The sequence below is a fragment of the Bos javanicus genome, chromosome 19 (genome assembly GCF_032452875.1).
Source record: "Bos javanicus breed banteng chromosome 19, ARS-OSU_banteng_1.0, whole genome shotgun sequence".
Lineage (NCBI taxonomy): Eukaryota > Metazoa > Chordata > Mammalia > Artiodactyla > Bovidae > Bos > Bos javanicus.
This window is the reverse complement of record NC_083886.1, coordinates 37,902,864-37,967,364: the sequence shown is the minus strand read 5'-3', so window position 1 is coordinate 37,967,364 and position 64,501 is coordinate 37,902,864. Positions and strand designations below refer to the sequence as shown.

General features: G+C 54.6%; 3 protein-coding genes and 1 long non-coding RNA gene across 6 annotated transcripts; 1 reads left to right on the top strand and 3 right to left on the bottom strand.

The window, feature by feature from the left end:
- Positions 1-3,974: 3,974 nt before the first annotated feature.
- PDK2 (pyruvate dehydrogenase kinase 2) lies at positions 3,975-20,806 on the top strand. Of its 2 annotated transcripts, XM_061391425.1 has the most exons (12): positions 4,511-4,584; positions 5,789-5,888; positions 6,414-6,555; positions 13,886-13,957; positions 14,279-14,463; positions 14,936-15,025; positions 15,228-15,305; positions 17,838-17,914; positions 18,006-18,104; positions 18,275-18,382; positions 19,056-19,169; positions 19,723-20,806. In XM_061391425.1, the coding sequence occupies exons 3-12, from the start codon at positions 6,488-6,490 to the stop codon at positions 19,861-19,863; spliced, it is 1,032 nt and encodes a 343-aa protein (XP_061247409.1). In that variant the 5' UTR covers positions 4,511-4,584; positions 5,789-5,888; positions 6,414-6,487; the 3' UTR covers positions 19,864-20,806. The 2 variants fall into 2 exon arrangements, with proteins under 2 accessions (XP_061247408.1, XP_061247409.1); XM_061391424.1 differs by lacking the exon at positions 5,789-5,888 and having other exon boundaries at positions 3,975-4,584.
- On the bottom strand, positions 14,647-17,843 carry LOC133232242 (uncharacterized). The gene is made up of 2 exons (XR_009731349.1): positions 16,746-17,843; positions 14,647-16,591 (listed from the first exon to the last, which is right to left on the bottom strand). It is a non-coding gene; the product is annotated as an uncharacterized LOC133232242 (long non-coding RNA).
- Positions 20,807-21,044: 238 nt separating the features above from the next.
- SAMD14 (sterile alpha motif domain containing 14) lies at positions 21,045-39,272 on the bottom strand. The gene is made up of 10 exons (XM_061391423.1): positions 38,551-39,272; positions 34,929-34,983; positions 27,322-27,488; positions 26,639-26,927; positions 25,684-25,771; positions 25,521-25,595; positions 25,256-25,415; positions 23,754-23,873; positions 23,511-23,666; positions 21,045-22,656 (listed from the first exon to the last, which is right to left on the bottom strand). Exons 1-10 carry the CDS (start codon positions 38,557-38,559, stop codon positions 22,501-22,503), a joined length of 1,275 nt encoding a protein of 424 aa, XP_061247407.1. The 5' UTR covers positions 38,560-39,272; the 3' UTR covers positions 21,045-22,500.
- A 3,119-nt stretch (positions 39,273-42,391) lies between these two features.
- On the bottom strand, positions 42,392-58,588 carry PPP1R9B (protein phosphatase 1 regulatory subunit 9B). 2 transcript variants are annotated; one of them, XM_061391421.1, is made up of 10 exons: positions 56,726-58,586; positions 52,872-53,004; positions 51,474-51,594; positions 49,538-49,642; positions 48,376-48,511; positions 47,661-47,813; positions 47,497-47,550; positions 44,597-44,826; positions 44,182-44,278; positions 42,392-44,007 (listed from the first exon to the last, which is right to left on the bottom strand). In XM_061391421.1, exons 1-10 carry the CDS (start codon positions 58,094-58,096, stop codon positions 43,954-43,956), a joined length of 2,454 nt encoding a protein of 817 aa, XP_061247405.1. In that variant the 5' UTR covers positions 58,097-58,586; the 3' UTR covers positions 42,392-43,953. The 2 variants fall into 2 exon arrangements, with proteins under 2 accessions (XP_061247405.1, XP_061247406.1); XM_061391422.1 differs by lacking the exons at positions 42,392-44,007; positions 44,182-44,278 and having other exon boundaries at positions 44,621-44,845; positions 56,726-58,588.
- Between the last annotated feature and the right edge of the window lie 5,913 nt (positions 58,589-64,501).

The window sequence follows — 64,501 nt, the reverse complement described above, 5'->3', positions numbered from 1 at the left end:
AGGTGGTAGCGTGCAAGGTCTGGAAGAGGCAGGAAGCTACTCTGCCGTAGAAGCAGGTAGTTCTGGGTAATGATAGAGTGAGGCTGTGTGCACAGCTGGAGAGCTGAGAGCCCTCATCCGGTGGCTACCTTCAGATAAGAACCTGGTTACTGCCTCAGTTTCCCCACAACCAGCCCTAGATACCATGACGAGTAGATCAGATGGTGAACCAGTGACCCAAGGGTGGAAAAACTGAAAAGTTCTAGTATACACTCCCTAGCTCTGGGAGGGAGAACCAGGAGCCCTGGCCTGCAGCAGCTCTTCCGGACACACTTCTGAGCTGAGCTCACAGGCACAGAGTTGGGTCAAGCGCTCTGCTGCCTCCTCTGTGCTAAGGCTGTGGACTGTGCTCGTGCACCCTGAATGGTGCGTGGACACGCGTGTCCCAGCCTCTGCTAGTGCCAAAACCAAGCCTCAGACGTGGGGGATGGAGCAAGGCTGCTTACCCTGTGACTTCTGTGTCCTAAATCGTGTCACAAGTCCTTCTGTTAACTGTTCCCAAGGACCTTTGACAAGAAGTATCAGTTGCTTAGTCATGTCCAACTCTGCGACCCCTTGGACTGTAGCCCGTGAGGCTCCTTTGTCCATGGAATCTCCCAGGCAAGAATACCGGAGTGGGTTGCCACTTCGTTCTCCAAGAGATCTTCCCAACCCAGGGACTGAACCTGGGTCTCCTGCATTGCAGGCAGACTCTTTACCATCTGAGTCACCAGGGAAGCCCTTTTGACAAGAAAGCTGGAAATCACTACTCAGAAAAGCCTAGAGGCAGATCTTCAATTCAGCTTCAGCTGCCTCAGACAGCCCCCCTGTGGCAGCTGTCTGCCCTCTACCCTCTCTATGAGAGCCCACTGCCTCACTTTCTGTGCTGGGATTTGTCAATGATTGACAGTGAAATGTCTAGTTCCTCCAAGAAAATCCCAGCCCCTACCCACAACTTCCAGGACCAGTAACCAGAGACCTCAGTTTGTTCTCCAAATCTGGGTTATTCTCTAGGTCAGAAAAAACACACATGTAGGTCGTCAAAGCCCAGCTCAAGTTGATGAGAGTTCAGTCCAGCTCGGTCCAGTCCTTGGCTGCCACTGAAGAATGAAGTGGGATCTATATATTGCTCTGACCAGTGCACAGGCCCAGCCCCCATCTCCTGTGAGCACTTGTTTGGATGAAAACATACCATCTGTCTCACACACACTTGCGAAAGTAAGTAGACATTTTCAGGACTGTTTCAGCTACACTTTCATGAAAGAGATCCAGCAATGCCCACTTTATAGAAAAGAACCCTGTATTATGTCAAGTTCATTGAGTTCCTTGGAGCTGCAGTACCTCCAAACACTTTAAAAGAAGTGTCTTGGCTCTTGTATCAGTTAAAAAACAAAACAAAACAACCCATCAGATGATTCTCCCTCTTCTGGGCACAGGGCTGTATTGCACTTCCTAGGTCCTCCTGGTTGGATGATGCCATTCTGGCCAATGAGTTGTCAGCCAGAGGGAAGGGGATCAGTTCTGGGCTGAGACAGTTAACTGCTGGGTGAGACTCTCTCAGTTCTGCTGCTCCTGGCTCTGATGCTGTGGATGCCTGTGTTGAAATAAAGCTTCTGTCAGTCTGAGCCCCTGAGAACGCCCCACCAACCCAAGTTGTACATACAGTGGGAAATTTGGGGATTTGCGGGCTTTGTTTCTTCCCATCACCTAACCCAGCTTGATTGATACACCACTCCACGCCACTCCCATTACCACTCTGCAGCAGTTTCTGCAGGAGGAATCTGATCCAAGCTCAGAGCCCGCATTAGGAAGTCCAGCTCTAAGGGGAAGATCATGGGAAATCTCTCTTTTACATGTAGCCTCAGAGGTTACGGCCTTTTCCTTGTTACTTTAATCTTTACAGTAGTAGTAATAGTTGCTATTTATTATTTACTGTGTGCCAGCCACAGGGCTCAGCTTTTTTACCTATAGGATTTAATATTTTCTTCTGGGCAACTTGAAGACTGCCTTCACCAATATCGTCAATGATCTAATTGCTGCTGCTGCTAAGTCACATCAGTCGTGTCCGACTCTGTGCGACCCCATAGACGGCAGCCCACCAGGCTCCCCGTCCCTGGGATTCTCCAGGCAAGAACATTGGAATGGATTGCCATTTCCTTCTCCAATGCATGAAAGTGAAAAGTGAAACGGAAGTCGCTCAGTCATGTTTGACTCTGCGACCCCATGAACTGCAGCCCATCAGGCTACCCCGTCCATGGGATTTTCCAGGCAAGAGTACTGGAGTGGGTTGCATTGCCTTCTCCGGATCTAATTGCTAGCTGGGTGGATTTTGGTGGTCTTAGATATCTCTGTGGCATGTCTTCCCAGTGACTCCAACTTCTTATTTCACCTTCTTTTCCCTTCAGTGTGCCATGTCTGGTGCTGGAGACAAAGCAGTGAATAAGACCAACACAGGCCCACCCTCACAGAGCTTAAAGCCTAGCTGGGGAGACAGATGAGTCGGCAGATGATTACCATGCAGTGTGTTAAGAGCTAAAATAGTGCTAGATCAGGAGGCCTGAGGAACCTTCGGAGGGAGCCCATAACCCAGCCTGGCCAATGAGTTGTCAGCCGGAGGGAAGGGGAACAGTTCTGGGCTGAGACAGTTAATTGCTGGGTGAGACTCTCCCGGTTCTGCTTCTCCAGGCTCTGATACTGTGGAAACCTGTGTTGAGAGAAAGTTTCTGTCAGTCTGAGTCCCTGAGAACGCCCCACCAACCCAAGTTGAACATATAGTGGAAAATTTGGGGATTTGTGCGTTTTGTTACCTGCACTCCATTCAGCTAGCAATTAGGTCATTGACGATTTTGGTGAGTGCAGAAGAATGGGTAGGTGAAAGTGAGAAGAAAGAATGATCCATGGGTAGGAGACAGCATTTGCAACAGCGGGGAGATTGAAGTCTGGTTCAAGGCACTAGATAAGTATGGGTGGGACTTGAGCAGGGGAGTGTGGAAGAGATGAGGCTAGAGAGTTAACCAAAGCAGATCATGTGATAACTGGAAAGGCTCCAGTAAGAAGTGAAAGCCAAGGCTGTGAGCAAGGGAAGTAACACCTTCAGATTTGCAGTGGAAAATGGTACCTGAACCTGTTTCCTCAACTGTAAAATGGTGGTAACAGCAGCACGGTAGAGCTGTCTGGAGAATTCAATGACATGATGCATGCAGAGTGCCTGGCAAATGGGATATTATTCATTCAGCTAAGAGAGTCCCTTCCATTGTGAAGCCTTGCACACAGCTCTGCAATGGTTATAACTGCAGTCTGTTGTAACTATTTATTTACTTATGCAGCTCTCTCAAACTGAGAAATGAAACAATCAAGGCAAAAGACCATGTCCCAGTCCTGTCTGTTTCCCATTCCCAGCATATAAGCCTAGCAACTAACTATTTGGCACTTGGTGAGTGTGGGCCAAGGACTGAAGCGGAAAAACACCTCATAGGGGCAAGTGGGTGGGATGCCGGGACAGGACATATCCTGCGTTGGACAACAAGAGGACAAGCTTTGTTCCCACGAGAGATCCGGACTGCTGTGAAGTGCCGGCTGCTGCGAAGTGCCGGCTCTTGGCCTCCAGTACAGCTCACCTTCCAGGACCTTTCTCTAAGAACGCTAAGTGCGAAAAAGTTTGCTTTCTCAGGTCAAATGAGTAGAGAATAATAAAATAAAGGTGGTTTTAAAAGCTCATTGTAGCCGCCGCTAGGCGTTAGTGAGGGGGTTGACTCGGTGTTTTTTAACTGGAAAAGCAAAATGCTGCCTTGTCCTGAGCTGCTTGGATCTTTGTGGAAGTAGGTGTGTTACACGTCTATATGAGGGATGAGCATGGGCTCGCATCCCAACCCATCCACAGTCCGAGTCACAGTCATCCAGACTGGGAACCCACCAGACGCCCTGAGGGAGAGCAGGTGGGTGGAAATCAGGACAGGTGAATCGGGCCCTTGTGGGCGGAAGAGCACGCGTTGAAAGCTACCGGACAATCTCCGGGCGGGCAAGTGAAGGAGATTCGGGGAGGGAACGGGGAAACGGAGTGTAAGAGGAAAGGGAATCACGGGCCTTTCGGGAGGGAGAGGTTAATCCGGGCTAGGCCGGGAGGAGGAACGCGCGTAGTGACGCCGGAGGCGGGCTCTCAGCGCTGCCTCTTGAAAACAGCAGGCCGCCCGGGGCAAACACTGGGTTAAGGGGGCGGGCCCAGGGGGGTAGCCACGTGCCGGGCCGAGAGGCTATTGGCTCTCCTGGAGTTGTTTGTGAGACGCCATTAGTGACGTCGGGGCGCCGCAACAAGCCAATTGGCCGGGTCTCGGGGGTCGAGGTGGGGAGGAGGCGGCCGCCGCGGCACCGGGCCGGACTGGGCTGAGCAGAGCGCCAGCGCTGCCCGCACAGGGTCCAGAACCCGAGCCCTAGAAGTGGTCGCCATCACCATGCGCTGGGTCCGCGCGCTGCTGAAGAATGCGTCCCTGGCAGGGGCACCCAAATACATCGAGCACTTCAGCAAGTTCTCCCCATCCCCGCTGTCCATGAAGCAGTTTCTGGACTTCGGTACGAGTGAGCGGGAGGCGGCTGGCACCGGGGGTCTGCGAGGGGCGGGAGCGGGGGTGAAGGAGTCGTGGTCACGAAGGGTTAACTCGGCGGCTAAGGGAGGCCGAGTGACAGGGAAGGTTTTCTTGCAGGAGTCCAGACAGGAAAGAGTTAACGGGGAGGTAGGGGCCGCTTGGGCTTGAAAGGGTTAAGGGCGCCCCGGCTGAAGAGACTGGGCTGTTAGGGGGACGTGGGGGCACTGAGAAGGAGGGGGTCCACGGTGTCTTACTGGGTTTTGTGAGAAGTCTTGGAGAGGAAGGGGCAGTGAGTCAGTGCCATTGGAGCAGGAGGGTGTATCCAGGCACTGAAGGGTTACTGGGGATTGTCCTGGCGACTCTAAGAGTAAAGGTCAGAGAGGAAATGGGGGGTGTTATGGGAGTGACTAGGGGGCATTGAGAGGTGCAGCCATCGGGAAGGAGACCTGCCCTGGGGGTCTGTTAGCAGGAGGGACTCTTTCAAATGAGTCAACAGGAGAGAGGCCCTGACTGGTACATCTCCCCCCACTGAAAGAGCTGGCCCCCAGCTGTCCTGGAGGACAAGGACACTTGAAGATCAAATCTCCTGTGGCCTTGCCGTCTGTCCCCAGCTGGGTAGGGGTCCAGGACACCATGAAATGGAGTCAGACAGCTTGTACCCATCCTTGGCTGCCCCTGGGTTCCTGGGCCAGGGTCTCCTACCACCAGTGATCTGGGAGTGGTAAGGCTGTGCCAACATGGTGACTGAAACAGGCGTTGTTTGGACAGTGTCTGTTCACACAGAATTTCTGTGGTGCCGGCTAGGGATTAGAAGGGGTTGCCCAGGTCTCTCAAGAGTTGAGGAGACAGTGCCTGGCTCAGGTTACAGCTGCGTCACTGATGGGAGGAGGTGGGGAGGTGGCAGCCAGGACACAGGGCATCTGTTGCCGATACTTGTTCACCTGCTTCCCTCCATATTTGAGCTCCTGCCATGTAGGAAAGCTTCCTGAGCCCACTCCCAGCCTCCAGCAGTTGTCTAGTCCAGACTGGACCCCAGTTAACAGAACTGTCACAGCAGGGAGGGACTCACAGTCAAGTGGTCCACTTGGAGTTCAGGGGGTAACACAGGTCTTCAGAGGGATAGTGACATGCCCTGGGTGACAGAGTTAAAAGCAGAACCTGGACTTAGAACCCAGGTCTCCTGACTCTAGGCCATGACCTCATTCGGTCCTCTACCTGCTCTTCATCTTCAAGCCAGACCAAGAATCTAAGTATTTGGGCCCTAGTTCCCCGACCCTGTCTACCTCTCAGGTGAGTGGGCATTAATGTAGGGGCAAGTCTACTGTGGACATAAAGACCACCTGGGCCAAGATGATGCCGGGACCCTATGGCTGCTGTGGTCTGGGCATAGCTTCCCTCAGCCAGGGGAGCTCATCTCAAGGTAGGATGGGTTTCCCAGCCTCCTCTGCCCACCTAGATCAAGCCCCGCAAAGTGAGTGTCTACTAGGAGGGAAGGAAAGAGAAGAAGTGAGATAACTTGGGCTGAGGCAGCACCCAGTGGGCCCAGGGTGGCCCTGTCCCCTGTGGTTGAAGGCAAGCAGGGTTCAGCTGGAGGTGGGAAAAGGCCACAACCTCCCTAAGGGTTAGGCTGAGTGGTGTGGTGGTCACTGCATGGGTCAGGAGGGGCCCCTTGTCGTGTGCCTCCTTGTCTTCTTGTCTCTTCTGAACCTTCAGGAAATGAAGTATTTAGTGACCTGACCCCCTTCCCCACCACTAAGAGGTCTTCTGGCTCCAGTGCTTTGTAACTCTTAGGCTCACCTTTCCCTCTGCCACCAGGGTCCAGCAATGCCTGTGAGAAAACCTCGTTCACTTTCCTCAGGCAGGAGCTGCCTGTGCGCCTGGCCAACATCATGAAGGAGATCAACCTGCTTCCTGACCGGGTGCTGAGCACACCCTCGGTGCAGCTGGTACAGAGCTGGTGAGACCCTTGGCTAGACCCCCATGCCCCCCACTCCACTGTCAGATGTCTGATGCTCCCAGTAGCCTTGCAGGAGGTGGGGAAAGAGGAGAGGCACAGGGACTTTGAGAGGTAGGGGAGTTCTCACAGTCAAGTGGGAATCCTAGGCCATAGCAGGGACTCAGATCAAGCTTCCAGCCTCCATGTCTCTGAGACAGCACTATACCCACCACCCTCCATTCTCTGGAAAAGGAAATCATCATTTTCACACCAAAACCCAAATCAGGCTCGTGTCAACATTTGCCACCAGCCCTGACCCTGAAAATCTAGCACCTATTAGATAAAACATCTAGCTGGGGCAACTTTGTGGGAAACAGGAAGAAGTGAATCTTCAAATTGTATAATCCAAACAAATCAGCCTGTTTTGGATGTTGGAAAACACTCAGATAGACACAAGGATGGCACAGTACCAACCCCAAAGAGCTTTAGATGGGCAAAGAGCAAAAGTTTATTGCACAGAGCAGCAATAGCAGAGAGAAATTCTCAGTAAAGTTTACTCAAAAACTTTGTCCAGAGATAAGTATTAAAAACTGAATGACATTAACCAAAGGCCAATCACATGAAGGATAAACAAAAATGTGCTTTGTAACTGGGTGTGTGAGTAGCTAATCGTGGTTAATCTTCAGTGGCATGTGTGCAGAAATCTCTTGCCTGTTATTCTGGCTGTGGCAGGTCTGGTACTACTGTGGTTTCCTTTTCGATTCGGGGCATCCACACCCACTTGGAGCTGAGTGCTGCGTTAGGTTAGGGAAACAGCAGCCGAAGCTGCTCCTCAGGAGCCCATGATCTCATGGGGAGAATAAAAGGGGCAACCTGAAGAGGTCCATAATGGCAGGAGCAGTAAGCTACTGAAGAGTTTGTTTTCTTTAAATTCAAAGCAAAATAAGATTATTTTAAAATAACATTGGTTTCTTTCCCTCACTGAAGAAGTATGACATGCCCACTTTGACATTTGGAGAACACAGAAAAGTAGATAAAAGAAAATGTCAACCACTTCCCTCCACCCTCTAACCAAACATTCAGGTTTTGTAAGTGCGCTTTGTTGATGCCCTTCCAGCTTTTTTCTGTGCGTGAATGTGCTACAAATGACTTATTCTAACTAAATGAGGATAAAGTAAGGAAAGACCAGGCACACGGTCTGTGCACAGTGAATTTCAGTTGAATCAGAACATTGTGGAGAAGATGAAATGGAGGCAGAGAGGGGGTGACGTGTCACTGGGCCTTATAGGTTGCCTAAGTGAACTTTGACCTAGAAAGAAGGGTAGCGCATTCAGACCAAAGGAACTGCTTGTGCAAAGGTGTGGAGGCAGGAGAGAGCCCGGCTAGGGCATCCAAGCACTCACTTTATGGACAGGGCACTGTTAGCGCAGGTGATGAAGGTGGATGGTGGGGACAGAGGGCAGAGCCTGATTTTTATGTGGCACAATGAGGTCACCCCTCAGTGGGGCCTATCCCTTAAAGGTCCAGGACCTCTGAGCCAACCAGCATTTCCTGCCATGGGGCAGCGTGGAAGGCATGGGGAGGAGACAGAAGGTGCCATCTGTTCTCTCCAGCCCTTCTCCGGCTCTGTCCAGCTGAGTGACCTGGCTGCCTTTCCAGCTGGTCCTTAACTCCAGGGCAGGGTTTCTCGGGCCCGTCCTTGGACACTTGTTTCCTTGAAGAGTCAGGGGACGTGGGGAGGGAGGGCAGGGAGGTGCTGATGGCCCGTGATGCCCCCAAGGCCCATAGAGCCCCTTCTTTTTTAAAAACTATTCATTTATTATGTGCTGTGTTGGGTCTGAGCTGTGGCACGTGGGATCTTCCCTGTGTCATGGGGGATCTTTCATTACGGCACATGGATTCTCTACTTGCGGTGCAAGGGCTCAGTGGTTATAGCACACAGGCTGAGTTGCTCTGTGGCATGTGGGATCTTAGTTCCCTGACCAGGGATCGATCCCATGTCCTTTGCATTGCAAGGCAGATTCTTAACCACTGGCGCATCAGGGAAGTCCCGGAGTCCCTTCTTGAAAATCAGTTACACACGGCGGGGCTTGGCCTGACTTAGTTCTTCTCTCAAAGCTGGGAAGTAATGACCAGCAGGAGAGAGTGAAGTGAGACAAGAGGGAATGCTTCCCAGTGGATGATTCATTTAGAGGAGAGCAGGCCAAGGTATTGCTAGAGTGTGCTGACGCACTGAAGAGACAGCCTGCTGTGACTGTTTGCAGAGAGTGAGCATCAACCGCAGCAAGAGAGATTGTGGTCTGAGGGAAGGAAGGACTTCCTGAAACAGACCTCCCTCTCCATAGGAACCCCCTTGCCAGCTTGGATGATGGAAGTGGTGGGGGTAGGCAGTTTCACGAGAGGAAGGGGACAACCTACCAGAGAGCATGCCGAGAGGGCTACTGGCCTCAGAGACTGATGAGTGAGCAGTAAAACTTTTCCTTTGGAAATGGACAAGACCTGCGCACGTGCTATCGGTAACAGTGGTGGCAATATTTAACATGTGGCAACAGCTAATGGAGTTTCTACTCAGCTGGGGAGAGGTTCTAGGCAGGAATCACTGTGGGCAAGTGGGGAATTCCTATTTCTAAACGAACCTGATGGATTATTTCAACTGGACTCACTTGGGGTCATGGGATCCTGTTTTGGAGGTGACTGGAAGGTAAAGGAAAGCCCTGGGTATAGCACCGGCATGCCTGACTTTGAGGCTTGGCTTTTGTGCTTGACTTTTGTGCCAGACTTAACGTTTGGCCAACCACATGGCCCCTCTGAGTCTCGGCTTCCTCATCTGTAAAATGGGTGAGATGCCACTGCTGGATGTGGAAGTACACGGAACTCTACACACGAGTGATGTCTGTGATCTTCCGGCAGCAACACCTTCTGGCCAAAGAGAATGTGTTGTGGCAGAGGTTCTCTTAAGAGTGTAGTCATGGCATGGTGGCAGACGACAGTGACAGAGGCAGACACACCGGAAGGCCTGCTGGCGATCAGGAGCTGCTCTGAGCCTGTCCTTACTCACTGACCCTTCACAACAACCTTGCGAAGTAGGCCTTTTTATCACCCCTGTTTTGTAGATGAAGAAACTGAGGTTCAGAGAGATTAAGAAACTAGTCTGAGCTCATCAGGTAGTAAGTGGTAGAGCCGGGATTCCAACCCAGGCTGTGTGATCTGGAGGCTGTGCTCACAAAGGAAAGGGAGAGAGCCGTGTTCTGGAGGAGTCAGAGATTTCTAAGCAAAGCAGGTCAGTGGGAAAGTAGATTTTCTTTACAGAGATTGTTTGATGGCTAGTGTTGCGGGGGTCCAGAGGGGTAACCTTGACATCTCGCTGGGGAGAGTGACAGGCTGACAAAGGGCACGGAGTTGGGGATGTATCTGGAAAATGGAGGGTTGAGTGAGAGTTGCAGAGTAGAATCAAATGACAGTGAGTCACTCCTGTGACCAGTGGTGCCTTTGCAGGGGTGTAGTATGGGAAGGGGGTGAGAGTGGGTGCCTCGGCACCTTCTCATGAACCTCCCTTGCCTCAGCAAGGTATGTGGACACCAGACCCAGTAATCTTTGCCCTTGAAAAGAATCACCACCTCACTGGTTCCGGGCACCCAGGGCCTGCTCTGTGCCAGGCCCAGGGCTGTAGCCAAAACCTGCCATTGAATCCCTCAGCCATCACTTACGTATTCAGAGTGGAGGCCGGCCACCAGCATCGCCTCCTCTAATCTGTTCCTGCTCCTGCGAGGCCCACTTCACACAGTGGGACTGGGAGCAGTGCCATCAGCAATGGGACCCGGGTCGGCCTGGCTCAGGGCCGCGCCCAGCGCCCCTCCGCAGGCAGCTTCCAGACACCAACACGCCTCCACCTCTCCCCTCCTCACAGGGCCTTTGTCTTGTTCACACCCTGGTCCCCAGCGGCTGTGGACACGAGTGTGCACACACACCCACAGGCGCCCAGATTCACACCGGCTCCCCACTCCTCTGCCCACACAAGCCTGCGCGTGCCTCCTCCCCCTCTGCCAGATGCTCATTCCGACACCCCTAGCCCAGGCTCATCCACGCACACTCACACAGGCACACACGTGCGCCCTCCTCCCGCCAAATCCCACCCCTCCCCCCTGCCAAATCCAGGGTTCTGGATTGGCTGGAAAGCCCCAGAAAGCAGGGTCTGGGGCCTCCACGTGACTTGGTAGAGGGGAGGTGGGGACACTCCAGATGTCACCCAGGAAGTCCTGGGCAGCCTTGGTTACTGCTGAGGTCGACAGGCCAGGCCTTCCTGGAGCTTCACCTTGGCCCCACTGCCTGTTCTGTCAGGCCCAGGGCAGGTGACACATCTGTCGTTGCATCACTGCTCCAGACTAAGCCCAGCTCTTTCTCTGACCGTCCAGGGTGGGCAGCCCTGGAGCCAGCATCACTCCCTCCCCAACATCTTTCCCTTTTCAGGACCACGGGTGAGGTCTGGCCTGCCAGACTCTTGAGGGGTTTCAGGCCCAGTCACGGTTCCCCTGGGAGAATTCTCATCATCCATCCTTCCTGGAGTACACCCAGGACCACTCCCCTGCTGGAATGTCCCCCAGAGGAAGGCGGGCAGAGATTCTAATCCCTGCTTCACAGTCCAGGAGACTGAGGCCTGAATGAGGCTGCAGCTCTCCCCAGAGCCCTGCCAGCTGGCGCTCCCACTGCCAGTCCATCCTGGTGTCCTTTATTTTACTTCAAGCTACCCTCCTTGGTGGTTCATTAGGCAGCCACGGTGGGTGGGGCTACCAGCGAGAGTGCTCATCCTGTCACCAACCCCCAATCCTGGCCTAGCTGGTCAGAGCCCCGTAGTTCCAACCTCCTCCCTCTCTATTTGCCCCGGGCCTTGGGAAGGGGTTCCTGGGCACCTATCCCCCCAGCTGGTCTCCTGTCTCTCCTGTCTCTGTCTGTTCCCACCATTGCATACTTGCAGATCCTCCTCTCAAATCCCCTCTCCCTCTAAGAGTCACATGAGCATGAAGCTTTCTCTTGGGCATGGGATCCAGGGATCTGGAGTAACACAGATGCCTGTGAGAGAGCATTCCAGCTCTGCATGTTGACTTGCTTATCTGTAAAATGGGTCCAGCAGTAGCATACACACCACAGAGTCATTGTGGAGGTTAAACTAGGGGAGCACAGAGCAGAGCCTAGCACAGGGCCAGCACCGTAGATACTGGCCGCCCTCACCGTGGACATCAGCAGCATCACTGTTAGGACCAATATAGACTGTGAGCACTTGGCCATGTGGTGTAGACTGGCATCAGACAGACCTGGGTTTGAATCCCAGTGTGAATGCTTACTGTGTGACCTCAAACATATTATCTGCCCTCTCTGAGCTGATTTCCTTATCTGCAAAAGGGGGAAATAGCACACGCTCAGAGATGAAAGCCCCTGCATAGACTCTGAACACTGCTACTGCTGCTGCTAAGTCACTTCAGTCGTGTCCGACTGTGTGACCCCATAGACGGCAGCCCACCAGGCTCCCCCGTCCCTGGGATTCTCCAGGCAAGAACACTGGAGTGGGTTGCTGTTTGCTTCTCCAATTCATGAAAGTGAAAAGTGAAAGTGAAGTCACTCAGTCGTGTCTGACTCTTAGCGACCCCATGGACTGCAGCCTACCAGGCTCCTCCGTCCATGGGATTTTCCAGACAAGAGTACTGGAGTGGGGTGCCATTGCCTTCTCCGGACTCTGAGCACAGGTGAGCACTAATGGTCACTGGGTAAGCATCGGCTATTGTTATTCTCCAGGAATTCTGAGGTGAGGCCGTAGGGGGCTGCTCTGACTGTCTGCTGGGGCGCTGAGGATGGTGAGGGGGTTCCAGGGAGAGCTGATCACCTCTGCTCTCTGGGCTCCCCTACCAGTGACTCTGCCACCTCCTGCCAGGCGCTGTGCTGGGCCCTGTGTGGGGAAGGCGGGCAGCAGCAGCAGGGCTGGGAAAGCCCCATCTGTTCTCCGCGGCTGTCCGGAGCGTGACAGATTCAAACATGGTATGATTCAGAGCCTGTGCCCAGGGTAACCAGGAGGAGTGTGTCACGTGCCACCCAGGGACTAAGAGGGCTCACTCAGCTGTTGACAGTGTCTGAGCCACTGTACATAACAAGAGCAAGCATTTAAAGTGCTCAGTATTTGCTAGGCACTGTGTTAATTACCACATTTCATTCTCAGCACAAAGCAGTGATAGCAGTAGGTACAATACCCTCCCTTTCTCTGATAAGGAAACTCAGGCCCAGAGAGGTTCCATGACTTCCCAGAGCCACACAGCTCAAAGTGGAAAAGCCCAGCGTGGGACTTGCAGGGCCAGCTTCAAAGCTAGCTCTTTCAACTGTCTTCTCTGCTGGGTTAAGCAAGAGAGGGGAGACTGGCAGTAGGTGAAGGGAGCAGGGCACTCCAGGCAGAGAGAACCACGGACCGAGGGGCTGAGCCTCTTTGAGCAGCCAACACTGTATAGTGGCAGAAGCGCCTGAGGCCTGTCTTCACCACCCAGCTGCGGAACTGCCTCAGGCCTCAGTTGCGGAGACTGTGAAACGGGGCTCATTCCTGCTGTTCTTACTGTTAAGGTCAAAGCCCTGCGTACAGGGGACTTTGGACTGTGGTGGGAGCTCTTCTAGAGGGACTGTTAGGCCCCCAGGGCCCTCCCTGGTCAGACTCTCAGTGGCCCCTCCTTCCCGCCCCTGAAGTGTTCTGCCAGAGAGAGGCTCAGCTCTCCGCCTTCCCCAAGAGAGTGAACTGCTGTAGGCTGAGGTGTCGGTAGGAAAGCAGTGTCTCCCCGCCTCCCAGTGGGGACGGGGCGGGGGTGGGGGGACAGTGGCTCCAGTTTGGCAGCATCTAGGCATCTGGGCCCCTTTAGGCTCTCCGTGGGCTCCAGCCCCACCCCGTGTCAGAGCTGGGCATGCCCAGTCCCCACCAACTCCCCCCCACCTCGTTTTTCCCACCCACCATTTAAAATCTAGTTCCCTAGGAATTGGGAATAGGATGACAGCTCCTGGTGTCCAGAGTCAGCGTGTGAGGATGTCTCCTTGAACCCCTGCTCTGTGAGAGCGCTGGGCTGGCCCATGGGATACAGCAGCGACCCTGCAGGCAGACACCATGACGGCTGGGGAGGCTGAGTGCCTTGCTGTCACTGCTGGTCTTGGGCAAGGCCCCCTCCCCAGTCTGGGCCTCAGTCTTCTCACCAGGAGCCCTGTGGGTGGGGTGGCCACCAAGCCCCTTTGAAGACTGCTATTCTAGGACAGCAAAGCAAAGGCCCTCTGAGAACCAACAAATGGGGGCCTGGCCCTGAGCTAAGGTGGTGCCCCCTCCCCTCCTGTACAGGTATGTCCAGAGTCTCCTGGACATCATGGAGTTCCTGGACAAGGACCCTGAGGACCATCGGACCCTGAGCCAGTGAGTGAGGCCTTGGCTAGGGGCGGGAGGGCAGGTGTGACCCACAGCCCCAGGGACAGAAATGCCCATAGGATGACGGAAATGTCCCTGTCCTTGGGGATATCCAGGGTGAGCAGGGAGACAGCCCTCAATCCTTGTGTGTCTGGTGGGGGGAGCCCAGGACCCACCCTGTGGAGCTCCCAGGCTGTCAGGCAGGCAGTGGGACGGCCTTCTGGAGGAGTGGGCTGGGAAGAGTCGAGTGGGTGAAGGCACTGTGGAGAGAAGGGCAGAGCCGGGACAGGCTGAGGGTGTCCTAGAGCCAACATCTCCCCCACCTCGCAGGTTCACTGACGCCCTGGTCACCATCCGGAACCGCCACAATGACGTGGTGCCCACAATGGCTCAGGGCGTGCTGGAGTACAAGGACACCTATGGCGATGACCCCGTCTCCAACCAGAACATCCAGTACTTCCTGGACCGCTTCTACCTCAGCCGCATCTCCATCCGCATGCTCATCAACCAGCACAGTGAGCGGGCGCAGGGCCATTCACTGTTCAGAGGTTTACAGAAAGCAGAACTGTGTCACTTCTTTCTGTGGTATTCATAACAATCTCATTACACTAGGAAACAGGTGGTTTTCTAGAGTTTCTTATTCTAGGAGAATTAACTATGAGTGTTGCAAAATCATAGCCAATCATTAAATACACAAGATGGTAAAAATTATTTTAATGTATAGCAAAAGAGAAGAATTAAATATAACGTAGAATGTGTGGGAACGAGACTTCTGAGAAGAAGAATGTTTCAGGCCTGCAAAGGTCCAAACTGGCCTGATTCGAGGTTATAGGGTCTGGTCAGAGGAGAGAGGGTAGGAGGGTGGGAAGGGGGTGTTAGAGTCAGAAGTGTTAGAAATAGAGGTGGGGTCCTGGAGAGCCAGGGGAAGAGGGAGGGAGCGCTGAGGCACATGGCCCCGCCAACTGTGCCCACCGTTTCTGCCTGTAGCCCTGCTCTTTGACGGCAGAACCAACCCTGCCCACCCCAAACACATCGGCAGCATCGACCCCAACTGCAATGTCTCTGAGGTGGTGAAGGGTGAGTCGTCCTCACTGTGCCTGGCCCACAGAGGAGCCCCAGTGAACCCCCAAGTTTACCTGGCCAGAGGGTGACCCATTCCCCAGTGGGTGGGGGCCACATCCCCATGGGTTTAATGTTGGTGGCACCCACTGTTGATACCAAGAGAATTGCCTGCTGTGGGGAGGCCACCCCATTCTCTGATGACCTCTGCTTCTCTCAGATGCCTACGACATGGCCAAGCTCCTGTGTGACAAGTATTACATGGCCTCTCCTGACCTGGAGATCCAGGAGATCAACGGTGAGCGAATGAGGCTGTGTGTGTCTAAGGGCTGGGGACATGGGAGAGGGAAGTGATGTAGGAGTCAGGAAACGAGGGAGAAGCAGAGCTATTATATTATTATTATTATTAATTTATCTAGTAAATATTTATTAAGCAGTAAACACAACAGGCTAGGTCCCTGTTCCCATGGAGTCACATTCTTGGTGTTGGGGAAGTTGGGGAACGGGGCCTTTAGCCAGTGAGTACATAATAAACAAGCTAATTTCAGCATGATATGTGACAGGAAGGAAACAAAATGAGATATCCTGACAGGCATGGGTAGGAGCAGCGTATTATGGGATGTCAGTTTGGCTGTCCTCCCGGATCCAAAAATGCTTAATTTGAGAGGTTTTCTCTCACTAGCCCCTGGGATAGAATGGCCAAAGCCGGCTATACCCCCTCACGTCCCAGTTGCAGCCTGGCGAAGTTTTGGGAAAGAGGATGTGGAAGGCAGAGCCTGGGAGTTGATCACACCACTTCCCTGAGTCTCCCAGCTGCAGAGGAGGCTGAGAATTTAGTCTCTAGCTGGGCAGTTCAGAGAAGGCAATGGCACCCCACTCCAGTACTCTTGCATAGAAAATCCCATGGACGGAGGAGCCTGGTGGGCTGCAGTCCATGGGGTCGCTAGGAGTCGGACACGACTGAGCGACTTCACTTTCACTTTTCACTTTCATGCATTGGAGGAGGAAATGGCAACCCACTCCAGAATTCTTGCCTGGAGAATCCCAGGGACAGGGGAGCCTGGTGGGCTGCCGTCTCTGGGGTCGCACAGAGTTGGACACGACTGAAGCGACTTAGCAGCAGCAGCTGGGCAGTTACATGCTAGTTAAAACTTTGGGGGAGGCAGGCGTCTATTACTAAAAGAAGAAAGGGAATGATGGACACAGAGGATGGCTACAGGGGTCCTACTTTGGATGGAGTAGTTGAGAAACAGAAGGACCAGTGTGGTGGGGTTAGGAGATTGAAGGGGTGAGGGGCGGGAGAGAGAAGCTGGGCACGCAGGACCCGTGGGCTACAGACGGGAGCTGGGATTTTGAGAAACCACTGGAGGTTTGAGGCACAGTGATGACAGGATCTGAGTAACATTCTAAAGATTAATTTAGAGGTTGGAGGAGGCAGGAGAGGACCCAGGAAGACCAGTTAGGAGGTCACTGCAGGTTTAGGCAAGGGGAGGGGAAGGCAGCAGAGAGGAAAAGAAGGGGGTGAACTGGATAAACACCTTGGAGGTGGAGGGGTGAGGAGGCCCAGAGACCTGGAAGCTACCTCTCCCCTCCCCACCCCCCCTGCTGCTCAGCCACTCTGGCCTGTGAGCTACCTCTCCCCTCCCCACCCCCCCTGCTGCTCAGCCACTCTGGCCTGTGAGCTACCTCTCCCCTCCCCACCCCCCCTGCTGCTCAGCCACTCTGGCCTGTGAGCTACCTCTCCCCTCCCCACCCCCCTGCTGCTCAGCCACTCTGGCCTGTGCGCCAGAAACCTGAGGTGTCCATGCCTCTGTGCCTGCAAGTCGCACTGCCCATATCCTAGTCTTCCCTTAAGAGCTGTTCAAGTCCAGCTCCTCTGCAAAGCCTCCCCAGACCTCCCAGAGAGGACTTAGGCCCTGCCTGCCCCCAGTGGACCTCTACATTGCGCTGTTTAAATTACTTGGGGGCAGAAACCGAAGGGCAGAGACAGGCCGCTTTACTTCCGGATCCCCAGGGTCAAGCCCAGAGCCTCGCACACAGCTCTGGGTACACCTGATGTGAAAGTGAGGTGTGCGTTTCTCTGTCTAGACATGAATTTCTGAGAGGGTAGGGCTGAATTTTATTCAACTTTTTGTCTCCGCTTGCCTAGCACAGGGCCTCAGATTCCCTCATTCATTGATCTGTTGCACATTTATTTAGCTTCTGCTACATACAGAGCTCTGTGCCAGGCACCAGGAAGATACTCAGTCCCTAAAACGAAGAAACTCTCCAGGTTAGAGTGATTCTTAGGAAGTAGGATGCTGGTGTCAGGATCACCTGGGTAGCCCCTTCCTCTTTCCCCTGGGTGAAAAGCTCTCCAGGGGATTCTGGTATCAAGGTGAATGCTAATAGGCTAGGTATAGCATAGATAGATACTATTTGAGTGGATAAATGATGAACAAATGGATAAACAGTGGATGAATGGAAGGATGGATCTGTACTCTGAATGAATGGATAGATGGAAAAGATAGACGTTTGAACAGATGAATAGACTGGAAGACAATTGGATGGCTGGATGGGTAGATAGATGAATGAATGGATGTTGAATGGATTGATTGATGAATGGGTGGATACTGGATGGATGGATGGACAGACACTATGATGGATGGATATTACATGGAGAGGTAAATGGATGAATGGACACTGAATGAATGAATAGATGGATGAACGAATGAGCAGACGGATGGACCATGGATGGTGGTTGAGTGCTGGGTGTTAGGTGCTGGTGAATGAATGCTGAATGGTGACCTCTTGACAATCTCCTGATCTTTGGTCTGGACTTCCCTGGCAGCATCCAACTCCAAACAGCCGATTCATATGGTCTATGTCCCCTCCCACCTCTACCACATGCTTTTTGAACTCTTCAAGGTGAGGAGCCTGGGGGACGCTCCTTTGGGAGGGTGGGGGGTGGTTCGGTCTAGGCTGCTCTCACTGTATCTTACCACCTTTCCCTCTGCAGAATGCCATGCGGGCGACTGTGGAAAGCCATGAGTCCAGCGTCACTCTTCCGCCTGTCAAGGTCATGGTGGCCTTGGGCGAGGAGGACCTTTCCATCAAAGTATGTGACCCTTGACTTTGAGAGCCCGAGGGCAGTGGTATGGAGACTTCCCTCCTGCCAGGAGATGGGCTTAGGGAAGACGCTGGGGGTGAGGAAGACCTGAGAAGACCAGGGGTGCGGTGTGGAGAAAACTGAGGTCTAGAGACCCTGACATGTCCTGTCTCCCCTAGATGAGTGACCGAGGTGGGGGTGTTCCCTTGAGGAAGATTGATCGACTCTTCAGTTACATGTACTCCACAGCCCCCACGCCCCAGCCCGGCACCGGGGGAACCCCACTGGTGAGCTGGCTTCACTCCAGTCCCCCCGACCTCCTGAAGAATGCCTGTCAGTCTTCTGGTCTCTTCTTACCAAACTGTCACACACGCCCGTCACTCGCTTCCCTGCCTCCCGTGCTCCCTCATCCTGTGGGCCGTGTGTGACGTCAGTCAGCTCTTCCGGGTCTGGGCCTCCTTGTTCCTCCTCCCTCTCCGCAGCCTGTGCCTCCCTACCTACCTGTGGGTGTCTGTCTGTCACCTTGCCTCAGTTCTCCCCGTCCTCTCTCTCTCTCCTCAAGTAACTACCTCTCTCTTGGCATTGTTCATCTCACCAGCACCTCCGTGTCCATTCCCAGTGGAATAGGCGGAGCTAAGTGTGGGAAATAGAGACAAAGAGGTGCCCAGTGACCTGCGCAGACGCCTAACTACCAGGGCCAGCCTCCTCTCCTGCCCTGCTCGCTGCTCCCCACCCCCACCATGCCCTGCAGCCTTCCTCCCCCACTGGACTGATTTCCCCCTCCCTACAGTCCCCATCTTGTCTCCGAGCTGTCCCTCTCTCCTGTCCCCTCCTCAACCTGGTGCTGGGAGCCCCCTGTACGACCTGAGCTTAGCCATCCTCACTCAGCATATAGGTCTCTGCAGCTCCAGGGAGCCCAGGCCCAGTGTCTCAGCGCGCTCCTTTCCCACCTCCTTGCAGGCTGGCTTCGGGTATGGGCTCCCCATTTCCCGCCTCTATGCCAAGTACTTCCAGGGGGACCTGCAGCTCTTCTCCATGGAGGGCTTTGGGACCGACGCTGTCATCTATCTCAAGGTGAGGGCCCCTGCCTGCAAAGCCCGCCCAAGGGGCGGGGGGTGGGTTGCTGACAGGTCGGGCCTGTTCTTAGGTTTCTTTTCCATCCCTCCAATCTTTTCCTGATTTCAGACTGAGAATCAGAGCAGAGCTATAGTTCCCCAGCCACCAGGCACTCCTAAGTTGGCAGGCAGGTTTAGGGAGTCTGTGGTACATGAATGAGACCCTGTTCTGGGAACCCTTGACTTGTGAGGAAGCATGGAGAACTCATTCAGCTCAGGGGGCGACATAGGCCCAGAGCTGGTGACCTTCTTCAAGGTCACACAGCCTGCCTCCTCCCTCTCCCGCCCTGACCTTTAAGTGAACAGCCTTTTTAAACAGAGCAAGCCACAGAAGGGACAGATGCTTTTATGGGTCTTTCTGGTTTAGTCATCTCAGCCAGTGTGGCACCTGGCTGGACTGACATGTGGGCCATAGTTAGTGGCCGCTGGAGCCCACCGCTGGGCAAGGGTGGTCCGCCAGGGAGTGGGCAAGGTGCAGGAAAGCAAGAGAGGCTGACCTTGACGCCCCTCAGGCCCTGTCCACGGACTCAGTGGAGCGTCTGCCTGTCTACAACAAGTCAGCCTGGCGCCACTACCAGACCATCCAGGAGGCCGGCGATTGGTGTGTGCCCAGCACGGAGCCCAAGAACACGTCCACGTACCGTGTCAGCTAGGAGCTACCGCACTCACCTACACCCAGGAGAATGGACGGCTGTCGCTGGGTCCGGCCACCGTGGTGACCCTCCCCATTCCCCGCCCCCGCCCAGGTGCAGGAGGCTCTCCCTATTGACCAGCTTCTGTCTTCAGAAATCACTGCAGTGACCAGTCTGTGGTGGCCCCTAAGTGCCAATCTCTGTCTCCATGGAGACCCCTTGGTGGTCTCCCTGGGTCCAGTCTCTGTGGGCAACACCTGAGGATTGGAGGATGTCTCCATCCTGATGGGGTGTTCCAGAGATAGGTTTCCATGGCAGTCTTTCTTTCTGAGCCCAGAACTGCCACTTCTCTGCCAGGGGCCCTAGGTCCCCCTCGCTGCCCACCACAGCCCTGGCCTTCCAAGTGGACACCCCTGCTTGCCTTACTGTCCTGGCCCATGCCGGTACCCTGGCGCTGGTCTGGTGTCAGTGTTGGGAAGGGGCCAGGTGCCTGCCACATCTGGGGTAGTGGGAGGGAACCCCTGATTGGGAATCTGGTCCTATAGTCTCTCCCTCCTCTCTAAGGTCAAAGGTAGGAGGGAGGGGTTTCTCACCTGGGGTTCACCCCTAAAGCCGAATTATCTGGGAGGACACAGAGGTCAGCCACCCAACCTCTCCTCCCTGTAGGTAACCCCAGCAATGTTTCTGCCACCTCCCGAGCCCTTCCCCTGCATGTCCTCATGTGCATACACCTACCCACCGCCCACGGTCCCTCGTGAGCTCCAGACCCCAACTCCCACTGTGCCTGGACATGCGTGTGCTTGGGGTGGCTTTCTCCCTAGGATGTTGTGTGTATATAGCTAGTTTTATAGCCCCAAAAGCCTCTACCCTTCCCCTTAGCACACAGGGGGTTAAAGTTGTGTGCTCCTCCCAGTGGCTATGATGGTGACAGTGACATCTACAGTAAAGAGGAGATGGAATGAGACTGCGGCCCATCTGCTTTCCTGGGGGAGGGAGATCCTCTTGTACAAATGTATGCAGACTGCAGTCCCTGTGATCAACACGCGACATGCTGAGGACAAGACCCGGTGCATGCCAAGTACAACAGTGGCCAGAGCCGTCCGTTCGGAATACTTGACAGGGCGGCACCCAGTGACAGACCTGTGGCCCTGCCACACTCAGAGCCCAGCCCAACCCCCAGCCGGGGCGAACAGGAAGGCCACTGGCACATCATAAGCGTTTATTGAGAGAAACTAAGTACCACCTCCCCCTTCACATGCAGGTGGGCACCCAGATAGCTCCTCATGGCTTCAAGGACTTGGGAGCTTTCCATCCTCCCCACCAGCCCCTCTGGGGCCCAGGTGGTACTAGTGCCCCCATGTCCAGTCCCCCCTCTGAAACCCCTCTCTCAGCACAGACAGCAGAAAGGAAAAAAGAACTGAGACCCAGAGAACAGGGGTCACAGCCACAGCCCTTGGGCTGGAGCGAGGGGAGTGGGTGTATGGGGGCCTGTCTGCTGCTCCAGGCTGGTGGGAGGAGGTGAAGGGAGGTTTCTAGTCTAAGGCCTCTGACCTTACTGCTAACTCTGGCCAGTGCTGCAAAGGCTGGGCTAGCTGCTGGCCAGCACCATGCCTGGACACTGGACACACTCACCCTAGAAGGACAGACACCCTCCCTGGGCTCTGGGATGGCTTCCACCCCAACCCAGGGAGCGGGCCCCACCCCTCCTGTCTGCCAGGTCTGGAGCCCACGGAGGCCCTGATAAGAACCAGGACAGGTGGGGAGGGCTGATGAACCTTTTCAATTTAGCAGCTTTCAGGGGGCCTCCCAGATTTTGCCTCTCTGCCTGGCTGGGGTGAGGATTCACCAGTTAAGGGCCATCTAGGCATTGATGGGGGTGTCATATGTCCCCACCAGTTCCCAAGTTTGCCATCTTCAGAGAGGTTCCAGGTGGCCTCCGCAGGAGCAGCAGAAGTGGGCCCATCTTGGAGAGTCGGTCAAAACCCAGGCTTTGTGTGGGCCTCAGGAGGGGCAGACCTGCAGGGGCATCATCCTACCACTGAGACCCCTCCCTTCTAAAGCCCTTGCAAAGATGACAGGGTAATCATGCTGCTTTCTCTGCTCTTCTGTTGAGGAGTGCAGACTGGGAGTCTGCTTTGAGTGCAACTTGCTGTAGGCCCACCAGCCTCCTGCAGAGCTCTCTCCACACAGTCACCTGGGAGAGCTGGAAAGGAACTACTTTATCCACCTGCTGCTGCAGAGAGGCTCAGCCCATATCTCTGAGCCCAGGGCCTCTGGAAGGTATGCAGGCCTCCTAGTTCACTGGCAGCCCCAGGACCCCCTTGGCCTGAGGGAACAGGGTTAGAATCACTCAGGCACCTCTGGGCTCCCTGATTTGCTTCAGCCCTGGCCTCTCTGCCCATAATCTGCCACTTCCCCCAGGAACTTTGTGCCAAAAGTCCTTGCAAGGGGATTTATTACTGGGTCCTCTCCCCTGGGTCTCTCTTTCTGAGGGATCTGGGTCCAGACAGATGACAGGGTGAGAGGGCTGTTCCTCCTGAGAGCATGGAGCCAGGCCAACCCAAGCCTGGTGCCCAGGCCCCGCCTCCTAAGGCGGCCTGTGCCCGCAGAGCCCAGCAGCTTCCCGAGCCGGGTGCCAGTGCCTGCCCGCCCATCTCCCTAGCTCTTCTTGGCCTCCTGCTCCCTGCGCCGGAGCTTCTCACGCTGCCGTGCAGCCTTCTCCTGGGCCTTGCGCTCCTTCTCAGCAGCCGCCGCCAGCTCCTTCAATTTCCGCTTCACCAGCGCCCGATCATGCGAGTTGCTGAGCCCCAGACTCTGGGGGAGGGATCCAAGGGTAAAGTGAAGAGCCCCACACCTGGCCAACCCCAAGCCCAGGGTTCTCTGCGGCCCAGGTGTATTTTCACTGGAGCTCTGCCAGCCCTCAGCCTCCACCTCCCAAGCTTGCTGATGGATCAGGACCCTCAGGGCAAAAATTTGGAATGGGAGTGGCTAGGAGAGATGAGGGTAAATGGTGCAGGGTTCCAGGCCCTTTGCCCCTTCCCCACCCTAATCCTTGGCTCCCATCCCTCAACTCAGGATTTCAGCCTTGGAATAACCCTGCCAGATTCTGTGAGCCCAGAGATAGAAAGTGAGTCTGTCCGAGGTCACACAGCCCGTCAGTAGCTGAGGCCCCTGTTCCAAAGACTTCTCGGGGACTCTCCTCACCATTGCTTCCCCAAGCAACTAAGCAGACGGTGCAAAACCAGCCAGAAACCCCCAGAACAGAGATCAGAGCACAACCTCTGACACCCTTCCTCCCTCCCCCTACTTGCCTCCCACAACCACCAGCCTCCAAGATTTTTAGTCTTAGAGATGAAGCCTCCAAAATTCAGATGAGATGACCAGAGGAGGCTCATTAGAGTCAAGAGTCAGATGATAGGCTAGTCCTCAAGGTCAGAGGTCAACCTGAAGACTTTGGCTGGAGCTTGAAGGTCAGACTGAGGAATTGGACTGGAGTCAAGACTGGGAGGGAATCCATGCTAGAGAGCAAAGATCAAGGATCTTGCCTAGAGGTCAGAGGTCAGGGCAGTGGTCTTAAAGGGAGTGGAAAGGTCAGGATGAGGGGATCCCAATCCTTGAAGGCTGCCTCAGGGATCCAACTGGGTGGTGGTCCCCCCACCCCAACCCACCTTCAGTTTGCTTCCATCCAGCTGCAGTAACTGTGGCCCATCTACCTGCCGCGCAGCGAACTCAGCAGCATACTGCTCCAGGTTGAGGCTCTGCAGCCACTGGCCCACCTGCTGACTGGTCCAGTGGTAGACGGTGGGAAGAGGCTCATCCAGAAACTGGGGTGGAGACCAGGGAGAGTGAGGGGGCAGGGTGTGCCCTGTGGCCCACACACCTGGCTGTGTCAGAGGTCAGGGCCTGCTTACCTCATCGGAAGACTGGGACAGAGTGTGGTAGGGGTAGGAACACTTGGCCGCCTGCCGGGGACCACTTGGGATCTTGGGGCTGCTGCTGGGGGGTGTGGAATCATCACTCAGGGTGGATTCCTAGATGGAAAGGGGGCATACTGCTGAGGAGAGAGCTCACCTCAAGACCAAGGCAGCAACCCACAACCTACCATCCCCATTCAAATGGAGCTGAAGTCCAGGACCAGGCACCAAGAGTTTCTCAGGGCCCTTGGATGTGAACCAGGAGCTGGGCAGGCACACAGAGCAAGGCTGCAGGGCTAGAACTGAGCAGTTAGCGGGAATGGAGGTCACGCTGCTGTCCCTTCCTTGACAGCTGACCGGGATTCCCCCGGGCTGGGTCTCCTGCCTTGAGCCTCTCCAGCATGGCCTCCAGCACTCTGGCTTATAAAAACCTGGTTAGATGTCATGTCTTCACTGGACTCTGAGCTATACGAGTGTCTGGGTTGTGTCTGTTCACCAGGGCCCAGCACAATGGAAGAAAGGGAGGGAGGATGTGGGAGAGGGACCCTTTCTCCCCTGAATGTACAGTTTTCTGATCTCTGACCCGGCTGCACACAGGAACAGAATCACAGAACAAGCACAGGGCTGGGGGTCATTAGAGCCTGGCATCTAAATCCAGTTGAGTCTGTAGGCAATTCCCTTCAGTCTCAGCCTGCATTTGCCCATCTGTACAAGATGAGCTTCCCTGGTGGCTCAGCTGGTAAAGAATCTGCCTCCCATGCGGGAGACCCGGGTTCAATCCCTGGGTTGGGAAGATCCCCTGGAGAAGGGAATGGCTACCCACTCCAGGATTCTGGCCTAGGGAATTCCATGAACTGTACAGACCATGGAGTCGTAAAGAGTCAGACACAACTGAATGACTTTCACTTCACTTCACAATAGGGATGAGTGTGCCTGCCCTCCCTACTTCACTGAACGTTTATGAGGATAAACAAAAATGCTTTTGGAGCTTTGTAGGCCACAGAATCCTAGTGAACATAAATAGGTGCTCATTGTTGCTTCTGTTCCTTGGTCTCACTTCACCCACAGGGTTGTGAACTTTCCAAGCACTAGCTAGGTTGCGGTCCTATTCATCTCTGTTCCCCCCAGCCTCACTGTACCGCACGTAGGCCAGCTCCTAATACAGGATGTGGAGTCAGAACTGAGTCAGGCAGAAGAGTTAGCAGGAATAGAGGAGCCCTCAGGCTGGGTGTGTACTAGGGGATCATAATGCTCGGTTATGTGTGTTGAATGGAGACAGCAATGAATGAGTCAACAAAGGAACCACTCGGCATACGAACAAGTGAACAAGTGAATGCCTGAACTCAGAGACTGGATGAATTAATGATCGTCGAATGGCTCCTTGGATGGACAGATGGACTCTGGGAATGCCTGGATCCAGGCCCAAGCCAGGGTGAAGTATGTCCTCATGTCACCTGAGTCTGGGGGCCAGGATGGAGGCCAGAAGGCCATGGACTCACCTGAGAAGCTGACTTCTTAGGGCTGAAACCCTCGCGTTTAGGGGAGCAGGACGGGGAGGTGGTGCTGCCAGAAGATGCGGAGCCCTTGCCACTGTCTGTGAACCAGGAAAAGGGCAGGAACGGGGAGCCCCCTGACCTGCTGGACCCCTCCACCGACTCCCTGCAGAGAGAGTACGCTGCATGGGTGCAGGCACCAAGGAGAGGGCTGGAACCACGGGGAGTTACGGGCAGAAGCTGTGGCTGAGGGGCTGTGGGTACCTCTCACCTGCTGCCCATGGACAGACGGTTGCTGCCCTTCTCCTTCCGGCTCTTGCTAGTGGATGCTCGGCGTAAGGTGACCCTGTGGGGAGGGCAAAGGGGAGTGCAACAGTGCTGCCCATCGTGCTACCCAATCCCCAAGCCTCAAGCCTTTGTTTCTGGTCACTCACCCCAGGTCCAGGAACTTTCGGCGAGTCTTCTTATCCAGGCCAGTGGTAGGGCTGGCGGGCTCAGGTGGGCTGGCATCCCGGCTGTCATCTTTCAAGGAAGAAAAAGAAGGAAATAGCCTATGTGGTGGCTTGTGTGCCTCTTTCAACTTCCAATAAGGTGATAGAAATTCTCTTGACTTAGAATCAGGCAACCTTACTCTAATGCCTTTCACTAGCTGTGTGACCTAGGACAAGTCACTACCTCTCTGAGCTTCCTGCATCTTAAATATGGGGCTAATAACACTGCCTGTTTCATGAGACCTAATAGGATGAGATAGTGAAGGACAGGGAAGCCTGGCATGCTGCAGTCCATGGGGTTGCAAAGAGTGGCACACGACTGAGCGACTGAACTGAACTGAATAAGATGTTTATGAAAGCCTTATACAAACCATAAACCACTCTAGAAAGTAGGGATCGCTACTCTTTACTGTTAATTTTATCTTGGCCAACTTGTAACCAACCTTCTAATCTTGGCTCACATGTCACTTCCTCAAGAAGCCTTGCAGGAGGCTCCTAACTGCTCCCAGGATGTTTCTCCCAGGATGTTTTCAGCCTGATAAATGTCCTTCCGCCCTGCGTTCCCTTTCTCGAATAGCACTCAATACACCTTGTACCTACCTATACATTTAATTAAGGGATTGCTTCCCCTCAAACTATAAGGAATTATTTGACTGCTTCCCCTAGAACTTATAAGCCTCGCGAGGACGAGGACAGCATCTGCTTGTTCTTTTGTGTGTCCCAGTGCCCAGACAGTGTCTGGCACACATTAAGGCTCTCTGGAAATAAATGAATGAACCGTGGTCTTTATTCCCCACCTCCCCTGAGCCACCCGGTGCCAAACCCGAGGTCCGGCCAAGAGCTTCGGTGCCCAAAGGAGTGCTTGCCGGCAGGGGGCGCCGCGCCGGCCGCTGCTCACCTTCGCTGTGCAGCTCGGCGCGAGGGTGGCGGCGCACGAAGCTGGGCGAGCTGTCGGACGAAGCAGCGGAGCGGGGCGGCGAGCCGGAGGCGGCGGCCAGACCCTCGTGCGAGGCGGTGTTGTGCAGGGGCCGGTAGCGTGCGAGCGGTGAGGGCGGCGGCTCGTCCTCGTCCAGGCTGCGCCGCAATCCCGGGGGCTCCAGGCAGAAGGAGCCCCCCGCTGGGGACCCGGGGCCCGAGTGCAGAGGCGAGCGCAGCCGGTGCAGGGGGCTCCCGCAGCCGTCGGTTCCCTGGAGGAGGGGCAGCTGCTCACCGCCTACCCTCTTCCCCTCTTCCCGGAGGGGAGCCCGGGCTCCTGCCGCCCTGGGCCGAGCGGTGGCTGGGCAGCGAGCAGTGAGAGACGGAATTTCTGGTCACAGAGGCAGGGGCTGCATCGGGCCTCCACTTACTAACTGTGTGACTTTGTTAGTGAACCTCTTAGAGCTTCAGTTTCCCCGTCTGGAAAATGGGGTAATACCTTGCTTGAAAGGATGAAATGAGCCAGAATTGAACTGCACAAACTAGTATTTGTCAGCCTTATGTGAGAAGTCTAGGGGTGTGGTTCCCCTGGAAGAGTGGTTTGGAGGGGTTATCCAGGGGCAAGAAGGGTGGGTAGGGTATGGTGATTGAGGGGATTGTCCCAACCTTGCCTCCAGGCCCATCGGAGCCTTCACCATCCTCTGCAGAGCTGGCACTGTCCCGAAGCCTGGAGCGAGAGGGCCGGTGTCTCCGGCCCTTGGCCAGTAGTTGGGCCCGGGCCTTGTGTAAACTGCTGTCCAGTCTGACGGTTTCTGGCACTGCCAAGTCCAGGTCTGCAAGCCAGGGAAGAGGGACAGAGACCAGATACATAAGGACAGCACGCCCAGAGGCCTGCCTCAAGTGGCCCCCTGCACGCACACTCAGGCATTCAACAATGTCTCCAAGTATTGGGCACTGGTAGTCCAATGAGATGGAAAACCGAGTCTCTCACAGTCTCCCAGGGAGCTGGAGATGTCAGCTTGTAAATACAATGTGTGATAGACCCTCTCACAGGCACAGAGGGCAGGATTGTCCTGTTTGGAGGAGGAAACACCAAAGCTGGGTCTTCAGGTCTGTCTGGGAGTTTACAAGAGAGGGGGCTGGCAAAACTGGTGGAGGCTGGCAAAACTGGCATATGCTATGCTGAGAGGAAGGGAAGCTGGGGGCAGGACGCCTCCAGAGCAATGAGAGGGCAGGTTTGTGGAGGGGAGGACTGGAAGATGAGGCTGGAGAGAGCACAGTTGTAATGGCTATCACGGAAGAAGTGCCAACTAGGTGTCAGAATGTACATTCATCACCTTGTCTACCCAGAACAACCCACAGGTTAGGGATAGCTTTTATTCCCATTTCACAGCTAAGCAAACTGAGGATCAGAGAGGTCAAGTCTCATGCCTGAGGCCCGCAGCTGGCAACAGTCTGGGATTTGAGCCTGGCTAGTCTAGCTCTGGCTCCAGGTGGTGCAGTGATAAAGAATTCACCTGCCAATGTAGGAGACACAAAAGACACAGTTTCAGTCCCTGGGTTGGCAAGATCCTCTGGAGGAGGGACTGGCAACCCACTACAGTATTCTTGCCTGGAAAATTCCATGGACAGAAGAGCCTGGTGGGCTACAGTCCATGGGATCGCACAGAGTTGGACATGAGCAACTGAGCACACTCACACAGTCTTGCTCGAGAGACTGGCCCTGCTGGGGATGCTGGCTTTCTGTGCCAGGCTCAGGGTCACACTCAGAGACAGCACTGCTGAGCAGCTAGATGACTTGCAGTTAACTAGAGGGAGCCCTAGGAGCCAGTGGCAAAGAGGAGAGCCCACATGGCCCAGGGCTAGGTCCTGGATGAGGACAATGTGGAAGAGTAGGCAAACCCAACAGATTACGCATCAACCCTACAGTTCCAAGCTTCACTTTCCGTTTGAGCTTCACTTTCCGTTTGTTCCACCCTAGAATACAGACTTCCTTCTGCAGTGTCACTGAGTTTCTCCAGGCAGAAAGAGTCCTTCCCAGACCATCATGGCTTAAGACCTTTCTTCACCACTCCACCCTCCGGGATCTCAGGGACCCCATCCAATCACTCCTGCCTGCCCTGCTTTGCCTGCTCCTCTTTCTCTTGTCTGTGCTATGCTAATGCTATGCTAAGTCACTTCAGTTGTATCTGACTGTGTGACCCCATAGACGGCAGCCCACCAGGCTCTCCCGTCCCTGGGATTCTCCAGGCAAGAACACTGGAGTGGGTTGCCATTTCCTTCCCCAACGCATGAAAGTGAAAAGTGAAAGTGAAGTCGCTCAGTCATGTCTGACTCTTAGCGACCCCATGGACTGCAGCCTACCAGGCTCCTCCATCCATGGGATTTTCCAGGCCAAAGTACTGGAGTGGGGTGCCATCGCCTTCTCTGTCTCTTGTCTGTAGACACCCCTTAAATCACCCCGGTGGCTGAACTACCACCTATATCTATTTCCAGCTCTGATTCCTCCCCTGAATTCCAAGTCTGAGCACCTCAACACCTGCCACATCTAAAGCACCCAGGCACCTCAAACTCAGTCCATCAAACGAATGCACCACCTTGCCTCTGTCCCTGGCTCTGTGAAAGACCCCATTGTCTACCCAGTTGCCCTCTCAGACCTAGTGAAGTGAGTGAAAGTCACTCAGTCGTTCCCGACTCTCTGTGACCCCCTGGACTATACAGTCCATGGAATTCTCTAGGCCAGAATACTGGAGTGGGTAGCCTTTCCCTTCTCCAGGGGATCTTCCCAACCCAGGGGTTGAACCCAGGTCTCCCACACTGCAGGCTAATTCTTTACCAGCTGAGCCACAAGGGAAGCCCTCTCAGAGCTAGACCCAGTTGGTAATTCATGGGTCCAGCTCCCTACTTGACACTTCCACCTGGATGTCCAATGGACATCTTCAATGTACATGTTACAATTGGACTCCTGACGTCCTCACCCCTCAAGCTGCCCAGTCTGCCCATCTTGATGAGTGACAGCTCCATTCTTCCAGCTGCTAAGGCCAAACCGTGGAGTCACCCTGGATTCCTCCCTCTCCCTCCTACCCTACAAACTGATCCAACCACAATTCCTCTTAGCTCTACTTTGGAAATATATCTAAACATGCTGAGATATTTTTGGTGAAATGACATGATGTTTTGGATTAGGTTCAAAATAATCCAGGAAACTAGGAGGGAAGAGAGGAAGGGGATGTAGATGAAACAAGACTGTCCATGAGCTGATGATACTTGAGGCTGAGTGATACATACATAAGTGTATGACGGGGTACTTTGTGCTAGTCTCTATTTTTGATTTCCTGCCATAAAATATTGTGTATATGTGTCTTTGTATACACACACTTACATACATGCCTACATGTGGGGAGAAAGAGGAGGGGAGAGGAAAGGAGTAGGAGAACACACAGATCCCTGGTCTAGGTCACCATCACCTCTTGACTCACTGTTACAGATCCTCCCAGCTAGTCTTCCCGCTGCTTCCCTTTCCCATTTACAGTCTATTTCCAACCCAGCAGCCAGTGATCCTGATAAAACATGTCAGCTCGTGTTACTCCTCCCTCCACTCAGAACCTCCACTGACTTCCATCTCACACAGGAAGAAGCTGAGTTCTCAGCATGGCCTTTAGACTCAGGCTGTTCAGAGACGCTCTACCTCTTTGTCCCTCTGCTCCAGCCACCCTGGCTCTTCCTTATACAAGCTATCCTGCACCTCAGAGCCTTTGCACTTCCCCTTCCCTTGCCTGCAAGGCTCTTGCCATAGATTTCTGCACAGTTCCTTCTTTCAGCTCCTTCAGGCCTCTGCTTAAATGCTTCCTCTCACTGAGAGACCACTCAATTTAGAATATCCCCAAAACCCACAGCTAAATTTTTTCCTATATCATTTATCATTCTCTGGCATACCATATATGTTATTTAGTTTATTGTCTCTCTCCACCTATCAAAATCTCAGCTCCATGAAAGCAGATGTTTCTCTATTTTGTTCATTGCACTAACAGGCATAGAACATTGTGTGTGTGACAGTGTGTGTGTGTGTGTGTGTGTGTGTGTACAAGTGTCCTAAGTGTTTTATAACTACTAGCTCATTTAAACCTCCCCACAACCCAAGGAGACTCCAGGAATTCTCAGGGCAGCCTTAATTTGCCTGAGGGTGTAGGGCTGGAAAAGCTATGACAAACCTAGACAGCATATTACAAAAGAGAGACATTACTTTGCTGACAAAGGTCCATCTAGTCAAAGCTATGATTTTTCATGTATGGATGTTAGAGTTGTACCATAAAGAAAGCTGAGTGCAGAGGAATTGATGCTTTTGAACTGTGATATTGGAGAAGACTCTTAAGAGTCCCTTGGACTGCAAGGAGATCCAACCAGTCAATCCTAAAGGAAATTAATCTTGAATATTCATTGGAAGGACTGATGCTGAAGCTGAAGCTCCAATACTTTGGCCACCTGATGCGAAGAACTGACTCATTTTAAAAGATCCTGATGCAGGGAAAGATTGAAGGAAGGAGGAAAAGGGGATGACAGAGGATGAGATGGTTGGATGGCATCACTGACTCGATGGACATGAGTTTGAGCAGGCTCCGGGAGTTGGTGATGGACAAGGAGGGCTGGCATGCTGCAGTCCATGGGGTCACAAAAAGCTGGACACAACTGAATGACTGAACTGAGGTGCAGAGCAAGCCAGGGTTATAGGCAGTCTGGCTCCAGAGGGTCAGCGAGTAATTACCAAGCCCTCCTTACCTCCTCTGAGGCAGAGACAGAGAGACTTGTGAATTCAATCCCTTAGTTTACAGGCACTTACTCTCCTCAGAGAGCAAAGTTTGGCCCAGAGTGCAGAGGGAACAAGGACAGTAGACAGGACTGCTGGTAGGCAGCTGATGAGCACCCTCAACCAGTCCAGTGTTAGCTGGTATCCACTGCCCTGGGCCAAGGAGAATGGCCCTCTGCACCTGAATCTGGGCCACGTCAAACCAGGGTCACCTTACTGTGGAGGGTCTAGGGAGCAAAGGGACTCCTAAGGGGCTTGGGGATTTCCAAGGCAAGATGGGGCCAGCTTCTCTCCTGGTGCCTTGCTCTACCAGGCCCCTCTCACCTCCTTCCATCCCTCCTTCCATCTCTCTCTCCCTCTCCCTCTCCCTCTCCCTCTCCCCCTGGGAGTTAGCCAGCCCAGGGCTGTGGGAAGTCATGAATATTTCATCACCTTTCTCTTCAGGAAACCGGCCAGGCTGGCAGCTACCTCAGCAGGTTGGGGAGAAGGAAAACAGGAAGGGTTGGGCTGGGGTTGGTGTCTGAAAAGCCTAAGGAAGGGGGAGTTCATCTCTGCCAGGCCAGGAGTCAGGCTGGACCTGGGTGAGGATGGACAGATTCAGAGTCTGAGGCCCAGAGACTGTTTGAGGCTAGGGGAGTCCCCAAGGCAAAGCTTTCATGCACAGGCCCCAGGGAGGCCAGGGCAGGAAGCAGTTCCTCAGAAGCCAGGAGGCAGCAGTTCCAGGCATCACCAGGATCTGCAGCAGCCGCAGGGGAGAGTCAGTTGAGCAGAGCTGGAGGAAAAGGAAGGGCAAGGCAGGTAGAGACGAGGAGAGGCGGGGGAGGAGACGCTGGAGGCCCTGTGGCATTCCACACCTAGGAGCCTTTCCCGGCTTGAGAGCCCTGATGGCTGTGTACATGACAGAGCTTTCTGCTTCCACCTCTCCCGCTGTGTTCCTCCACCTTCTTTTGCTCACTGACTCCTCCACTGAATCCAGCCGGGAAACGACCTTTCCACCCCGGTGCATGCTGGGAACCCAGTCCTCTCAGTGGTCTTTCTCTAATCCACACAATAAAAAGACTGCAGGAGGCAAATAATAGGGTGTGTGTGTGGGAGTCCACGCATCTCAGAACAGAGGGGGTCGGTCCTGGGTGCCCCGGCAGTGTAGATGCTAAGTGTGTTATGCATTTTTTATTTTCCTGCACATCATGTAGATGAAGTCCCTTATTTATGGGACTTGGAGGCAACCTGTGTTGCTTCTGCTGGGGAATCCTGGTATACAGCACAGTGACTGCCAGCAGGGAGTTGGGCAGTCTGGAGTTCTTGTCCCAGCTCTGCCACTAAACTGCCGTGTGATCTTTAAAGCCAGTCACTGCAGCGCTCTGTGTCCTAGGCTTAATGTCTGCTATATGGGTACACTTCTTAGGATTATTGTGGGGTTAAAGTGATACACCCCCTTCATGGATCACAGCTTTGTCATGACAAACGGGCTTGTGTAACTCAGTGATGCTATGAGCCATGCTGTGCAGGGCTACTCAAGATGGACAGGTCATTGTGAAGAGTTCTGACAAAACGTGGTCCTGAAATGGTATGGACCTAACAGAAGCAGAAGAGATTCAGAAGAGGTGGCAAGAACACACTGAAGAACTACACAAAAAAAGGTCTTAATGACCTAGATAACCACAATGGTGTGGTCACTCACATACAGCCAGACATCCTGGAATGTGAAGTCAAATGGGCCTTAGGAAGCATTACTATGAACAAAGCTAGTGGAGGTGATGGAATTCCAGCTGAGCTGTTTAAAATCCTAAAGATGATGCTGTTAAAGTGCTTCACTCAATATGTCAGCAAATTTGGAAAACTCAGCAGTGGTTACAGAGTGACCTCTGGAAAAGGTCAGTTTTCATTCTAATCCCAAAGAAGCACAATGCCAAAGAATGTTCAAATTAATTATTGTAAAATTGTGCTCAATTCATATGCTAGCAAGGTTATACTCAAAATCCTTCAGTACTACATGAACCAAGAACTTCCAGATGCACAAGCTGGGTTTAGAAAAGGCAGAGGAACCAGAGATCAAATTACCAACTTTCTTTGGATCATGGAGAAAGCAAGGGAATTCCAGAAAAACATCTACTTCTGTTTCACTGACTACACTAAAGCCTTTGACTGTGTGGATCACAACAAACTGAAAAATTCTTAAAGAGATGGGAATACCAGACCACCTCACTTGCCTCCTGAGAAACCTGTACGTGGGTCAAGAAGCAACAGTTAGAACCAGACATGGAACAACCGACTGGTTCAAAATTAGAAAAGGAGTACGACAAAGCTGTATATTATCACCCTGCTTATTTAACTTCTGTGCAGAGTACATCATGTGAAATCCAGGCTGGATGAATCACAAGCTGGAGTCAAGATTGTGGAGAGACATGTCAACAACGTCGGATATGCAGATGATACCATTCTGATGGCAGAAAGTCAAGAGGAACTAAAGAGTCTCTTGGTGAGGGTCAAAGAGGAGAGTGAAAAAGCCGGCTTGAAACTCAACATTCAAAAAACTAAGATCATGGCATCTGGTCCCATCACTTCATGGCAAATAAAAGGGGAAAAAGTGGAAACAGTGACAGATTTTATTTTCTTGGGCTCCAAAATCATTGCAGACAATGACTGCAGCCATGAAATTAAAAGATACTTGCTTCTTGGAAGGAAAGCTTTGACAAAACTAGACAGCATATTAAAAAGCAGAGATATCACTTTGCCCACAAAGATCTGCATAGTCAAAGCTATGGCTTGTCCAGTAGTCATGCACAGATGTGAGAGTTGGACCATAAAGAAGGCTGAGTGCCAAAGAATTGATGCTTTTGTTTGTTTGTTTGTTTGTTTTTTAGAATTGATGCTTTTGAATTGTGATACTGGAGAAGACTTTTGAGAGTCCCTTGGACTGCAAGGAGATCAAACTAATCAATCCTAAAGGAAATCAACCCTGAATATTTATTTGAAGGACTGATGCTGAAGCTGAAACTCCAGTACTTTGGACACCTGATGTGACGAGCTGACTCATTGGAAAAGACCCTGATGCTGGGAAAGATTTAAGGCAAAATGAGAAGCAGGTGGCAGAGGATGAGATGGTTAGATTGTATCACCAACTGAATCTGAACAAACTCCGGGAGATGGTAAAGGACAGGAAAGCCTGGTGTACTGCAGTTGATGGGGTTACACAGTGTTGGAGAGGAGGTAGTGACTGAATAACAACAACAACAGACGGGATACAGGGCATGTGACATGGTGGTGCTAGCCTAGTACTGGCATGAGCCAAGCACTTAATAAATGGGGACCCTTATTATCATCACTGTTGTAATTGGATATCTACTCAGATAGTGGTGACAAAGATTCAGACTTTAAGGCCAAAATACACGCACACTGAAGTCCCCGGGACTGTCCCTCCCTCAAAACCTCTTAGCCTTGGCTAGAGATAGAGTCAAAGAGTACTTACCAAAAACCTCATCCACAGGTTCTCGGAGCTTTGAAGAAGCCATGACTCGAGAGAGCTGGGAGAACAAGAGAGAGAGGAAAAAGAACCATGGATAAGAAGGAAATAGACCACAGTTGGTGGAGGTAAGGGAGCTGCCAATGGCTACCTGCTCTTGGCCTTCTAGATCCTCACCTTCCCTTACAACTCTTCCTCCAGCCCCTTGAAGAGAAACCATCTGAACCGTACCCCAGATGGTGGGCTTGGGCAGGAGACAGAAGCAAGTCCAAGGTGCAGACAACAGGCTCTCCCATGGCCCCAATCCGAGCTGATTTGCCTCCACACAGGTCACTGAACATCTCCCCTTCACCGTCCTGAGCCTTTCCATCATTAGCATTTTCTTAAAACATTTAATTATCATAAACTGTCCAACATCAAATTTGGGAGAAATCTTGAAGACTATTAAATCCAATCCTCTCGTTTTACAAATAAAGAAACAGATGGGAGAATGATTGACCTAAGATCACATAATAAGTTATGGCAAAATCAGAACCAGAACCCAGGTTCTTCCATCTACTCATCTACCTACCTCCCTACTTATCTGTGCATCTCTTGCCTATTCACCCATTCATTCAGTCAGTCATCCACCATTCACCCTATTCAACCGTCTACCCATTTTTACATCCATCAATTTGTACCATCCACTCAGCCATTTTCCCACCCATCACCCAGTCCTGCCTCCCTCCACTGGCATCACTGGTGCAGTCGCCACCTGTCTTTCTGAACATGAGCTGTTCAGGAAGCTGGCATCATCAGCAGGGCCTCTGTTCTTAACAAACTCACAGTTCTCACAGTTCTAGACAGACTCACAGATGCAGAAGGGTATAAAGAGTACCCACAGCAGAACAGTGGACAGCCAAATCTCTATGATGCATCATGCATGTTCTGGCAAGAAGTTGGATAGATAGGGGTTTTGTTTTGTTTATAGGATGTAGGAAAGGAAGGGCAGGTGGGGAAGCAGGATATATGTAGCTGAAACAGTTTGGGCAGGCTTCCTAGCAGACGTAGGATTGCAGCATCCCTAAACCAAGGCCTGGGTGTTAGAGAGGCGGGTGGATAGCAGATGAGGGGAGAAAGAAGAAGCTCAGGGTCAGGACCACACTGCACGGCTGGGCCATGATCTCCAATTATTTCTAACTCTCAGGTCCCCACAAGAAGGGCAGAGCACCGGATTGGACCATACGTTTGAAACATTCTAGGAAAGCTAGAACACATGCCTGCTGGGTTATTTTCCAACTCTCCTCTTCTGTTATCACATAGATATCATCTCACTGCATGCTGGCCAGGCTTGGGATTCTTAGTATCCCCACTTTACAGATGGGAAAACTGAGATGCAAGAGGTAAGAGGCTGAATGCTTGATCCCTTCAGCTCTATCCTGGAGCTTTGAAACCAACTCATAAGGAAAGAACACTGCTGGGAGAAGGCACAGGATGGATAGAGTAGGGGAATTGATTCATACTCACTAAGACCCGGTATGTCCACCCCAAGTTCCATGGACACTTGGGGCTACAAGCAGGAAATGAGGTGTAAGAAGGGGCCAGGGATATGGAGCCTCCAAGAACTCTCTTCCATTTTTGAACTCTGGGTGCTAGTAACAAAGAAGTTCTAGACCTCCTCTTCCTGTCCTGAAGGCAGATGGGAAAAGAGGCTGCACCAAAGAATGAACCAGACTCCCTCATCCCGTCGCAAAATCTCATCTGACCAGGACCCAGCTGCCACCTCCACCAGAAAGCTGTCCTAGATAGCCATTACTCCCCTTATTCGTTTATATAATTTCTAAATCCACCCTTCCCTGCCACTAGGAAATGAGTAATTTTTCATACTTCATTGATTCCCTAACTAGGTCACATCTCCCCCACATCAGACAGGAGCTCCTGAGGAGAGGGGCCAGTATTCCCATCAGTAGGGACTCTCTGAAGAGAAGAACTGCCTCTCCCATCAGAATGGAGGCTCCCTGAGCACAGCAGTGCTGCTGCTTCTTTTAGACAACTTGAGAATGGAAAGCCCGCGTGTATGTGCTCACTCACTTCAGTCATATCTGACTCTGCGACCCTATGGACTGTAGCCTGCCAGGCTCCTCTGTCCATGGGATTCTCCAGGCAAGAATACTAGAGTGAGGTGCCATGCCCTCCTCCAGGGGATCTGCCCGATCCAGGGGTCAAACCCACGTCTCTTATGTCTCCTGCATTGGCAAGCAGGTTCTTTACCACTACTGTCACCTAGGAAGCCAATGCAAAGCCCAAGTGCTCTTTATTCAAGATCCCAGTCTAGGAACGAGACCTTCTTGTGGATGCCACCCTCTTTTAGATACACTCTGGGGTGAGCTGGGGCTTCCAGCTCACACCAGCGCCCAATACATTCTGATTCAGCACAAACTGCTTTCTTTAACAAATAACTCCCTGAGGTATGTATGGGAGGCCTTCCTTGCACTGTCCCATGGGGAACTCTGGGAAGCATGACATCAGGATGTCTCCAGGCCCTTCCTACACCACCTTTCAAAATTGAACCTTACAAAATTAGAGAACCCCGCATTTACACTCCTACAACTCTACATTCTTACACATACACACACACACACACACCATACTCACTCACATTCAAACCAGGTAAGCACCTCAAGGTGGAGATGAACTTGTCCTCTGGACACACTGTGGGCTCTAACTCTTGCAGGCCACTCCTTCCTCCCCAAATTTCCCAATTCCCAGAGGAAGAACACCAGGAGGCAGGTGAACTCCAAGTTCCCTGGGACCCAGGGGAAGGAGAAAGAGAAACAAAGTGTGCACAAGTCCTGAAGAGGGAATGGAGTGTAGGACAGAGATGGACAGGTTGGTGGAGTGTTAGTCCATAGAGCTGCAGAGAGGAGGAAGAAAGAGCAAGAAAGAAATGAGCCAGAGAGCAGCAGCAGGGGCAGGGGCAGGGGAAGCAGGAGAGACCGGGCTCCAGCAGCCCTGAGTGAGGCCCTGGGGAGAGGTGGAGAAAGCTGCCAGGAGAGGGGCAGCCCCCAGTGGAGCAGGAAGGAGAAAAGGGGCTCTGGAAGAGGAGAAGGAACCCAAGAGAGAGAAGTGCAACTGAAAAAGCCTGAAGAGGGGTGTTTGGGAGAGGAAGCTAGGGCTCGGGTGGCAGTGTAGAGCTAGAGAAAGTGGTGACCCCCTCTCACAAGGCCCAGGCTGGGGGCACCTGGCAGCACCACTGGAGATGGGGTGGGGTGAGAACAGGGCGTCTTCTGCACCCCAGGGACCTTATGCCCCAATCAGACCCAAGTGGCTACTTCTGTTCAATCCGTCAGTCCAACTCCTCACCAGGCAAGAAGGAGTTAAGCTTCACCCCTCCCCCAACACCAGTTTGTTTTTTTAAATTAATTTCTCCAGGCAGCGGGCTGAGGGAGAGGATTAGGGACACAGATCCTATCTCCACCCCCTCCCCTGGCAGCCCAGCACCCTACCTTGGTGCAGCCCCCCGTAGGGGACAAGGGAAGAAAGGTCCTTGTCTCTTGGCCCCATCCAACCCCACTAGGGTTCCCACCACGAGCCCGAGTGACCCCGCGTCCTCTTCCACGTTAGGGATCTTGGGGTCCCAATCCCTTACCTCCAGCATCTGTCATCTTCAGCGTCTGGCGCCTCAGAAACCCCTCAGGCCCATGGTGCTTGGGGCGGGGACCAGGTGGGAGAGGGGCAGTGGGGTAGGGGGCTGTCACCCCGGCCGCGGGGGGCTCCGGGCTGGCTCCATCCGCTCCATCCCAGGAATAGGGGTAGGGGTCAGCGAGAGGGGTCCTGGAACCGGAGGAAACGTGGCGGGGTGGGTATTTCGGAGAGAGAAGGTTTGCAGGAAGCAGGAGGCGAGGCGGGCGGGGCAGGACCGGGAGACCTGACGGGGAGGATGCTCTGTGCGTGTGTGCGTGCGTGTGTGTGTGTGTGTGTGTGTGTGTGTGTCTGAGAGAGAGAGAGTGGAGGAGGGGGAGAGAGAGAGAGAGAGAGAGAGAAGGAGAGGAACCGCCTCCCGCCCTGCCAATCCCGGCTGGACGCGGGGGTCCCCCGCCCCGGCAGGCAGATACTCGTAGCGTCGCTTCTGCGGGGATCCGCGGGGGTCCCCAGGGAAGAGCCAACGCGGGGGGCGCGTAGCGGCGAGGTGGGAGACAAAGAACGGGTGGAGGGAGGGAGAGTGGAAGGGAGGGGCGGAGGCAGCGGGAGCACGGGGGAAAGAGGAGGCGCCCCGGTGACGGGATTCTAATTGCCGATACTCCGCGGCCAGTGGGAGTCGGGCGGGTGTGAGCGGCCAGAGAGGCGGCCCCATCTTAGGACGCACGGGGCTTCTGACTCCTCTGCAAGGCCTGTGAGGGCTCCTGATCCATTCAACGGACAACCACAGAGCAACTGGGCGCGCTGAAGCGGGAGGGGACCGTGAGGAACAGAATCGACCTGGTCCTGGCCATCGTGGCTCACAGCATTGTCAGGGGAACAGATGAGCAGACAGGCCCTCAGGAAAGCGGGCCCGTGAGCCTGGGTTCACAGAGGACACTTTAGCGTGGGGAGAGCCCACCCAGGGAGCCCCTGCTTGTCTGTGGGTGGCTGAGGAGGTGGGGCAGGGGCTGTGTGTGGAAGAAGGACTGCTGAGGGGACGCGTTGGCTACTTCTGCAGGCCAGGCTAGGGTAGGAGCGCTAGTGGCTAGCGGGGGGAGGGAGGAAAAGGGAGGAAGAAGAAGGATGCATGAGGTGGGCAGATTGCACCTTATCCTACCAGCCATAGTGGGAAAAGTAAGAGGAGTGAGGGGCTCAGATCCGCATTTTAGGAAGAACACCTCGGTTCCTTTGGAGAAGGCAGCCTGAAGGCTGTGGCACGCCTCATGAGGCTGTTGAGTTGATGGTGGTGGACATGAAGATCAAAGATCACGATGAGAACTATCCAGGATATAGAACTGAAGAAACTGACAGGGTTTGGGGACTGGCTGGCCACTGAGGGAGAAGGAGGGTTTAGATGGTTGCAGGTCTTGGCTTGAGGCCCTGGACGTAGAGGGCGATGGGAGTGGATGAGATCAGACTTGGACCTGGGGAGCTGGAGGGGGTGGTAGGCCAGCCAGGGGAGACAAAAATCAACTAGCTACTGTACTGAGACAGCTTGGTGGAGTGTGTGTGTGTGTGTGTGTGTGTGTGTGTGTGTGTGCGCGCGCGCGTGCACGCGTGCACGCACGCATGCCCTAGGCACTGTACTAAGCACTTTTCTCATTGTCACCCTCATGATAAACCCATGAGGTGGATATTTCTATTGCCCCCTTTGTTTGTTCAAGAGCAGGTGGTGAGGTTGGATAAGTGGGTCCAGCGCTCAGGGAAGAGGTTGCACACCTCTGTCCCTCAGTCTGGAGGGGTAGCGTTGCCCGGCGGTCTGCCAGAGTCACTGCAGTCCCAGGTCTCTGAGGAGCTGTGGGAGGTGGCATGTTGGGCCCAGATGGTCTTGGGACCATAGGTGAGGATGATAAATTTTAGAGGGTAAGATTCAAGGAGATCTATGGAGAAGGAAATGGCAACCCACTCCAGTGTTCTTGCCTGGAGAATCCCAGGGACGGAGAAGCCTAGTGGGCTGCCATCTATGGGGTTGCACAGAGTCGGACACGACTGAAGTAACTCAGCAGCAGCATGGGAATTTGGGTATCTCTGAGTGTCTTCAGAATCTGCCGGCAGCTGTGGGTTGCTGGCTAGATTGTGGAGATCTGGGGAGGTCCTACTGCGGCTGTCTGGGGTCTTTAAAGAGAACATGGTTCGCAGGCATTTGGTGAGATCTGGGTGGTAGGCTGGAGTTGGGGGTTGATTATATCATCCCCATAGGGAATGGGGAGATGATGGGTATGTAAAGTCAGGGCTGGGGCAGGTTCTGTGGGAGGGTGCCTATAGGTCATAAGACCCCCTGTTCCTATAGGCCAGATGAAATCCCCCTCATCTGATTTCCCTCCCTTGTGGCAAATGTTGGGCTGTGGCAAACCTGCTTGAGCTCCTAGGAACTGGGAAGCGGGCAGGGCTGGACTGGGGTAATGCCTCACATAGGCTTGCCCATGTGGCTTGCCCTTGACATGTCTCACAGGTGAGTCATATCTCAGGTCTGAAAACCCTTGCAAAGCTATATCCACCATCCCCAGCCACACACTATACTTAGATTTGGGGGGCTACTTTCTGAAAGGGTTCCACCTTTTGGAACGTACAGTGTGCAAGCCCCTCACCTAATACACAGGACAGACAGGCATAGGACCCCACCCCGGATGCTCAACTCTGATCAGATCAGATCAACAGAAGCCTTCGTCACAACTCCCATGTCCCCCTCAACACCCAGGGAGGTCCAGCCACTTCACTTCGAACTTGGCTAGGTTACCTGAGAAGGGCCTAAATCACCTGTAAGTCGGGAGATATAACCAGTGACCTTGTGGTTTGGTGGTTTCTGATCCTGGGATTCAGCCACCTGAAACTGTCTTCCCTGAAGTGTTCCAAGGAAGATCCACTTGTAAGAGAAGATGGCTCTCATGGAGATGCATGACCACCATCTCCAGGTTGCCAGGTGCTTCTCGAGTGGCAAAGCTGGACTGGTTCTATATGGCCCTGGGATGTAGAACTAGGACTTTTGAAGGGAAGCTATCAGAAGCTAGAATTTGGCTTGACGTGGAGACTTGTGTGACAGAGCCATCCAGGAGTGGCCAACACAGGAGCTGACTACAACTGGGAGTTCCGGTTGAGGTTTATCAGGGACCCACCAAGGTGATCCTGAAGAGTCCTAATTTTGGGACTTTCATTCTTTAGGGCAGACAGGTCTGTGAGAATCTTTCTGGGGGTCAGGCCACTGAACACCAAGTGCCTTGTGGTTCAGTTTTTTCACATATAGCACACAGCTTCCCAAAGCAAGAAAGGCTGGTGTTGGGGGTGGGTCCCCTGCTCTCATCTCTCTTTGGGACTTGTCTTTGGAACCCTGGCATCTGGACTCCCGGACCCATTGGTATTAGAACTGGTGAGTTAGCAACCACAGCTGCTGGCAGGATGGAGGGTTAGTTCTCTCTGGCCAACCCGAGGGATTCTCTAGGACCCTGGGCACAAAACTGCTCTGACTTATCATTTCCCATCCACAGCTACCACCACCACCTTTAATCTTTTCCGTACCTTCTACAGGGTGCCTAGTGGGAGAGTAGGGGTTGGATATCTCCATTACCGTATCTAACTCATCCTCTTAATTCCACTGGAGGCCTTATAAGAAAGAGCTGAGTGATGAGCCTAAGGAACGCTCTAGAAATCCCAGCCCTGCCCAGAAGGGATGGGAGCGGGGGTGGCAAGTGGAGTTTGCAAGAACAAGGGTTCTCATAAAGCTCCTCAGGGTCAGAGGTAGCACTGGCAGACCACCTGACTCAGACTGGCATCCCATACCTCCTCCCGCGAATCAAGAAACCAGGCGGCAAAGCTCTGGGGACTGCTTTTATGGGAGTGACCTGACAGAGGGCATGATCCGTACAAAACCGGGAACAATACATACATATATATATTATATACAGAGACGCAGTCCTGCAAAAGGCGGGGCTAGGGTGGCCCTCGGCCGGAGAAACCGGAAGCCCCCCCAACAGCCCCGCCCCTGGCCCCGCCCCCTCCGTCTGCTGAGGCCGAGGAGGTGAATTGCACGGGCCCAGGCACTAAGATAGCCAGCTCTTTCACGGGGTAGGCGCACATCTGGGGGCAGGAACAGATTGCTGAGAAATACTGATTGATGGCATGGCCTATTTACAGGGGACGAGAGGAAGCCAAAACGGATGGTACAGGGGTTGTTTTTTTTTAAAAAAGAACAAAAACCCAGGCTGAGGCAGGGGCATGACGAAGAGGCAAAAATGAGATGGTTTCTGAAAGGGGAGGGGACCTGGGGTAGGGGTCTCACCTCCCTTGGTCCAAGCCCCGATTTGGGGTTAAAGTGGGGAAACAGAGTCGATTTCACTTAGAAAGCAGGCTGCTAGCAGCGCAGCCCTGGTCTCCAAAAAGAAGAAAAGTAGTAAAATTTTGCCCTCCAGTCAAAACACTGGAAAACTGTGGGTGTGGGTGGGGTGAGGCTGAATCTCTGATGTTAGTACAAGGCTTCCAGGTGTGGCCCTGCGTAGGGCAGGACGGGACTTGGCTCTCCAGTAAGAAATGTTCCCCTTGCCTAAAACCAGGCCCTCTAAACTGACCTCTTCTCCTCCCTTGCATTGACAGGCTTGGCCAGGAAACCTGGACCCCAGAGAGGCCGCAGAATGGTTCCAGGAGGTTATGGCTATTTGGCACCTGGGGGAGGGGAGGCACAAGGAGAAATTGAGGGCTGCTGCCCCAGGAGAAGGGGGAGCTGGACACCACATGTCCTGGGCTCTCCCCTTTTCATGAAGGATTCATAAGAAATCAGTGCAGGGTCAGGCCCAGCCTCCAGGCTCTGAGTGGACTCTATCCCTCCTGGGAGGGTGGACAAGGATGGGAGGAGGTGTGGAGACAACCCTTCCCAGCAGGAGGATAAGAATGCAACAGAACAGCACAATGATAGGGGAGGAGGGAAGGGCCAAGATGGTAGAATCTCAAGTCAAGAGGCCCAGGGACCACCTAGGAGCTCCGTGATCAGGAGGCAGCCTCCAGGCGGTGAGATGCTGGGAGAGCCCCCAGCCCTGTTCCAGTCCAGAGACAAAGGCTGGAGGCCGTAAAATCTGGCAGTTTGGTCTGCAGGTCCTTGTGTTCATCCACCACCCAGGCCAGCCCCTGGCATTCCATGGCCTCTGTGCCCCAGCCCCATGGGCAAGGAGGCCATCCTTCCAGCCACCGGTCTGCCTGGGCCACCTTAAGGGGCCTATATGATGTGGGCCCTCTGGTCCCTGAAGCTGGGTGAGGTGGGGTGGAGGCGTGGGCAAGTCGGGGCACCTGTCCCCAGGCTGATAGGGGGCGGGGTCAAGTATTGAGGACAGGGGAGGGAGGACAATGGGAGGGGATTAATTATTGTCCGGTTAAGGAATGATTCCTGTTAAGTAGAATTGGAATTCCTCAGTGTTTGCAGGTTTCCTTCCAGTTCTGAGATCTGAAAAAAAGGGGGAGAGGGCATCAGGACTGAGCATTGGACTCGGGCCCTGCCCCGCCTGCCCCCCTGCTGGGGACATGACCCTGAGCTCCCAGCCACGACTCTTCTCCCTCCAGGATCCATAGGGTGACTGACCTGCTACTCCCTCCTGCCCCTGTGGCATCCCGGGCCTACCTTGTCCAGGAGCTTGTCCATCTCCTCCTTCCTCGCCAGCTCTGACTCCTCCAGAACCCGGCGCTGTGCTGTCTCCTTTTTCAGAAACTCAATCTCCCTGGGGATCAGTGGGGGACAGACAGTGGGTAAGGCTGTGTGGTCTGGCTTCCATTCAGAGAGTCTCAGGGTCTTCAGCCCTGTCCTTGGCAGCTCTTGCCCACTCCTTGTTCTCAGGTCTGGAGATCCCTAACCTTCCCAAAGCCTCTGGGGCCTGGCTTGTTGGCTCTGGCACCCAGTCATTACGAACCCAGGTACCCCCTCAAAAGGACCCTCCAACTTCTGCGCTCCTGGCCCCCCTACTTGGCTGGGGTGGGGAGGCCCCAACACAGGCCTCTCCATCCTCCTCAGGTCCAGGGCTCCCAGCCCCCACACGTACTTCTGCTGGTAGTCTTTGATGAGGCGCTTGGCCTTGCTATATTTGCGCTCCAAGGCCTGGTACTGGGCCTGGGTCTCCCGCAGGTGCTCATCCACAGCCTGGCACAGGCTCTGGGCCTCACCCCAGTAGCCCTCCAGTTTTTCCATGCGCTCCTTGTTCTCCTCCACGCTCTGCTCCAGCTGGGCCTTCTCCACCCGCCACCGCCCCTTCTCCTGCTCCAGGCTCTGCAGCTGAGAGGAAGGAACAGCCCTGGGTTGGTGGGGACGACAGTCTCTGGATGATTCCTGCAGATGTGGAGCCCACTGCCCCCCAACTACTGACTCTCCTTGGCTGAGTCTGGGAATTGAAACCCGGAGAGGGAGGACCCCATTTGTCCCAGCCAGGAGCCCTGATACGTGCTGCACTCCTAGAAGGCAGGCCGCCCGCGTTCATAACTGACTATCTCCGTGACTTGGGGTAAGGCCACTTTTGTCTTAAGCTGCATTCCTCCCATCTGTAAAGTGGGACTGATTCCTGCCTTGCCAAGCTCACAAAGGCTACACAGTGTGATGGTAGATGGGTGAGAACAGGGCACCACTGCCCTCTGTTCCCTCTCTGTAGCCCTGGCTTCTGCGGCTTCCTAGACAGTCCTGGCTGCTCACCTAGTGCCCGTGCCACCCCAGTGCAGACCTCCTAGCTCCACAGCCCAATCATAGGGCCTCTGTTCCCTCTGTACTCACTTTCTTCACCACCTCTGAGCACTGAGCCCCAAATCTGCAGCCCAACTTTACTTCGGGTTCCTCAGAGGCACCCTGCCCCAAACTTGGCCCCACCTACACAAACTTATTCCTCCTTTTCTGACTAGCCCACCTCCGTCCAAAGGTGCCATCATCTCACTGCCACCCCAGTGCTGAGCTTCAAGCCCCTGACTGCCCCTCCAACTTTGCTGGCTGCAAACACCCCTTGCCCTCTGTGTCCCAGCTACACAGGCCTTCCTGCACATCCTTGGACCTACGTTCCCTCTTGCTGCAGGGCTTCGCCTCACTGTTCCCTGTGCCTGGAGTGCTCCCATCTACCCTCCCACTACCTCATCATTTCCCACTAGCTCAGCCTTCAGCTGAGCTCAGTATTTCACTTCCCCAGAAGTCTCCTGTGATTCTCTCTGACAGCACAGACCCCCACACATTCCAGCTTCATCAGGTTCCACCAGCTCTAGGAGTTCAGGGACCCTGTCCTCTCCTATAAAGCCTGTGTCAGCTTCTATGTACAAATGTTGCCATGCGGACTCTAAGCCACACAGGGCAAGGATCAAGTGCTTTTGCCCATCACATGAATTGGATGGTGCCACACACCTAGAAAGAAAGTGAAAGCTGCTCAGTCATGTCTGACTCTTTGCGAACCCATGGACTGTAGCCTGCCAGGCTACTCTTGCCTGTAGCCTCAGGCAAGAATACTAGAGTGGGTAGCCATTCCCTTCTCCAGGGGATCTTCCCAACCCAGGGACTGAACCCAGGTCTCCCACACTGCAGGCAGATTCTTTACCACCTGAGCCACCAGGGAAGCCCAAAGGTGTTTATAAATTGAAAGACCTTTGACTGTTCCTTCCCTTTATGCTCTGCACCTACTCTAAGAACATGAACTGTTGCCTCGACCTGGGAAATGCAACTCGAATCCGTCCTTCCTGTACATACCCTCTGCCTGTGCCCTGGGTAGCCCTGCCCATACCTGCCAGGGCACCACTTGGGCCTCTAGCTGGTTCACCAGTCTCCAAGTCCTGCTCACCCTCATGCCTCCCACTTTGGGGATAGTGACCTTCCTCCTCCTGGTCTCATATGGCCACAGGATCCAGGCTGGAGTCCTCAGTGGGGAGTCAGGATACTGCTACAGCCCATCCTGGCAATCCAGCTCTACCTTCCACTCCCCTCCGCCCCCAGAATGGCTGCCATAGCCTGCAGGTCTCTTTCCAAAGCCAGCCTCCAAGCTCACGTTTGTCTCCCCACCAGAAATGCCCTTCCTCTGCCTCAGTCACCTAAACCCTGTCTTCCCTCTGGGGCTCAGCTTCACACTCTCCTGTCTCCAGGCATGTTGGTCTAAGCCCACATATGGGAATGCACCTGTGTGTGCCTGGGTGCACAATGTCTGCAGAACCCCTGTGTGCCTCTGCCTCCCCCTGCCACACTGGAAGCCCCATGGGGATCGGGACTCCTAATGCACAGCCTGTGCTTCAGAAGTCTGTATATCTATGCCTCTAAGGGTGCTGGCACCCAGTATGCTTGTGCCGGTATCTATACATGGTATCTCTGTGAGAATGTGCATGTTCCATGAAACATGCTATATCTTACAGCAGACAGACACATAAGCAGACGGACACAAAAGTCTTGCTTGTGAAGCATGGGTCCATTGTCCTCATGTTATGTCTAAGCAGAGAGGGTGTCTGGGTGGGTGGGTCTGTGAGTACCATGTACCTGGGATCTGGGCTGATGTTTGGATCTCTGGGTGGTTTGCATTTAGGCTAGGCTAAATGCTAGGCTTTTATGTAGAGGACATGCGTGGGACTGTGTGAACGTGAAGACATCCACGTTCAGCTATTAGAGGGCTGACAGCTAACAGCTCAACTTTTTATTAAGCAACTATTATGTGTCAGACCTGTACTAAAGACCTTACATGTATTATTCTATTTTATTCTCACAGTGGTCCTATGGTCCTGGCACTATTATCAAACCATTTTATGGAGAATGAGGCCCGGAGCAGCAAGTGAGTGGTGGAGAGACGGTCTAGCTCTTAACACTAGCCTCCCTTACTTCAGAGCAGCTTGTTTTCCATGCGCCTGTGGGTGCTGGACAAGGGTCGACATGTACAGCTGAGGGTGGAAGACTGTCGCCCCCATGCCCTCAGCCTCCCCCACTTCCCGCCGCTCTTACCTTTCTCTTCAGCTGCTGGATCTCGGCCTCAGTCACAGCATGCTTAATCTGGAGCTATGGGGGCGAGGGCACAGACACTCAGCTCTGGCTGGGGCAGGCAGTGCTGCAGCACTGAATACTAACCTGCCCTTGCCCTCCACCAGCCCAGGGGCCCCTCTGCGCACCTCCTTGAACTTGTGCACCAGCTTCTCGGGCTCCATGTCCACCGGGGACAGGGCATCCTCATTCTCTGCCAGCTCGAACACCTCGATGGCCATCTCGCCCCCTGGGAATGTGGGGCTCAGCTCCTCATCCTCGTCGGTGGCGTACTCTCCCGTCTGTGAAGGGGGACAGGAGGCTGTGTCCCCTGCCCACGCCAGCCTACCCCAGCCCTGATGACTAGGGCTGAAACCAGCAGTGGTTAGTCCACGGCAGACTGAGTGCGACCCAGCGGTATGGGTCATGACCTCCTCCATCAGCCAGGGGTCCACACCAGGGGCATGGTTTGTGACTTCTGGAAAGTCTCCTGAAGGCAGGAGTTATCCCATAAAAGACTAAGACCTGAAGAAACAGCCTTTGCTTTCCCCTCCTCACGCAGCAGGTCCCCTGAGGCCTAGAGCTGTCTCCTTCCTCAGAGTGGTGGCTCTTAGAGGGAACTATGTTTTCTTTGTAGGACCAGGAAGGCTTTCTGAAGACAGAGGGTGTGATTCCTCCATCAAACTAGAGATTCTTTAAGGGAGGGATCTGCATTGCTTCTCAGATTAGGGGCTCCCCCAGGACAGGAGTGGCGCTCTGGGGTTCTTCACAAGGCCTGGGAAAGTGGCAGAGGCAGGGGACAGCTGTAATGCTCCATCAGGCCACCAGGGGACGATGACGCTCCCAGCCAAGTAGAGTCCCTACCTCCTCGTCATCCTCGCCGTACTGGGCGTATCTCTGCTCCATCATCTCCCGCTGCCATCGCTCCTGTTCCAGGGTCTGCTGAATTAGCTGGGCCACCTCACTCTGCTCACCGGGCCGCTCCCGGCCAATCATAAACCTGCAGGGGCACCAGCATTGTCTCCTTTTTCTCTGTCCTTAGCTGGAAATGCCACCATCCTCCCCATTGGTACTCCCCTCTCAATACCCAGGTCCTCCCTGGGGAGGTGAAATGAGAGGGCTGAGTCCAGAGACTGCAGAGTGTTAATAATGAATAGGGGAACAGGGGGCCCTTATTGGGTTTCTTTCCCAGGAGTAGCAGAGACTCATTAGCCCTCCTGGCCAGTTCGGGGGATGGGGAGATGTCAGCCAAACTTCAGGCTAGGCTGTCGGGGACATGAGGTCAGGAGGTGCCAGTGTAGGAGCTCTTCCCTCACCACATGGGAGAAAATGAGGCAGGGGCCTGGCAAAGCTGACCCTGGAACTGTGGAGGGCTGTCTTATATGCTCTCCAAGTCCTTGAGCTTCAGGAAGGGGCGGGATGATGGCGACTGGAGATTAGGATGGAAAGGAAATCGTGGAACTTCCAGGCACCAGCCCCTCCTCTCCGTGGCCACCCACATCCTGTTTCTCTCTACCACCCTTTCCTGGGGGCAGTGCCCCTTTTGGAGGGGGCATGGAGTTGTCCCTGAATGTTATGCCAGAGATGAACATAGGGAGCCTCTAACCCAACCTCTTCAGTTGGCAGACCCAAGGAGGAGAGTCCTCAGACTATACCAGGCTAGAGGGAGGGAGGGATAAACCCCGATCTGGATGGCATCCTTCCTGCACATCTTGGGATCTTCAATGAATGAGTCAGGACAGACAGTGGGGAAAGAAGACGACCAAGAGGCCAGTTTGGAGGCATGGTGGACAACAGGCCTGAAGCCTGAGTGCTGGTGGCCAGCAGTGGTCAGGGGCGGGAGATGTGAAGGGAGACGGGGCAACGGATAAGCACATAGCAATTCCTTTCCACAGTGGAAACGTCTCTGTAAGTTGGGCCACAGAGGATCTCAACTGGGTGTGGGCAGGCGGGCAGAGTGGCCCGATGAGGGCTGAGCCTCCTGTCTGCGCCCACTCCCCACCGCCCCCACCCTCCTGGGCCTCACCGCACACGGCCCTTGGTATTCCGGAGCACGGAGGCTGCAAAGCTCTGGGTCACTCCCACCAGACTCGTTCCATCCACCTCCACCAGGAGATCGTTCACCTGGATCCTGGGGACGGGCGAGGGGGAGGTGGGTAACATTGGTTAGGGGATCCCGAGGGGAACTGTGGAGCTAGGGTAGACATGGCCCCCTTCCCATCAGAAACTCAAGGCTCAGTCCCCACAGGAACCCAGTACTTTGTCTACCTGCATAAGAGGCATGAGGCCGGAGGATCAGGTATCAGCCAGGCGCATGGGCAGTGAGACCCAGGCAAGCACAACCGACACAGGCATCCAGAACCAGGAAGGGTGGCAAGCACACTTCCCAAGGCAATCACACACTAGTCCCTTCCTCCATCACTCGACAGACCAGCGTGGCATCCACAGAGTTCATCATGGCCACGCACACCAGCTACAGCCTCTAGCACACACCTGACATGCAGCCTACCCTCTTACACACCCATTCGGCACAGACCTGAGCCCACAGATTTCTTTCAAATGCCCGCGATCTGTGTTCACTACAGTCCCACGGGGTTAGTCCCCCCTGTGCACAGCCCCCAGTACGCTCCAGCTGTGGCCCTGGAAGCCCTGTTCCCCACACAAGGAGAGATGGGACTGGCCCAGCCTGACCGCAAGGGGGATGGAAGCACGGGAGGGACACCTGGCCACCTCCATCCTCCACTCCCACCTCCCCTCGGTGCCAGGCCTCCTCGCAGGGCTCCCACACAGAAAAGGAAGAAATGGTCTCCTGTCAACAGTTCGCCCCCACCACCCACCCCACATGGGGACACCCTCACATACACACACACTCCCCAACCGGCCAACAGGCAACCATGGGAAAGGCTCTGGGAAGTTCAAATGAGGGAGTAAGTAAAAGAGTAGGGGTGGTCACCTTCCTTTTTCTGCTCACTCCCACCCCTGCCCACCATGCCATCTGGGCTGCAGCAGATAGAAGCTTCCTGAATGAGGCAACTCCACCTCTAGCAGCATGACCCCAGTCCTCACAGGAACAAACAGTCAACTCTGTCACATGGAGGGGTCTGAGCTTAGAGGTAGCACAAGGCACCCTGATATTAACCTTTAACTTACAGCCTGGGGGTGCCCTACAGCCGTTCCCACTCCCCCTCGGCAATTCACACACAGTGAGGAGGCTCCAAAGGGCTCACTGGGCTGCCCAGAACTCCAGGGGATCTTTCCTGAGCCCTCTGACCCACCGAACTCACATCTTCCAGCCTCAGGGGCCAAACATAAGCATGTAGGCAAGGAGCAGCCTCCTCCCGGGCGCACCGCCCCCATGGGCTCTTCTAACCTCATAAGACACCTGAATCCCGTGGTCTCTAGCTCAGCCACACCTGCCTGCTTTTGGTGCCCTGCCTGGGACACTCTGCACACCCCACTCCTGCTCATGCTTTAGGTCTCAACTCCAATGTTACTTCCTCCAGGAAGACTTCCCTGAAACCCAAAGAGGCCAAGCCCTCCTGACTTAGCCTTTAGTGCCGCCCTGTACTTTTGTCCATGTCGCCGTTTTCTGTGTGCCCTCTTGAATGCCCATCTGCCTTACTACACTACATGCTTCTTAAGATCAAGGCCCTCATCACTGACTCCCAGGGCCTGGCACCAGCCCTGCAACAGTGTCACAGGCTCAATATTTCCTAAATGAAAAAGCTCAATGTGTACTCTACTAGGCACAGAGCCTCCGCACCCACGCTCTCCTCACCATGGCCCGAAACACAACACCTACACAGCATGCAAGTGCCACGAAGCCGAGGGCCCTGTCTGTGCTGCTCACTGCTCCCTGGGGGGCGGGCCAGCAACAGGCACAGTGGTCTCCACGAACGCCTGGGCCCCACCTGGCGACCCGCCCCGCAGACCACGGCTGATAAGGGAAGGGGAGGCGGTACCTGCCGTCCCGATGGGCCGCGCCGCCCTCAGTCACGGTCTTGACGAAGATGCCCAGCTTCTCAAGGCCCATGTCCGCCCCGGCCCCCATGCCAATGATGCTGATGCCCAGGCCCTCGGAGTCTGTGAAGCAGAGGGTGATGAGAAGCCAGTAGGAGGGTAGGATGGGTTGAGGATTTGCCGGGGACAGAGTGAGAGGCCCATCCCCAACCCTCACAGTGGGGCACAGCCTCACCTCAAGAAGCAGTCTCCATGCTGAGGGGATGTCCCACATCTGGTTCTGTCACTCCCTCTTTGCCAAGCCAACTAGGATGCTCTTGGGTCACTGCCCTCTGCCCCAGCCAAAGAACTGATGGGCAGCAGGACGTGCTGAAGGGGCACTATCTGTATGCAGATGAGGTGTGTGGTGGCCATGGGGATGGGTGGGGGAGCCACGAGGGGGCTGATGGTCCCCCTCCCTAAGCAGTCTCATCCCTACTCACAGCCTCAGTGACTCAAGACCTCCTGCTTTTCTCTCCCGCAAAACCTACTCCTCTCTCCACAGCTGCCCCCCTCTGTCTCACGGGCCTCTGACATCTGAACGAGATCTTCCCCCACAAATAGGCTTTTCCAGCCTGCCCCCCCTTCACGGGGCCTGGGAGTCACCTGGACTCCTGCCTCCCCCTGCAGCCTCTGTGGAAGCCAAGTAACACTCAAATCCTGTCAATCCCACCTTCCAAGAATCCCTCAAGTCCACCCCCTTCCCACATGGCCATCACCATGTCCACACTACAGGGGCCCCTCTCCAACCATGTACAACCCTTTGCCCCACAGCACAGCTTGGTATAGTCTCTCTAGAATACCTTTCTCACACCTTACAAGGCTCCCAGTCCATCTTAGAAAAGTGGTCAACAAGGTCCTGTATGCGCAGCCTTCTCCCCCACCCTCCGAGCCCACCAGGTCTCTCTCCTCTTTTCCGCAGACTCCCCTCATCTCCTCTTCAGAGTTCAACTCAAGCGTCTCTTTCCTTGGGAATCCCCTCAGGTCTGGTCAGGTCCCCTGTTAAATGCTTTTACAGCGGCCCCTCCTTCCTTTCCTGGCCCCCTCACTGTGCCAAGGACACACTTAGGTGTGAGCGTCCCAGCCATGCCTGCCCTCTCCCCCTTCCATCGCTCTCCCATTGTGGCTTGGCCTGCAGAGCCCAGGACCCAGCCTACAGTGCTCATGCGGGGCCTGACAAGTGCAGAAGCAGAGTGCAGCGGGACAGTGTGATGGTGGAGCTTTGGGCTGGGCTGAGTCTGTGTGGCTGTGGGGTGCTGACAGAAGCCCAGTTAGAGGAAGCAGAACATCTCAGTGGAAGCCCTGAGGATTCACCCAGGGCGGAAGTTGGCACAAGGCAGAGGCCCAGTGGCCCAGCTCACCCTTCTCCAGCTCCACAGGGAACAGCTCCAACCTCTCCACCCGCTTCTCCAGCTCGTACTCAGCAGAGGCTGCCATGGGATCCACGTCCTCGTTGCGACGATCGTAGTCCTCGTTGGAGTAGGTACTGAACACCTGGGGGAGAGGCTGCTTGTCAGAGGCGCCAATAGGAGGGCAAGGGCTAACCCAGTGAGAGGAGGCTGAAGGGGCAGGCTGCGCCAGCCACTGCGCTCCCCTCCTGCCAGAGGCCTCCCCCACCCCCAGACAGACTGAGGTGAGGCCTTCCCCAGCCCGTGCTGATCCCAGCTCAGAGTGGGGCCCTTCTAGTTCTGAGGTAGGGGGCAAGGCAGAAAGGGACCCAGCCTTGCCACATCCACGCCATGACTCTCTCCTGCAGCCCTGACCACACAAGCACGGCCAGTTAGAAGAAAGGAAGGTCAATGCTGGAGAAACTGTCATACTCATGAACCCAGGCTCCCAGGTCAGAGAGAGACCAACAGACAGTCCCCATCCCAAAGACGAGGGTGGACACAGACGGCAGGAGAGAGGAAGGAACACGCTGAGTAGCAGAGGGGAAGAGGAGGAGGGATAAGGAGTGGAGGAGATGCGGGAGGATGCCAGATGGGGAGGGGGGAGTGGGTGTGAGACACGGGCGGTGGCGGGTGGGGAAAGGGGAGGAGAGAGGCAGAAGGACCACCGGTCCCCCCACGGAGAATGGGCAGGCCCTCCTCTTGAGGGGCCCCTATGGCCTTGGCCACATGGCCAGACCTCAAGCTCCCTTCTGAACCGCAGCTCTCTGAGGTACCCCGCTTATCCCCAGGGCACTAGGAGGCCCGGGCAGAGGTCCTGGGCACAATACCCTGCAGAAAGCAAGGACAGCAGGCAAGTGGCAGCCTCTGACACTGTCCGCAGTGAACCTGGCCTTGTTGTCCTCTGAACCCCTCTGCTGGCTCAGCAGAAAGGGGAATCCCCAGCCTGACCCTCCTCCAAAGAGCAGAGAAGGTAGGACAAGGGCTCTGCAGGAGTGCCTAAGTCTGGGTCCAGGCGGGGTGCTCCTGGTGGGAGGTTAATGAGCACCATTTGGGGCATCATGACATGTTCCTGTTTCACTGCCTGCAGCGACAGGTTGGCACCACTTGGAGCCAAGTGGGGGCGATGAAGGGTAGCAGCAGCTCTATCAGATGGCTGGGCCTGAGGCCTGAGCAGCTGGAGTGGGACACTGTCTCCCTGAGGCCCCTGCCAGGGTCCCTCTCCTCCAGAAGCAGGCACTACGGGCACCCAGGCCAGCAGCTCTTGTGCCCCAGCCTCGGTTTAGTGTCACCCCCCAAACACCATGGCTCCCACAAGGGGGCTCCTAGCTGGGAGGGGCCTACATGGTCACTTAACTCACTGCCCTCAACTTTACAGCATCAGAGAAAGAGTGCAAACCCTTAGAGTTCTTTGTCAATGGTGCAGCAGTCAGACTGCCCTCTTGACATCTGGCCAGTAGCCCCAAGCTCCTGGGAGAAATGGGCCACCCAGTCCACATACAGTGCAAGATGCTAGACCCACTGTCCAAGGTCATGGGAGCTAGCCCATAGCAGCGTGGGATGAGACTGGTGGGTAGGTCACTGGGACTTTGTCCCCATTGTACATAGGTCTCAAGCCCCAGGACAGGGCTGCCACGCGCCTAGATCTGGCAAACTGGCTTTGGCCCACTTCTGCATCCCAGTCCCTTGACCCTCACCCTCTATCCCAGCAGAGAGGGTCTCTTCATCCCTCAGTCTATGTGGTAGCCTGGGTCAACCAAACTCCTCCCCACCACAAGTACACACAGACACACACTGTGACCTCCAAAACACCCTCCTAGCCTGTCCTGGGCTTTGTCCTCCCCTCTTTTCTCAGATTATTAAATTCTGCCTCCTGCAAGAAACCCAGGCCGGAGGGTCAGAGGCCTCAGACCACCATTCACACTGCCCACCTCCATGTGTCCAGCCTGTCCGAGGGCCCTGGATCCAGTCCCCCTCTCCAGATAACTATCTAGAATTGAGGTTTCTTTCCTCAGCAGAAGCCTCTGTATTGTGGCCAACAATTGGGTCATCCGAGGGGCACAAGACCCCGGACTTAGTATCAATGCAGGGGTGGGGCAGAGAGAGGGAAAAACTGGGTGGGGAGGAAGACATCCCCAGCAAGGTCAAAAGTCAGACACACAAAGGCGGCCCAGCACACCACAGGCGAGCAACTGTCACCAGGGAGGCAGGGAGCACTGCTCCAAATCATGTGCTATTTTTTACCCAAAAATCAGGGTAAGGTGTCAAATATAGACAGTCAGAGGCTGAGGACTAAAAGACCAACCTCTACCTCTGAGGGGATCAGGCAGCTCAGAGAACTGCTGTGGCAGGGCCGTGGGGTGTCCTGACCCCCTCAGTGGTCCCCACTTGCATCCTCAGTGTCCCAAGAAACACCCCATATCCTTCAGTTCTCTGCCTCCAGGATCCCAGCTCTTCAGAAAAGGAGGAGAGGCAAAAAGGCTTGTGAGGTCACAGCCTGGGGGAAAGGGCTGGCCAAAGTGGGGAGTTGCACTTCCCAGGCCCCCTGGGGTGGGAGGTGGAAGAGGAACAGAGGTTAATGCTGGGGCAGGCAGGAGGAAACGGGCAGCTTCAGTGTCCAGGAGTTATGGAAATTTCAATCAAACAGAGCGGGGTTTGACTGGGGAGGGGTAAAGGCTGAACTTTCCTTGGCCTTGACAGCCCCATAAAGCAGACTTGGACTTGGGCACAGCTGAGCTTGGGGCGGTGAGAAAAAGTCTTTAAGCTTTATGTGCCAGCCAAGAATAGAGGGTAGTGCACTGCAAGCGGATTCTTTACCATCTGAGCCACCAGGGAAGCCTCAGGAAACTGGGGGCTGGGGCTCTTAATTCTCCCAGGGATCTCTCCCAGCATTCTCCTGAGAATCTGAGGGCACTGGCACAACCCACAAACCAATCACCAATAGTATGTGTGCCCCCCCAAAGGGAGGATCTTCTGTCCTTTCAGGGTACCCAGAGAATGAGGCAAGAGCGCTTGGTGCCTGCCAACACCAAGAGCAAAAGCAGGAGGCTGCTGCCAGGCACCTGGGAGTTTCCCAGCCCCACCCCCTCCTCCTCCATACCCTGCTAAAGGCCTAGCCTCCTCAAAAACCACAGAAAATGCCTGCCTATGTAACCTTGTACCCCCACCTCGGGAGCTGGCCCAGCACAGACCCCAGGGAACAGGGCCCCCAGTCACATGGTCCCAGCTCAGCTCAACCTCAGAGACCTGCTTCCCTCTTTCACTTCTGCAAAGTTGGGGTGAGGGCTACAGCCAGTTTGAAGGAAGGGCTGCACCTTTGTTTTGGGAAGTTTCTGGCTCCTCCACCCCCGTGTGCAGCTCTGGTGCAGGAGGAAAGCAAGGGTGTTTCTAAGCTCCTCATGCCCCTCCGATCTACAGCAGAGTAAGGACCAAAGTGGGGGTGCCCTTCTGAGGTCACAGGTACACAGACACACACACACACACCTTCCCACCACTTAAGCCCAGGCCTCTGGCAGTCTCCGGAGGGAGAATGTCTGGAAAAGGAAGGGAAAGCAGGTGTCCCAGGACCGGCGCAGGGCAGGGTGGGGCAGCAGGCAGAGGAACCCGAGGGCAGGTCAGGGCAGGCCACCTCATCTCAGGCCTAAATATCCTCCCCCTCTGACAAACAGCTGGAAGTCCCCCACGCCCCCCTCAGGGAGGTAACTTCTGGGAAGGGGGCTGGGTGACAGGGCTGACTCAGCCTGCCAAAGCCGGCTGGCTGGCGAGGCGGGGGCGACTGCGCGCACGTGGCAGGGGCGGCGCGGGGGCGGGGAGGGGGGCTCACTTACTTGGATCGGCGCTGTGCTGAAATGGATCTTTCGGCTCGGGGCCGGGTCCTCTTCTTCCGAAAGCCCTGGGATCTCCACGCACCCCGACTCGGGCTCGTAGGGGGGCTCCCCCTCCTCCTCTTCTTCGTCATCCTCCTCCAGGGCACTGCCCCCAGAGTCCTCCCCCAGCCCACTGTAGGCGCTCAAGTCCACCAAGTCCGCCTCCGAGAAGTCCTCCTTTTTGGACTCGTCTACGTCCTCGGGGGCCACGTCCGGGGCCCGGCCATTGCCCACCCCCTTTTCAGGCACCGCCACGGTCGCCGCCTCCTCCTCGGGAGCCGCCTGAGCCTTCTGCTCCTCAGGCGCCGGGCTAGCGGTGGTTGCCAAGGCGCTGCCATTCTCCAGGGCCGCGTGGACTGTCACCTCCGCCTGGATCACCTCTGTGGGCGCTGCCTCGGCCTCAGACTCCCCGCTCTCCTCCACCTCCACCGGCTTAATCTTGCGCACCTCCCGGGGCTTGGGGGGCGGCCGGGCGGGGGCCACTCGGTGTTGCGGGGGCTGCTGCCCTCCGGGGCCGCGCTCCTTCTCGGCTGGGACATCCCCCGACGGGGCGGGCGGCGGCGGGGGCGGCTGAAACACCCGGGACCGCTTACTGACCAGCTTCGAGTTGACCTGGGGAATCCCGGCGGCCGCGACCCTGGGCAGCCCGGGCCCGCGGTGGAGGCCGGTCCTCGAGTCGGCCTTCTCAAAGACAGCGCTTAGCTGGCTGACCGTCGGCGACACGGCGTCGGCGTCCAGCTTGTCCAGCGCCTCGGTGCTGCCGTTGAAGCGCACCACGACGTCCAGCTTCCGGTCCTGCAGGCCGGCGCGCTCCTGCCTCAGCAGCCGACGCGCCGCGGCCTCCTTGTCGCCGCCCGCGGCCGCAGGGACGCTCCGTTCGAACAGCTTCCGCGTCTCCTGCAGCCGGGACGGCGGGTGCGGCGGCGGCGCGGGCTGCGCGGAGGGCGCGGGCTTGGAGTCGAAGCGGCTCACGCGCTCCGATACGCTGGTGCCCAGCTTCAACAGGGCGCTATGGTCCACGTTCTCGTTCAGGCTGCTGGCCCGCGGCAGCGACAAGCGCACGCCGCGCTCGGGCGCCCGCAGGGCCTCGGTGGGGCCCGCGCCGCCGCCCGCATCGCCCGGCGCGCCTGCCGTCGTGCCCATCTGCAGGAACATACTTTTGATGCGATGGACGTTGGAGCCATATTTCTTGTGGTGGGCTGCCTTGGGTGCCTCGTCGGGCCCGGGCGCGTCGGGCGGTTTCAGAGCCTGGATGCCCGCCTCGTAGGCGCTGCGGTGCGGGGAGGCGCTCCGGAGGGGACCCCCAGGCCCCCGTGGCTCCGTCTTCATCATAGTGGGGGGAGCCGGGTTCGCATCCCAACGCTTCCCGCTCCCCCCTTCCAACAGGCGGCGGGCCAAGTCGGGACCACCGCCCCCTCCCCCAGAGAAAAGGAACCCCGAAAGGCCTTTTTAAAGCCTCCCCCCAAAACCAAGCTGCCCAAAACAGTTAACCTCGCTTTAAAAAAAAAAGGAAAAAAAAAAAACCTCCGAGCGCCCTGTGTGGATCGCCTCCCCCAACCAAGCTGCCAAAGACAGCCCGCCCTTCTACCAAAGCCCGAGCGGCCTGGTATGGTCGCCCCCACCCAAATTAGAAAAGCGGCGCTCGGAGCCGGTGGGACCGCTTGCCCTGCAGCAGCGGAGGCGCCCGCTCACATCGTCCGAGGTGGTGTCAGCGGGGCTGGTAGACCCGGCACCCCCCACCCCGGCCGGGGGCCTTGGCTCTCCAGGGGCCCGGCACCCGGGCGCCCATAGCTGCTCGGCCGGCCCGGGCCGCTCCGCCGCCGCGCCACCCTCCCTCCCTCCCTCCCCCCCGCGCCCCGAGCCTCGGTCTTTCTCTGGCTCTGCCCGAGCGGCGGCTGCCGGAGACCAAGCGGCTGCCCTTCTCGCCGCCGCCGCTGGGGGACTGGCATCTCTGGGTCCTAAAGGGATCGGATTTCCGGGACCGGAGCCTGTGAGCCCTCCCCTTCCCCTCCACCCCAGAGTATACTCCTCCCCTACCGGCCCTCGCTATAGCCCTCCACTGACCCCAGAGGTTGGTCGGTCTTCTTCAACCCTTCCATCCCAACCTCTGACTGTAGCTTTCCACAACATATATAACCTCACCCCCCATTAAATATTAAGTGTGTTAGTCGCTCAGTCGTGTCGACTCTTTGCGACCCCATGGACTGTAGCCCACCAGGCTCCTCTGTCCATGGAATTCTCCAGGCAAGGATACTGGAGTGGTTTGCCATTTCCTCCTCCAGGGAATCTTCCTGACCCAGGGATTGAACCCCGGGCTCCTGCACTGCACGGAGATTCTTTTCCGTCTGAGCTACCAGGGAAGCCCTCCACTAAATATTGGTGGAAGGCAGTCCAACCACTCAGTGGTCTCAGTGTGGCCCTCCTCTACTCTGGGTGTGGAGGGGGAATAGTGGGGGAGGGACAAAGGATCGTTTTCTTCAAGATTCTTGGAGCTGCCTAGTTTGAACTTTTTTAAAATTCAGATTTCTGGATCCTCCCCCAGACTTTGTGAAGCAGAATCTCAGAGGCTGGCCTTGGAATCTGCATTTTAACAATAGGGACTATTTAAGGTGTGAAACTTTGGCCCACTGTTGCTGGTCTCCTGGTGGAGGAGAAAGGGGAAGAAAGGAATGGTCCTCATCACCCAGGTGGCCGCCTGAAGCTGGCTTTTGCCCTCTGGAATTCTGAAGATGGTATGCTATCAACTGCCTCCCCTGAGCTCAGGTTGGAAATGAGGGGTGGAATCCCTATCTTCAGGGCCTTTCTAGGGCACTCCTGCCTCTCAAACAGGAAGAAGGAGTTTTGAAGGAGGAATTCTGGAGGCCTGGGGCCCGAGTTTCACCAGTGAGAGCTCTAGCTTTTATCTCTCATCTAAAGGATTCTGGCCACAGTGTGCAAGTGTGAATGTAGGGAGGGAGGGGGAAGGGTGGCAGTGACATCTGCGTCCGCTGTCCTGGCAGCTGTTTTGATACTCTCCTCAACCCCCCCCATACATAACAAAGGGCCTGGGATTGCCCTATACCCTTGCTCAGGGCCTGGGAGTGAAGGTCCACCCCCTTGGCCATGACAGGTCCAGATGCGCAGCCTCACTCCACAGATCCCAGAAAATAATTTAACATTGTGGACCCTAGGACCCAGAGAACACCTCAGGCACAAAGCCTCCCCCCACTCCCAGCTGCTTCCTGCATCTCGGGCCTTCCTGCAGCCTCTGCCTCCTCCCCCTCCCTCTTCCCTTCCATCCTCTTCCTCTTCTTTCCGATCTCCCACTACCCGCCCCCCTTGCCTAGAAGGGCTGTTCAAAGGAATTCTCTCATCCCTCCACCGTCGGGATGTGTGTGGGTTATGTGGGATATAAACCGGGTAGCACGTGCAAAAGCTCGTGGGGGATGGGATGTCGGACGCCTCCTGGGAACCCTGAATATTGGGACAGGGAGGGGCCAGGAGCCACAGGACTGATCTTGAGGCTGGCAATCCTGAGGCTAAGGGATAGGGAAGATTTGGGCTCTGAGCAGGAGCTTCAGTGACTTGGGTTTCCAAGCTCAAGTCTGGGACTTGACCCTCCCCACCTACAGGCCCCGCCCCCAATCTTATTATGAAAGTTGGGTGAGACAGAAGTCTCACTAGTTGAGGGTTTGGGCAGTGTCCTCAAAAGCTCTTGTGTGGATTGAGGGAGGGCTCAGGCCCCAGGCTATTCTGCCCAGAATCTCCCACACCCTTTGATGAGTCATTCTAACTGATCCCAGCCCAAGGGGTCTGTGCCCACGCTTCTGGCCAGGTGGGGAAGCCAGCTTCTAAGGATGGGAGGAGGAGCTAAGAACCAACTATCAGGCCCAGCGGACACCCCAGCTCCCAGCTCCAGCCCCCAACAACATCTCCAGCAGCAGCTTGGGTTGAACTCTAATTGTTGGGATGCTTGGGTCTCTCTTGTCCTGAGACTTCCAAGAGTAAAACCCCGTTAAGTACTTTGGGATGCAGGAGGATTGGAGCCAGCCCAGAGCTCAGATGACTGAGGCTAAGGAGAGGGGATCATTATTTCCTGGGCTCCCAGTTAGCATAGTGACCCCCCCCCCCCCGCCCCCGCCCCAGCCAGGATTCCCAAAGAAGCTTTTATAAAGCAATGAGTGCTTTAGCTTGTCCTTCCCTGGGGTCAGGCGCCAGGCAGGCTAGCCTGTGAGAGGGGTGGGGAATGGGGTGTTATCTTCTCCACCCATCCCAGCCTGCCTGAGGCAGTAATCACACCTGCAGAAAGGGGAGGGTGAGGAGAACGGTTACTTTGGGAAGGGTTACACCCAAACTGAAGGGTTTGAACCTAATTTTCATTCCTCAGGCTGAGATCCTCACTCAGCTCCCAGAGTAATTTAACCATTCTTTCTCTCTCCTTTATCCTTTGTGTGGTTGCCTGGTAGTCTTCTAACCCTTCCTTAGCTCTGCTGTGAAATAGAATAGAATGAATGGTTCCCAAAGCTGGCCCAGGAGCCAGGTTGCCAGAGTTCAAATCCTGGATCCACTGCTTACTAGCTGTGTGATCTTGGACAAATCACTTAGCTTTTCTGTGCTCAGTAAGGGTAAACTGAAGTGAAAGTGGATGGAACACAGAAGATAGGGTGTGTGCCTTTTCCAGCTGTTGCTAAAAAGCCTGGAGGCTTCTTTAGGGGGAGATAATTCACACCCAAACTTCCTCCAGATAAAGCCCCTCATTTTCCCACCTAACCTCAAATTTGAGGAGGGCCTTCTAAGACTGTTCCTTGAGGCTTGCATTTTAAACACCAGGTGTTAACTGCAAAGACAGGTGAGGAAGGCAGAGAGAACTGATTTGTGATAAATCTGGAGGTCTTAGTGCCCTGGACTCCTGGGGTGGGCAAGCCAAGGTTGCCTTCTCTTTCCAGCCCTGGGGTCTTGAGATTCAGCCTAGGAAAGTGGTATGTCCATGGCTAGGGTCACCTGAGCAAAGGCTGCCTAGACCCTGCTCTTTGGTCATTTTGTGGTGAGCCAGTGGCCCCTGTTCCAACCACTCTGCTTTTGTCCTCCTCTGCCAGAGCTTTGGGCTAATTTGAGGATGCTGGAAAGGCTTGCCTGTGAGTACCTTTTACATACAGGAGAGCTCAAATCCAGGATGTCAGTGTTGATGGGGCTTTAGTGGCTCTTGGCTGACCTCTTCCCAGGGGGAATGAAGAAGGCTGAGACATGAAGTGGGAAATGACTTTCCAGTTTTGGAGGAAAGAGACAGAAGTTTATAAGGTCTGAACTAAGCCCTGTGATGTCGCTCAGTCATGTCCGACTCTTTGCGACCCCATGGACTATAGCCTACCAGGCCTCTTTGTCCATGGGATTTTCCAGGCAAGAGTAATGGAGTGGTTTGCCATTTCTTTCTCCAGGGGATCTTTCTGACCCAGGGATCGAACCTGGGTCCCCCGCATTGTAGGGAGATGCTTTACCCTCTGAGCTGCATGCCCTAGCATGAACTAAGCCCTAGCTCCACCCATTTAGAATCTGCCTCCAGTGCGGGAAACTTTAGTTGATCCCTGGGTCGGGAAGATCCCCTGGAGAAGGGAATGGCTATCCATTCCAGTATTCCTGCCTGGAGAATTCCATGGACAGGGGAGCCTGGTGGGCTATAGTCCATGGGGTCGCAGAGAATTGAACACAACTGAGTGACTAACACTTTTCCACCCACTTGCTGAGCGACCTTGGTTGGGCTAGTTGTTTTTACTCCCTAAGCCTCAGTTTCATCAAATTGTCCAGATTTGAAAGTCTGACTTGGTGTGTTGGCTGTTATTGATTACATGGCTATCCAACATGTAAGGGTATGTGTGTACATGTGTAGGGGTGTGTGGCTGAAAAGAGGCATCAATATTTGCATTTCTACCTGTGTCTCCACTGGACTGTGGGGCCTCTCGTTTCCCTTTAAGGTCTATTATATGAGATTCTGAAATATAAGCACACCTTGTCTCCAAATCTTTTGGGATCATCCCTGGAGTGAAGGTGACTTTGCTTCTCTACTTCCCAAAGGGTTTTTCATTCCTGCCTCTTAGTGTCTCAAGGCCCCCAGTGTGCCCCTGCAGAGAGAGGGATTCTTGGAGGTTCTCCCACAGCTGGGAGACTGCCTTGCCTGGGTCCCTCTGCTCGGCCCCCTCTTTCTTTCATTCACCCTCCACTCTTTGTTCTAGTGTCACTTGGAAAGTTCAGATACATCTTTGAGATTTAGGACGGAGACCTAGAAGGAGGAGTCAGGCTGTGTGTGTGTGTGTGTGTGTGTGTGTGTGTGTTGGGGGCAGGGAAAGGATAAGACAGAGGAAAGATTTCTCCAAATCATCAGTTGCTTTAAAAAAAAAAGGCTATATTTAGCCAGGCTTAGAGGGCTTGTAAATATGTATTTTGTAAAGCAGACAGCCATAGCTATGGGAACTCGAGAGATATGCAAGGAAGTCAAAGGAAAAAAAAAAAAAACGGAAAGATTGAGCAATGTTATTTTGTCATCAGCAGATTCGAAGAACTCTTTTTTTTCCTGCCTGCTCCAAGTGCTATTGTTACACATTCCCGTGTTTTGATGTTGGCTTCTATTTTTCATGTGCTGTCTGGATCTGCAGTGGGTGCCTGGCAAAGAGGTTGGCTCTCAAAAGGCATCTTCCTGTCAGCCTTTGCCTCACCTGCCCAGGGTCAAGGGAGAGCAGATACTGGCCCTGCCAGCTTCCCTGCCAACTGGCTCCACCAGGCTCAGTGGGCTGCATGTGCCTAGCCCAGATACCCTCTGCAAGAGCAGCTCAGCTCTAAGGCTCCATGCTAAACCCCCTGCACTTCAGGTGGCCTTGACAGTGAGGACTGGGGTGGCAAATCTTGCCACTTCAGGGCAGTTCTACTTTAGAGAACTCTCTGTTCTGAGAGAGAAAAGAATTTACACACCTATGTTTTGACTTTTAGTTTGAAAAGTTTCTTTCAAAATAAGAAAAGTTCAGGGAATTTCCTGGCAGTCCAGTGGTTAGGATGTGGTGCTTTCAACTACTGTTGGCCTGGATTCGATCCCTGCTAGGGGCCAAAAAAGAAAAAGAATCACATAACAAACAATTAAAAAAAAAAATTGGCTGAGGCAGGTCTTCGTTACTTTTTCGTGTGGGGTTTCTCTAGTTGGGGTGAGTGGGGTGGGGGTGAGAGGGTTACTCTTCATTGGGATGCACGGGCTTCTCTTGTCGTGGAGGACAGGCTCTAGGCACAGGGGCCTCGGTAGTTGTCGCACGTGGGCCTGGTAGCTGCGGCTCCTGGGCTCTAGAGAGCAGGTTCCGTAGTTGTGGCACTCAGGCTTAGTTGCTCTGAAGCATATGGAATCTTCGTGGACCAGGAATCAAACCCATGTCCCCTGCATTGGCAGGCGGATTCTTATCCACTGCTCCACCAACTGCTGCTGCTGCTGAGTCACTTCAGTTGTGTCTAACTCTTTGCGACCCCATGGACCATAGCCTGCCAGGCTCCTCTGTCCAGGGGATTCTCCAGGCAAGAATACTGAAATGGGTGGCCATTTCCTTCTCCATGGGATCTTCCTGACCCAGGGATCAAACCCGTATCTGTCTTGTCTCTTGCATTGGCAGGTGGGTTCTTTACCACTAGTGCTGCCTGGGAAGCCCCCAGGAAGTCCACAAACAAAATTTATTTATAAGTACCAGCAGAGACTTCCCTGGTGGGCCAGTGGTTCAGACACTGCACTCC

Excerpts from the sequence above, each read along its gene's own strand:
- PDK2 (XM_061391424.1), top strand. The coding sequence starts at position 4,467 with ATGCGCTGGGTCCGCGCGCTGCTGAAGAATGCGTCCCTGGCAGGGGCA. Across the intron at positions 15,306-17,837 it reads GGAGATCCAGGAGATCAACG|CATCCAACTCCAAACAGCCG; the intron begins GTGAGCGAATGA and ends CTTCCCTGGCAG. Across the intron at positions 18,383-19,055 it reads GCACCGGGGGAACCCCACTG|GCTGGCTTCGGGTATGGGCT; the intron begins GTGAGCTGGCTT and ends ACCTCCTTGCAG.
- SAMD14 (XM_061391423.1), bottom strand. Across the intron at positions 23,874-25,255 it reads CTAAGAAGTCAGCTTCTCAG|GAATCCACCCTGAGTGATGA; the intron begins GTGAGTCCATGG and ends CTTTCCATCTAG. Across the intron at positions 23,667-23,753 it reads TGTCCCAGTCTTCCGATGAG|TTTCTGGATGAGCCTCTTCC; the intron begins GTAAGCAGGCCC and ends TCTCCACCCCAG.
- PPP1R9B (XM_061391421.1), bottom strand. The coding sequence starts at position 58,096 with ATGATGAAGACGGAGCCACGGGGGCCTGGGGGTCCCCTCCGGAGCGCC. Across the intron at positions 51,595-52,871 it reads CCCTGTGGAGCTGGAGAAGG|ACTCCGAGGGCCTGGGCATC; the intron begins GTGAGCTGGGCC and ends TCTGCTTCACAG. Across the intron at positions 44,008-44,181 it reads TGGACAAGCTCCTGGACAAG|ATCTCAGAACTGGAAGGAAA; the intron begins GTAGGCCCGGGA and ends CCTTTTTTTCAG.